Below are 72,089 nucleotides of genomic sequence, written 5' to 3'. Positions count from 1 at the left end.
CTAGGATTTTGATAACTTATTTGTTGTCAAATTTGGCTAGGTGGTTTATATCACATTATTTTGTGGTGTCACAAACTTAGAACACATTTATTATTGGACTTTACATGGAATTTAATGTTTATTCTGCAAACAGAAAGGGAAAGGATTGTCACAGGTGCCAATAACTCACCCGAAGTATAAAATTGTTTTTATAAAACGGGCAGTTCTGCTTTTTCATTCTGATTGGTTGAAAGGAGTTCAAAGCCGTGATAAAATACCCCGGTAAACCAACGGTTCAGACCGCATTACAGAAGTATCACTGCGCCACTGTTGCTGCGTACTGATTTATGAAAATAAACACCACAGTCTTTAATCATATTTTTAATTTGTCTACAATTGCACAATTATTGGCGATATCCATAAATGTCAATGAATATTGTTGAGTCATCTCGTCAATAAAGAGAAAACGCTCCCTGAGGAGTTTCTACCTTACATTCATATTTCCGCTATCCACTGGGTGGCGATCTTACCCAAACACTGACGCATTCACTCAACACTAGAAACACTGTGTACATTTTGATCGTGGTTCTGAATCTGACCTCTTACAAAAAGTATTCACAAAAATAGAATTATCTCCACTTTTAGCTGAAAATTTGAGAGGTGATAAGAGAACAAATGAAGGTAGGATGAAACTGTTTTTTTTAAGTGGAGGGTCTGTTCTTTCATTTGATATTTTATGTTTATTTAAAGAAGATAATTTTTCTGTAAGGCATTAAACTAAAACTGAGTGGCAACTGATGAATGTTGATTTATAAAATAAACACCACAGTCTTAAATCATATTTTCATTGTGTCTTTGCTGCGTCTGTGTTGGTTGGGAACTGCGCTCTGTTTCAGTCACACTTGATTCTAAAGAACTACTTTGTTCGGCGGAAGACTAATATTTGTACTAATATAATTACAACTTAATAGTGTGTTATTTCATGAAACCCTGCTATGCATATGAAGTAACCGTTTTATAAACGCAATAAGCCCCGCGAAGCAGTGATGTTACAGTGCATTTTATAACAGCTAAGGGGGTTTAGGCACTCTGCTTTGCGTCATGCCTAACAAAGCCCCTTAGCTGTTATAAAATGCACTGGTAACCCACTGCTTCTTGGGGCTTATTGCTTTATGGAACTGAGACTTTTCCTGCTTGACAAGTAGCCTACGATATTTCATTTATTTGACAGCGTGTCTACAATTGCATTTTAGATAAATTGTAATAGTTAATGGTACAAAACTAGCAATAATTTTGTGTTCAAATTATTATGTAGGCATATGCTTTTCTTCATTTGGCTATTTATTTAAATTTTGGGGAATGATATGAACATGCAAGCTACAAAGTTATTGCAGAACTATTATTATTTTTAATGGTTGGAATCAAATGTTGACAGTTCAAATGATAAATCATTATTATAAGCCTACTGAACCACTAAGAATATTGTTAAGGTCAGGAGGCTTTTTCTGTACTTGCTCAATAACAGATTTATGTTTGTTTATGTTTAACCACAAAAAGACACAAATTGAAGCTAAATAAGACTGGAAGTCCACCCAAAAATGAAAATATTCCCATAATTTACTTACCTTTGCGAATAAAGTATTGTTAAAACCTCAGAGGGTTTGGCATATGGTGGTGGTTTCCCGGACAGGGGCCTTAATTATTTTAGGACATTTAAGTAGTTTTTTTACAAACATACCTTACAAAAAACAATACTGGTAAGCATCTTAAGACAAAACAATGGTACACTCAAAAAAATATTTAGGCCTAATTCATAAGATTTATGTATTTTGATTACATGTAACATTTCCATCCATTTGGATTACATACTTTTAATCTAAAATAAACAAATAAACTTTATATGATATATACTTTTTAGATATATGTAAATGAAACCAATAAAATTTATGTAATAGTTTTACTTAATCCAATGTGTTTTAAATGCATTTAAAAAATGGATTATGTATTCTTTATTAATAAACCCAATTCACTTAAAATGCATTACATTTAGGTATCTTACTAATAAACCATTTATACATTTATATATTCCTCCCCCATTCACCCTCCTAAATCACAATATGCTATAACAAAAAAACACAAAAAATAAAAGAAGAGCCAGACCACTTGGTTTTACATTTTATCAATTTATTTAATACTTCAAGGCATTACTCATAAGGCAGCAAAAAAGAGCAGCTAACAACTAGCATGACAGCCATGGCTTATACACCTCGTATTGTGTGCAAAAATAAATAAATAAGCGTGTTTCAGACATTTCAGCCACAATCAACCTCATTCCACAAATAAGAGCAAACATTTTAACAGGCTGCAGAAATACAAAAAACCCTGTAAAACTCGAGGTAGACATAAATCAGGGACAACAACATTACTTTAACATTTTCAGAAATCTGTGACATGTAATAATAATTTAGAATGAAAAAAAAAATGGCACATGTTTTGAGTGGCTGTGTGCCATTAACAATTTTCATGCATCTTTAATTACATGTTAGATATACATCAATTACATTTTTAAAAAACTTTTCAACTTTCAAAATTGTTAAAGGAATATCCAATTTAATAAAACAAAAATCACGATAATTTTCTAACCCCATATGTTTATGTTTTACTTTGTTCAGTCAAGAAGAAATAAAGTTTGAGTCAAACATTCCAGGATTTTTCACAATTTAAGACTTTATTCGACCTCAAGTTTACAGTTTCAATGCAGATTTAAAAGGGCTCTAAATTATCCCAAATAAGGCATAAGGGTCTTATCTAGCTAAACGATTGTCATTTTCAAAAATAAAAATAAAAGAGGACTTTTAAATCACAATGTTTTGCACTAGCTGTGTGACACATAATTTAAACTACCGCTCCAGTGTTTACAAGTGAGGAGAAAGAGAAGCGTTCAGATGTTGTTGTATGTTGAATGATACTAATTAATGTCTTTGGGTACATTTATTATTTAAAATGTTCCACAAATGTGCGTTTCACATTTGTGATGTGTAACCATTCAACGTTATTACATAGTACGCAATGTCGCACTGTGTGTCACATGGATAATGCAAGACAAGAAGTTGTGTTTTTTGCCAAAAATGATAATCTTTTGGATAGATAAAACCCTTATGCCTCGATTGGGATCGTTTAGAGCCCTTCAAAGCTGCTTTGAAACTGCAATTTTAAACTGCATTGAAACTAAACTGTTGAGGTCCAATAAGGTCTATTAAATTAAGAAAAATCCTGGAATGATTTTCTCAAAAAACTTAATTTCTTCTCGACTGAACAAAAAAGACAAACATCTTGGATGACAGACAGTAAATTATCAGGATTTTTGTTTAATGAAAGTGCAATATTCCTTTAATGTTAAAAACGTCACTTATAAATGTACAAAAATGTACCCACTTTGAGGGGGATGTATCAGCGTGTCTGTCAGGTATTCACTGAAGCATCTTTCAGTGATTGCTTGGTTGTATCAAGTCCAGTTCCCTTAGGATTTTTTGAAAGGTCAAAGGTGCACTTGTGGTTCTTCAGGTAGTTCAGTTTAAGTGTTAAAGTCCAAAAAACAATTTCACACCAATGTGTGACACCAAGTAGGTTTTGCCAAACTTTCACTGTCTGTGCAATCCCCAACTCACCAATTTCACAATTCTGGAGAAGAACAACAAAAAAATCAGTCCCAATAGCAGACACACAGTGAAATTTTCAAATATGTGCAGGCAAATTGTTTTACAAACTCTGATATTTAAAATATGTAGACTGATTCAAACGTGTAAAATAATAGAACATTAGTCACAAAACCATCAAAAAAATTGAAAACAGATAATCACCTTGTTTAAACATCTAGTTATCCATAGGATATTTATATACACACACATACACATACATATAAATGGATAGATATAAAAATAGAGTAGGTTGACATACACTTACCACATATTCTTTAATGTGTCTCTCCATGCCTTCTTTGAGGTAGGTACAGATGTCTTCAACTAGAACAAGACAAAAAAAACACATTATTTAATGATTTTCTTTAACAATATTTTATGTAGATAATAGTTTTTATAGAGACAGATAAAGATTTTGTGAGACGAAGAGTATGTATTTTTCTGTTTCAGAAATATTGTGTCCCAGCATGTGTGTACACTACCGGTGAAATGTTTGGAATGAAGTCTCTTATTCTTATCATTACTGCATTTATTTGAAAAAAAAAACACCTGTTTCCAATTTTCACAATAAATCATTATATTAAAATGATTTCTAAATAATCATGTGACACTGGAATGATGAAAATCCAGCTTTGCATCACAGAAATCAATATATTTGTAGTATAACTTACCCTGTCTAGCAGGTTTTCCCACCATATAGACGATGAAATGATGCTGTATCTGTAAAAAAAGTTTTAGTTAGACACACACAATGCACTCAACAACATAGTATAATTGTAACATTCTTTTGTTAATAAAGTCACAGAGATTATATGATAATTTTATTCTGATTAGCCTACAGTAGCCTATGACTTTATTTATTTCTTAGGTTTCAAACATTAAACCACAAAAAATAACCAATAAAAGCAACAGTCACTGACATGGTAACTTAACGTACATTCCAACAGACCGTCTGTTGATGTCGGACTGTTTATTGAGGTGTATTTTACTCTGAAACATGCAACGCGTCACACATGTAATTAAACAACAGACAATTATATTTAAGATAATCACATCAAACTTGTTAACTTTACTCACCTACAATTTGGCGATCGTAGACTAGTGAGATGACGATCCAGTCCAATGCAAAATGGCGAAGTCCAATGCAAAATGGCGAAGTCCATGTGCTGTAGCGTTTGTTTTTGATTTTGGCGCCACCTCCTGACTGGAAGGCGTCATTTCCGCTTTTACTAAAGTCAGTTTCCTGACACTTGTATGTAAATCAATCTCATAGAATTTATCCGGTTTGTTTCACGTCTAGCTTTATTTAATTCATATTCATACATTTTAACTGATTAAATCTAATAGATTTTACATTGAACAGATTTATATATATTCTAATAAATCGGATTACATATATTTTAAAAAACGAGTATTTAAATAAAATCTAAATGATCCAAATACTTAAAAGTAAATATTGCCAGGAATCGTTTTTTTGAGTGTACTGCTATATGTTAAAATATGTCAGGGCAAGCTGTTTTAAAAATGAAAGCAGCTCAAACATGCATTTTCGTCTGGGACTAGGATAAGCCCTGTCCGGGAAGCCACCCCATAGTGTGCAGGGCAGTACAAGATCCTTTATAACTCATTATTTGTTTGTTTGTTTATATATTGAAGCATCACAGCCACTTGTGAAAATGGCCTGTTCTTCATTCATCAAAAGAAAATGTGATATTTTGCCCTTGCCTGAAGAGAAAAGGTGCAGAATATTTGTTTTTGGGTGAACTATCCCCTTTAAGTCACAGATAAAGCTGTTCACCTTCTGAAACCCAGCTGGGCACAGATCTGATCAGCATAACTTTTATCCAAACCCTGATAGCACACAGGGAGGAATTGTCCTTCCTCAGCAGTTTTGACCTGCAGAACTCCCCCTGCACCAAATCTTACTGAGAACACAGAATAAATTAAACAATCAAACATGGCAAACAACATTTCATTTTAACATAATAGTGTGTAAATGCCTATCACAAAGTGTTTCTGGTTAATCTTAGTTTCTCTATTAGAACATATTAAATGTACTGTTGCACTTAAAAGCAAAAGCAACCAAAATTAAATAAAATAAAAAGTCAATGATGCCTATAAATGAGTCATAATTTTCCATATAAATTTCAGCCCGTGACCTTGATATGTGAATGCTCACCACAGTCGGTCTCATCATTGGGCTGTTGGCAGTTTTGGATGCCGTCACATTTCAGACTGGAGTTAGAGCAGATTTCAGCAAAGTGACTCTTGTCGTCATGATCGTCATCATCGTTGTGACTGCTGTCTCCACCGTGATTGTCATCATCATTGTGACCGGCAATTTGATTGTTATTATTGCCATCACTTTGATGGTGGTCATCTGGGTCCTGTCTGGGTCCATATCGCACTAAGAGTGAGAGAGCATGGGGATTACAAATAGGTAATTCGTGGTTTGTACTGCCATACAGCGGTTGTGAAATCACAGAACATTTCTTTAAAGAAGTTGTCTTACCTCCAAGCCCAATGGCCAATCCAATGCCAGCAAGCAACAAAAGGGCTACTAACCATCCAACTAAACATTTGGTTTTCTGGCTGCAGCCCCCCTGACTCTTGTTCTTGCCTTCCACTGATGGAAAAATATAAATTGTCCTTCATTAAGGCAATGATGTTAAGTCTTCATTCTTCAATATATATATTGATATTTTTTTGGCACACTTTGGGCCCTCTAAGTACCAGATGAGCCTCGTTTAAACACTATGGCCTACATGAGTATTGTTGCTGACCATGTCCATTTCTTTATGATCACAGTGTACCCAATTTCTGATGTCTATTTCCAGCAGGATAATGCACCATGTTACAAAGGTCAAATCATCTCCAACTGATTTCTTGAACATAACAATGAGTTCATTGTACTCTAATGGCCTCCGCATTCACCAGATCTCAATCCAAAAGAGCATCTTTGGGATATGGTGGAACGAGAGATTGCATTGACGTGCAGCCGACCAATCTGCAGCAATGCTTGATGCTGTCAATGTGGACCAAAATCTCTGAGGGATGTTTCCAACACCTGGTTGAATCTTTGCCACAAAGAATCAAGGTAGTTCTGAAGGCAAAAGGGGTCCAACCTGGTACTAGCAAGATGTACCTAATAAAGTGGCTGTATATACCTCTTTATCACACTGAATGTCTGTGAACCATGGCTGCTTTCCCTGCTGAAAAAAACAGCATACCAGCAAGACCAGCATATGTTGTGTTTTGGTGCTGGTTTGCTAGTGAACACCAGCTAAACCAGCATCAAACCAGCATCAGCACCAGCATTAGCACCAGCTAAACCAGCACCAAACCAGCATAAACTCCAGCTAAACCAGCATTAGCACCAGCATACCATGCTAGTCATACCAGCATGTGTTGTGTTTTGGTGCTGGTATGCTGGTGACCACCAGCTAAACCAGCATAGACCAGCATAATTCCCATGCTGGTCCATGCTGGTTTGATGCTTGTTTTTTCAGCAGGGTTGAATGGCCAAGGACTGCCAAAAAGGCCATATGACTGACACGTAAAGCAACCAGTCAACTTTCGATTGGTGCTGCGTCATGTCCTGTGTCGTGAAGATCTCTCCACCATTACAAACCAGTGTGCAACCATCATTTACAAACTTCTCTAAAATTTATAACAACAATGGTTAAAATAGCGCTCTTAGATTCCACTTATTGCTTCAAACAAAACTCTTGAACATCTATTAAAGACTTTATGCCATGAACCTCAAATACCTTTAAAAGTGTAGCGTTTATTCAATATCAATGAAGCATTGCCACCGATGTTAACATGACTGCTATCTTATTTTATCAGATAGCTTTGTGTTGTTTTCAGGCGGATAGTTAAAGAATGCGACACAGGCGTCTCGATCCTTGGGTGTGACGTCTGAGGCTGAGACTATACTTTCAACCAGTGGTGAAGATACGGGTGGGCCCGGGTGGGCCAGTACCCCACCTGCCCATATACTGTAGACAGCTGATTATTAATAAGTTTTTTATTATTTTCCCTTTTGAAACATTATGCTGCATTGCATCAAGGTAACTTGGCGTACAGTGTATGTACATTCTATGCTTTTCCCACCCAGTTTTATAACGGCCCACCCACTTGAACATTTCTGGTCTCGCCACTGCTTTGTCCCCATCCCTTAGATATATATATATATATATATATATATATATATATAAACCAGATTCAAAATAACCAAAGAGATTCAATACTTACACACAGTGTGCTGTGTAACAACGATGGCTTCTAGTTTCAATGGCTCCTTTTGAACATAGTATGGCACAGTTTTATGGGTGACGTCATTGTTGATGTCATGAATCACCTGTTCATAGGTCATAAGAGGGGGCTGTGGATCCACAGAGCTGTATGGAGGAGGAGGGTCTTTCTAAAATGAAGTTAAACAACATGGGTTTTAGTGGGAGTAGGTTGTGTCACTTGATCAAAGTATTTAAAATACTCTGAAAAAAAATTACAGGCATTTAGGTTCCATTCAAATCCAGAAAACCATACAGACAACAACTATGTCAGTATACCAGTATTTCTAGTCTACATTTTTTCCAGCATGGTTAAGAATTACTTTTCATTTGTTATAGATAAGACAGTTTTTTATTAAATGTTTTTGGGGCAGTTTCCCGGACAGGGATTAGACTAGTCTTAGACTAAAATAAATGTATGAGCTGTACAAACTGAAAAGAACTAAAAACATATCTTAAAATATATCAGTGCCCTTTGTTTTGCCTCAAAATGCACACAAGAAAGGTTTTTGTAAGGCGTGTTTTTTAAAACTAGTTACATTTCTTAATTAAACTAAGGCCTAGTCCGGGTTTAAGCTAATCTCGTCCGGGAAACCACCCTTTTATGTTTAATAAGACCTGGTGTGTCCACATACGTGGACATCAAATTTTTGGCTGTTTGCACCATAATACTTAATTCTGTGTAATTGGAACCTGTTGTACACAAAAGTGACAATTACACTGCTTCATGTTCAAAGAAAAATATTTGGTTATTATATTTATTGGTTCGTCCTAAACCCAAATAGCTGGAAGAAATCTGAAAAAATTAGGAGGGTTAAAGGCAAGATAGGCAGGAATTATCTAAAAAACTTTTTTACAAATTTGTTTAAACTGTCTTTATATACCAATACATAAGTAAAATGTAAGTACTCTGAAAAAGAGAGTATAAAACTCAAGTGTCTGTAGACCTCCATTTGGGACGGAACAAATGATTGGCTTGCGCGACTATCACTCTCTTGCGCGACTATGGCACCACCCCTGTTGCTATGGGATCTGTCCACACATGCGCACACCTGATTGATTTAAATGTGCACGATGCACTCTGAAGAGCAATCTGAAGAGCAAAAGTACGGCAGAGAAAGAGCATTCAGAACTCACAGTACCTGCATATCCAGTCAGCAGGCAAACAAGGAATAAATGAAGAAATCAAACGAGAATAAATATCGCGTGGCTTTTCCTTGAGTCGACAATCCAGAGTGTAGTCCTCATCAGAGTCAACAATGCTTTCATTACGGAAACTCTACCATGCAAAACACTGGCTTAATAGTGAGTACTAAAAGCCATCCTATTTGTTTATATTCATAGTGATAAAGTTAGGTGTATTATTACATGTGATTGTGACATGATGTTACTACATGCACCGCGCTCCCAGCACAGCCGGTCAGCGTCGCGCGTTCATGTGTTTTGGGGGCGTGCCTTTAGAAGAAACCCAGAAGGGAGGGGGTGGAGTGAATGGAAAAATGAGCTGTGAGATGTCTACAGACACTCGATTTTTTATACTTTCTTTTTCAGAGTACTTACATTTTACTTATGCATTGGTTTAAACAAATTTGTAAAAAAGGTTTTTTAGATAATTCCTGCCTATCCTGCCTTTAAGCAAACTCCAGAAAAAAAAACGTTTTTTTGTTTTATATTTTAATGTGGAATAATAAATAGGCTAAAATAACATCTGTATGTCTACTTTACCTATGCTTGCTATTAAATAAAATAAATGATCAACCTCACATGAGATGCAATGAAGTAATACAATTAAAGCATGAACATTTTTGCTTTTGGGAACGTATACCAAAAGAGACGCACATTTTACCAGGAACAAAAGGTGGTACAGGTGAGACAGAATGTGTACAGATGTGAATCTAAGGTTCATCTAAACTAGTTGCTAGATTTGGCGTTATTCACTATTTTTGTGAAAACTAAATTGATGGGTCTAAAAGTCACTAAATCTATCAATGACGTTGACAACACTGCCTTTCACTTTCCATTATGTGAGCAATTATTCCCCACCCACTGATTTACATAGAATTTGCATACTAGTTGACTTTAAACATGAAAACCATGCAATAAAAGAGAACATAAAATGAAAAGTGAACTTTACATTTTAATTAGATTTTAGTCACTATTATTGCGTGAGGATTAATGAAAAACCTTAACAAATGTATTTGCAGTTTTTTATTCTTATATTTTTACACTTTTCCCTTTTAAACTAGCATCATCACCCTAAATAATTTCATTTAATTTGGGTCATATGTTGCGTACAGTTTTCTATAATGAAATGGTAAATCTGGTTTCCATTTTTATCATAAATTTAATAAAAATGTATACTTTCATAGTATAATCCATAAGCATATAATCTAGGGCAGTGATCTCTCCAAAAGGTTGCCCGTCAAAGCACACTCCACTAATTTTTTAGCCTCAATTTTAAAAATTGTTAATTACATTTTTTTTTACACTAGATTGGCTTCTTTTGTGTATGTTAACATTTTAAACAATGATAAAACATATTAACAAGTAAAAAAATAAAATCAACAAGGTTTTGAGTAAAGTAGCTCTCCAGATTGTTTTATCCATTGTGGTAGCCCCTGCTTACAAAAAATTGGAGACCCCTGATCTAGGGCCTAGGCCATATGTAACCCTTTGTTTGGAAGGCGATTTGTAGCAAACTGTGTTGCTTGGTTGTGGTCATGTGGGATGTTTAGTCCATTTCCTTGTCTAATTTTTACCATAAATTTTATTGGTCCAAACCCAATTCATTTCTTAAGGAGAATGAACCATGGGGGTTAACCATAGTGGGCACATCTGGAAATGCAAAGATGTGTCAGATGTGACATACTGATCTGTTTTGATCAGAAGGAAGCAGTCCATTCGATCCATGTCACCAAACTTTGAAGAAAAGATTACCTTTGTCAAGCTATTCAATGTCTATCCTTACAGGAACATATTTTTATTTTATTGTCTCATTGGATTGGACAGGTGCTATATTTATACTTCCTTGAGTATGACGGCAAAGACTCAAGTAAAGAGCAGTATTTATTTCTTTTCAATGTACCTTTGGAAACTATGCAGTTGAACCAGATGCTTTGTCCTCTGTCATGTATGTATTGTAGGCCACAGTTTACCTAATACATATCTAATTGAATTCCTTCTTTGTTTTATTTTTAGAAGTTGTTCTTCTTCTTCATTTCAGAGAGTATATGTAATTCTAAAACACTTGATTTTGATTGGTCAGTGTTGTGTTTAGGGTTTATATATGTAAGTAATAATGGATGATGGGCTGTTGAATCATTCGAAAATAATGCACGTCTAAGGTAATCCATTACATTTCACCATGAGCCCATTTTCAGCTTATAGGTTACCACAGACATCGCTCTGGTGGTTATTTTAAGCCATTGTACATTGTACAATAAAGCATTCAACAGCCCCATGGTATATATAAATCTATGTGTATGTGTGTTTATATTACTGTTTTCGTCCTGCTCTTGTTTCTACAAGTACTCAATTCTAGGTAATTATTACACAAATGAATAGTGGGTTTCTGTTTGACATGTTGGATAATTATAGTGTTATTCAATGAACCAGATTCTCTTTCTAAGCCTTGAGTAAGTGAGAAAGTCTCTTGTAATAAACAATGACCCTCTGAGTTCGCCAAAGCCGATAAAGGAGATGCTGTTTATATGTGTTGAGCTGTTAAAAGCTCACTTTTCATTTGGTCACAAGTGCTGAGAAAGAATGCAAACGCTTTAGTTTCATCATATGGACAAACTGGTTTGTTAAACCTATCACCCTCTTTAAAAAAATAGGTATATGAAAGTTGTCACCGGGGTGGTACCTTTTTAAAAAGTACATGTTTTGTACCTAAAAGGTACATATCCCTGCGACAAAAAAGCTACAAAATTTTTTACCTTTTTTTCTGAGAGTGTAGCTGCAAAAGTGTACAAAACTTTATCTGCACTTCATAGCTTAGTGAATATTGCTTCAATACTGATGATGCTGCAAGCCTTAAAGTTTAATACTTGGGCAATGTTGGAGGACAAAAGAGCCTTGTGTAGTTCAAATGTTTCGCAACTTGTGTTCCTCCCACTGATCTATATAAATGACTGGATTGCTCATGACGTCACAACTGTGAAGCCACCGCGCCGCCATGTTGGTATACCCAAACATTATATTAAATCAATGGACGTTATCAGATTTTAATGAAAAAACATCACTTTACAAGTCTTCGTTTTTATATGTGAAGTTACCCTGTACATTATTACAACGCAAACGTCCAAAGCATGTACATAGTTATTTACTGAAAGTTGTACGTTTTGCTTTTTAATCATTAATTAATTATACATTTATCTTTATTACAGTATCAGATCAGCAGACAGACCGCAGCATATTTAGTATTAATGACAAACGTGCTCATTCTGAAATCTAAATAAATAATCATGCTTTGTACCGTATGTGCATGCAATAATTTGCTGGTTTTGTAATTATGTTATCTTAACTTAAGTTACCTTAACTTATTTAGAGAAATAACACTGACTGTGTAGCTGAATGTCAAAAAAACTTAATTTATACCCGTGTCATTAACAGAATGCAGCAGACACACTCACCTTAATGTTTTTTTATAATTCCATTATCCTGCCCGATTAAAACATAAACATCGCAAATAACACCAGAATTAACAATTAATTTATGTACACATATCCTAAAAATGTATCTTGTGTGACTGATACGCTGTAAAGCGGATACATTTAGATCATGATTTTGAATGGAAGTCAATGACGCCTTCTGCCGGTTGGGTATACCAAGATGGCGGCTCGAACTCTGCGCTGGCTTCACCTCACGCATTTACGTCATGCGTTCTATGCGCAATCCAATCATTTATATAGATCAGTGGTTCCTCCACTTACAATATTAAGTACACTTTGGCTTTGGTATTATTTCGTAAAGTGTATTTCTGTAAAACTCTCATTGTATATCAAAATCTATGAGAGATTTTTTTTACTGTTTTTACTTTTTATCTTGTCCCTAGCTGACAAAACTAAAATCTGGTACCAAGAAGATCTGGTTGGGAACCTCTGATGTGCAGCACACCAGTCAAGCAAACCATTCCTATATAACACAATGTACCTTTAAACAAACCACCGATGTACAGAACACTGTTGTAAATTACCCTATAAAATCTTTAACATCTTTAAACATAAATAAAAGTATCATGTTCTTGACTGTAGTACAACTGATAGACTATGATGCTTGCAAAGCAAGGGCCATGCATGGCTTCCCTGCTGAAAAAAACAATAAAACCATTACAGAAAATTCTAATGGTTTCCATTAAAATACCAATAGGAACCATTAGCTTTTACCATTAAAACCAATACACTGTAGTGTGTTTTGGGCAATATTCCATAAGAACCAATACATGTTCCATTAGAACCAATACATTGAACCAATAAAAAACCATTAGAGACCAACAAAAAACAATACACTGTAATGTGTTTTGGGCTATATTCCATTAGAACCAATACAATTCCCAATAAAACCAGTAGAATTGTCTGTAATGGTTTTATTGTTTTTTTTTCAGCAGGGAATTGTTAAACGCATATACTGATACAATTTGCTTTGAATAAAAATGTCTGCCAAATGCAAAAATATAAACCAGGAGCATCGCTCAACATTCATACACAAGCACATATAGTTGCAACAACAACAAAAAAATAATAATAATAAAGCATAATTTGGAGATTCATAGATTTTGTTATTGAAGGACTTACCGTGTCATTGCCTGCCATTAGACACAAAAGTGAAGACTATGGAAAAATCCAAAGTGTGTATACAGTAAGTGGGTGGGATTCGACCAGTCTCAACTGTCCCAAAGGAAAACTGAGTCTGTTCCTTACCACAAGAGACCTTAGGACTGCCTTTCATCCTGATAGCTCTAACCATTTGTTACGTTCTTGAAGAATGCCATTGTCATACTTACCTGTCAGACCAGTTTCACATTACTAAGGGACCGCGTGTTTCACCCTCACCTTCTCTCAGGCTTACATGAAAACATGAGCTGAAAATAGATTTCCCTGAATGCTGCATAAAACAACTGAATTTTATGTATGTATGTATGTATGTATGTATATTTATGTGTGTGTGTCAAACTTATATGTACGAACAAAACCAATATTTTAGATAAAGGTATGGATCGAGAGAAGCTGCTCTAAACATAGTTTAATTTATTGAAGAAAACTTCTAGAAACTGATAATAAACTTAAATACATAGACATTTTCAAAAATAAGCTGTTTATGTCAGAACTTGAATGGCATATATTTGTGTAATTTTTTAAAAATTAAACACAGAACATCAGAAATTGTGCAATTAATGCTTAACAAACCAATTTTTTAATGGTTCCATATTTAACTCGAAGCATTACGTAACATTCTTTCTGTGAAAAAGAAACTTTTTTATTTATTGACTATCCAATATAATGACTATATATATATATATATATATATATATATATATATTTATATATATATATATATATATATATATATATATATATATATATAGGGCCCTATTTTAACGATCTGAAATGCAAGTGCGAAGCGCAAAGCGCAAGTGAGTTTGTGGGCGGATCTTGGGCGCTGCTGCTATTTTCCCGGCGGGAGAAATAACTCTTGCGCCAGGCACAAATCAATAAGGGGTTGGTCTGAAGTAGGGCTGGGCCGATCCACTTTTTTTATTACCGATACGATTTCGATACCTGTATTCTGAGTATCGACCGATCCCGATCCAATACTAGTATTTTTCTTGATCCATTTAGAATTGTGTGTGTATAAACACATAAATATATATACGCACACATATACACACAAAACATGTTGCACAAAATCAAGAGAATATCATGTCAAGTGAATTTTTTTTTAAATGAGATACAAGTTAAAAGAATTTAAGTGTTTTTAAATATTTATTAATTGTTTTTGAGTGGACATACGACTGAGCAAATAAATAGTTCAAGTACATTTTTACTTAATTGCGCAAACTGTCACAACATGAAAGACTTTTTAATCAGATGTTTAAAATACGGCTTTTGTGTGTGTTTGTGTGTGTGTGTATGACATATTTAATTCACGCTACTCCAGTGTATTAACTCGGCGAGCACCAAACCATTCAGTTTTTGTGACCTTAAATATCTTCATATTTGCATTTGTTTTTCGCATAAGGCTGTTGAATATATTAGGAAGATTTTGAATATAGTGTATAATAACATTTATGGTGCTTTTATAATAGTTTGACTTTTCTGTAGCATGACAGTACCAACCACAAGTAATGCACAGTATCGGATTTGGATCGGCCCCGTTTTTTCGATACCCGATCCAGCAAAAAAGGTCCGTATTGACCCGATATCCGATCCAAAGTATTGGATCGGCCCACCCCTAGTCTGAAGTAGGTTTATTATTCATCGGTGTGGTTTGGGCGTAACGTCAAATAAACCAATCAGAATGCTATCCAACATTCCCTTTAAACGCAAGGGCGCAAGTTCCATTGCGGGTTGCTATTATTATGACGGATTTACCAGGCGCACGCCAGGAGCGGTTCACAGCCGAGGAGACCCACGTTCTTGTAAGAGCAGTCAAAGACAGAGAAGTTGTTTTGTATGGGGATAGGAGAAACCCGCCCAAATCAGCGTCGGTTAAACAGGCGTGAGAGGAAATAGCCACAGTTGTCTCATCAGCTGGCATCTCCATCGTTGCGCCAAGCACTACAATGATGTCAGGAGACGGGGGAATCCCAAGCTTGCCAGGATAAATCGGGCATGCCATGTAACGGGAGGTGGATCTGCCTCAGGACCTGACGCCAGCAGAGGACATCGCTGCGTCCACCCTCACCGCTGAAAGGGTTTGGGGGCTTTGAATTCGGACCCAAGAAACGCAAGCAAGGTCCAACCCCAAAGTAAACTTACAAATCAAGTTCATATACATTAAGGTTAACATTTTAATAATTATTAACATAAAATAAACATAATACAGCCACACAACAAACTTATGAAAATTTTTTTTAACGCAGCCACACAATAAATAAAAACTATCACCACAATGCTCCCCACTATGATTCCCCTTATCTCATGTGTTAATATTTTTTATTGTAACAATTTATGATTTGCAAAAATAACTGTTGCATCTGTGTAGATTAGATAAGCAAAGTGTGTGCGCGTTGTGCACGCTATACATTATGGTCAAGCATGCGCCCTTAAAATAGCATAATGAACCACGCGCAACGCGCCACTGGCTTTAGACTAGTTTTTTTCGATCAGTGGCGCAATTGTTTTTTGAAACTGCAAAATAGCATCAGGGATGGTTTGCGCAGGAACATGCCTCCTTTTTTGCGCTGAACCGCCCAGGGAGCGCAAGTTCATTCCCTAGTTTGCCGACGTGTGTCTGAGGAGGGAAAAACCCGCTGTGCGCCGGTGCAAAATACGAATGATACATGCGTCACTGACAAAGTCAATTGCGCTGGGTGCAAGATAGGGCCCATAAACTTTTTATTGTTTTCATATAAATTTTACAACAATTTTGAGTGATATTTAGGGCCAGTTTCCCGGACAGGAATTAGACTAGTCCTAGACTAAAAAAAAATAAGAGCTGTCCAAACTGAAAACAACTTGCACCGAACATATCTTAACATACATCAGTGCCCTTTGTTTTGCCTCAAAATGCACACAAGGAATGTTTTTAGTAAGGCGTGTTTGTTAAAACTAGTTATATTTCCTAATTAAAATAAGGCCTAGTCATTGCTTACGCCATGGATGGGCAACTTTGATAATGACGAGGGCCAGCATTTTTCTCCTTTATACCAAGGGGGCCAGAACCACACGCACAATTTACATCATTCCTAATTTTCTTTATTAAGGAACCACAATATAAAATGAACCGGTCTTTAAAGATTTTAACTATTAAACTTGGCAATTATGCTAATTATAAGTCATAACTTTATTTTCAGTGAACAAAGCATTTTTTAAATGATTTGACATGTCTGTCTCAACGAAAATTTACCTATCGCCAGCCACACAATGTCGTAATTAGGCGCTCTTGGCAAACAGAGGAGAGGTTTGAAAAGGACATTAACACATACATTAACACACATACACTGTCAGAAATAAAGGTACAAAACTGTACCTTTTCTGTCCCTGGGGCTGTACCCTTTCAAAAAGTACAGCTTTGCACCTAAGGATTTCATTTTAGTATCTTAGAAGTACATTCTGGGACCAAAGAGAGCTTATTAGTACCTCAAAAATACATATTAGCATCTCAGAGGTACATATTGGTACTAAATGTTTATATATCTGTACCTAATGGTCCTTATGTCACGGCCGGGGGCGTACCCGAATAACTAAAGGTCACGCCCCTCTCAACTCTTTCACCTCGAGGAGTTTCCCAAGACCACCCCAATGACCAGACAGACGAGTAACTACAGTTAAAATAAACTTTATTAAATATTTAAAAGGAAAGGGGGAAGGGGAAAGGGCAATTTAAAACTAATGAGTCTTCTTCTCGCCTCCAGGGCCACTTGGGACAAAGACTGGGGACAGGGGCTCTTTTGGGGCTCTAGTCCGAGAATCTGTGGCGCGCTCCGCTTCTTCCTGGAGGCAGAATCAAATAAAAGTTATGCAGTGATACGTTGTTCTAGGTCGCTATTCTTCTCACCCTTCGTTCTCTTTCTTTCCCTCAGGTCTTAGTTGCGTGGCTCTTTGGATCAACCCCGGGGTTCTTCGTTCACAGAGGGTCTTCGTTCACACAGAGCCTTCGTTAGAACACAGGTGAGTTATTGCTATCAGCACAGGTTAACTTCACTTCACAGAGTATGTTACTCACAGTACTGAGGGTCTTCGTTCACACAGAGCCTTTCGTTAGAACACAAGCAAGTCTTTGCTATAAGCACAGGTTAATTTCGCTCCACAGGATATATTACTCACAGCACTGGGGGTCTTTGTTCACACAGAGCCTTCGTTGGAGCACAGGTCAGTCTTTGCTATAAGCACAGGTTAATTTCACTTCACAGGGTATATTACTCACAGCACTGGGGATCTTCGTTCACACAGAGCCTTCGTTAGAACACAGGTAAGTATTTGTTATAAGCACAGATTGACTTCACTTCACAGAGTATGTTACTCACAGTACTGAGGGTCTTTGTTCACACAGAGCCTTCGTTGGAGCACAGGTCAGTCTTTGCTATAAGCACAGGTTAATTTCACTTCACAGGATATATTACTCACAGCACTGGGGACCTTCGTTCACACAGAGCCTTCGTTAGAACACAGGTAAGTATTTGCTATAAGCACAGATTAACTTCCTTCCAGAGTATGTTACTCACAGTACTGAGGATCTTCGTCCGCTCGCAGACAGTGGACTTTCGCTACAGCGTCAGTGCACCGTGATCCTTCGCCCATCCACTCAAGCTGTCCGGGCGTTGTAGGGACTAATGGGCTCAGTGGCACGGAGCCGAACGCTTCCCGAACTCCCCCTCCTACTTCCACGGCCGGGGTCACGAGTTGGGGCGAACTTTCGTCGGGGCCCCGCACACCACGAACTTCTATTGGAAAGGTCAGTACACACACAGCTATGACCCTCAATCCGCACGGTACACTTCCTACGTTACTCACTGGGTTTCACCACTGTCTGCTCTTTGGAGGAGCGACGCTCTCGTTGACACGCCCGGGGCACAGGGCTTAATTTTCTCACTCTCCGTAGGACCCAGGCCACAACAGATGTCGTTGTCTCGCGACTCGTCCGAGGCTAGGCAGTTTGGGCGCTACAAGCACAGCATACACACAGCAAGTAAAACGTAAACACCATCAATCAGTGAAACTCAACCACAGCACTCTTATACAACTTCACGTGGTTTTTAGATCGCCCTCGCCACCTGGCTACGACTCCCTCGAGAGGATAGTTGGGCGATAGCTCGACCACAGATGAAAGTGAGATGTGTGTTATTCACAGGCCCGGCGTGTTGTTTATCACTCCTCTGGCTCACCTGCGCTTCCTTTTTCCACAGGGCCACTGCTCGATTGGAGAACGGTGCTTCCTACCAATTGCTTCGTCAGTGCTTCCGGTCACCCCGCGGCTCGCCCACGTTCCCCTCTCCAGTGGGGCCAGGGACCTCAAACACAAAGGCAAACACACACCCAGCAACTCCTCTTCCAAGCAATATACAGATAAGTATTACAGCTGTGACTCACTCTTCGTTGTCAATGACTTCTAATATCTGCACTGTTGAATGCTCTGTGTCCGCTCTCTCACGAATGAAGTCTCCCAGTATTCCTTCGCTAGCTGACTGTGCCTTTCTCTCTTCCCCAGGGAAACGATCAAGCCAGCATAGTCCGTCTGCAAAGCAGCAACACAGCGTATACAAAGTACACCACAAGCACACCGTTGGATGTCTTCAAAGGTCTTTATATTCTCTACCTCTTCTCCTCATCAGCCTATCAGCAACCGCTGTGTAAATTATCCCCACCTGGGCGAAATCAGGCTTGATTTCGTCTTCGGGGAAACCCCGGAATTCCGGTGTTCAGAGTAAAGCGTCCGGGCAGAACCATCGTCTTCCATGCTTTTGGTTCCGCCCTTACAAACCGTCACCTGTGACATCCTCCCCCGCCGAAATGGTTCTAGTCCCTAGAACCGCTTCCTGTGTCCCACTCTCCATACCGAATGGGCGGCCGTCCCCGATTTTCCCGCTGGGGACGCTGTGGTAGGGGCTCTGGGGCTTCTTCAGCCGGTAAGTCGTCCAGTTCTCCTGGAGTCTCTGGGGCTTCTTCAGCAGGTAAGTCGTCCGGTTCTCCTGGAGCCTCTGGGGCTACCTCGTTCGCTGGACCCTCTACAGCAGGTAAGTTCTCGGGCTCCCTTGGGGCCGCCTGGGCCGGTCCCTCTACCGGACCTCTTGGGAAAATAACCCACCCTTCATACCAGGGGGCAGCAGTCTCCGGCTCCTTAGGAGCCACCTCTGTGGCTAGCGGGGGATAGTTTGGACAGGGGCGGGTCATGTTCCGATGAACCACCCGATCCGGTCCGGGCTTCCCTTCTGGCCGGATCGTATATACCGGCTGTCCCGGTCTCTGCTGCCGCTGCACAATGTACGGCCTCGCCTCCCACCGATCACTCAACTTGCCTCCACCTAGCCGCCGATTATCCCGGACTAGTACCCTCTCTCCGGGAAGCAAGGGGGCGTCCCGTGCCGTTCTGTCATATAACCTCTTGTTCTTGTCCCCCGCCGCCTGGATCCTCTTATTGACCTGTTCGTATGCGAAGTGGAGACGATGGTGGTGTCGTCCTACCCACTCAGTCACGTTCCCTTCTGGCTCCCCTCCCGATGTTCCCAATAGGAGATCTGTGGGCAGGCGAATATGTCTACCGAACATTAAATACGTGGGGGCATACCCCGTCGTGCTGTGGATGCTGTTGTTGTATGCTTGTAATAAGTTCGGTAAGGCACTCACCCAATCGTCCTGGCGTCTCTGATCCAGCGTTCCCAACAGGTTCAACAGGGTCTGGTTAAACCGCTCACATCCCCCATTCCCTTGGGGATGGTACGAGGTCGTGTGGGTCTTCACACACCCATATAGCTGGCACAGTTCCCGAATTATACGGGACTCGAAATTTGGGCCCTGATCTGAGTGCAGGAACTCAGGGCACCCAAATGGCTGGAAAACCGCCCTCCACAGTGCTGTGGCCGTAGTGCTTGCGGTCTGGTCGAGGGTGGGGATGGCCCAGGCGTACTTGGTGAACAAATCTGTCACGACTAAGATGTTCTGGTATCGGTCCTTCGGACGACTCAGGGTCAGATAGTCCATTGCTACGATATGGAGGGGGGCCTTTGCGTGGATGGGTACCATCGGTGCTCGTGGTTCCTGTCGAGATTTAAACAGAGTACATCGGGGACATGCTTTAATGAACGTACTCACCGAATCCTCCATCCCTGGCCAATAAAAGTGTCGGCGTAGTAATGACGTGGTACGCTCCTGCCCTTGATGCCCCATCTGGTCGTGGTAGGCCTCCAGGAGTGTCCGGACTAGACTGGTCGGTACCACGATCTGACTGACCTCTTCATCAGTCCCCGGATCCCGGATAGTCCTGCACAATACACCTTCCGTTAACTTCAATTTCTCCCACTGTCCCAGTATTTTATGACCCACCTCTGTCTGAGTTTGTCTCTCGGTGGGGGTAGGTCGCCGGGCCCGCCTAAGCCACTCGCTCAACCTCCGTAGCTCTTGATCTTCTTGCTGTCTGGCCCTCCAACGCTGGGGGTCCCATCCCCAACTTACGGGCACTGCCTCCTGTTGGCTCCCAGGCGCCTCTACTATCCCGACCATCAGTCCTTCCTCTTCCTGTCCTCCTTCAGTTCGGGCCGAGCCCCTCGAGTCTTCCCTCGCTGGTAGCCGGGAGAGGGCATCTGCGTTGGTGTGCTCCCGCCCCGGACGGTACTGCAGCTGATAGTCATAGTTGGCTAGCTGGGCCACCCACCGCTGTTCCACTGCTCCCAACCGGGCCGTCTGCAAATGTACCAAAGGGTTATTGTCAGTGACCACGGTTACCTTGGCTCCCCAGAGGTAATCCTTGAACTTCTCACTCAGGGCCCATTTTAGCGCCAGCAATTCGAGCTTAAAGGAACTGTAATTGGCATCATTTCTTTCAGCGGGATGGAGGCTCCGGCTAGCATAGGCGATCACCCGTTCTACTCCATCCTGTTTCTGTGCGAGCACCGCTCCCAGGCCCAAGTTGCTGGCATCTGTATAGAGTAAGAAGGGTTGGGAGAAGTCAGCATATGCCAAAATCGGGGCTTGTAACAATTCTTGCTTCAGAACCCTAAAGGCCGTCTCACACTCCGTGGTCCACTCCACCGTGGGGGATCCCCGTCCCCGTGGTCGCCCTGTCCCGACCAACAGCTGGTTCAAGGGTCTGGCGATCTTAGAAAACCCTTTTATAAATCGCCGGTAGTATCCCACAAAGCCTAGAAATGATCTCACTTGCCTTACAGTCCTGGGAGCCTCCCAATCCCGCACTGCAGATACCTTCCCGGGGTCAACGGCCACCCCAGCCGCACTCACCACGTGTCCCAAGAACTGTACCTTACGGCGCAGCAAGTGGCACTTTTCCGGTTGCAGCTTCAACCCATACCTCTCCATCTCTCGGAACACCTTTTCCAGGTGTTGCAGGTGAGTCTCAAAGTCTGGGGAATACACGATCACATCATCAAGGTATACTAGCACAGATTCCATTAACTGACCTCCCAAGAATCGTTGCATCAATCTCTGGAAGGTGGCGGGAGCGTTGCAAAGACCGAAGGGCATCCGGTCCCACTCGAAAAGACCAAAAGGCGTGGTAAAGGCGGTCTTCTCTCGGTCCCGTTCCTCAACCGGTACCTGCCAGTACCCGCTGGCCAAATCCAAAGTGGAATACCATGCAGACTTGGTCAGACTTGTCAGCGAGTCCTCAATACGAGGCAGGGGAAACGCATCTTTCTTGGTCAGTTGGTTCAGTTTCCTATAGTCCACACAGAACCTCCATGCCCCTGTCTTCTTCTAGACCAGCACTATAGGTGCCGCCCATGGACTGCTACTCTCCCGCACAATCCCCTGCTCCAGCATACCTTGTAAGAGAGTCCTCACTTCTGTGTATAAGGTGGGGTGTATTGGCCGATACCGCTCTTGACTCGGTGCAGCTTCTCCCGTAGGGATACTGTGTCGTATTACCGTCGTACAACCATAGTCTTCATCATGGGTGGAAAACACGTGTTGCCATCTCTCCAGTAGCTTCCGCAGCTCATCTGCCTGTTCCTGCTCCAGGTCCTCTCCTCGTAAGGAGTCCCCTGTCAAATGGGCCGGTACCTTTTTCTCCCTCGTCCTAGACGCTCCTTCTGCTTGCGTTAGTGCTACCTCAACTACTGCGGGGTGCACCCGCCGGAAACTCACATCCTCCTTATCCCGCACCTGATGGCCCTCGACCGACGTCACCGTCACCAGCCGCTGGTGCTTGTGTAAGTGTACTGGGTAGGGGTTTTCATTACAGACCCTTACCGGCACTCGGCCCCGTCGCACCACCGTCAGTCCTCGGGCCACTCTCACCTGCGTGCAGTCTTTGTGAGGTTCGACCAACACCCAGCTCTCGGGGCCTTGACGCTGTTGTGGCACCCTGGCCCACACTATGGCTTCGCTTTCTGCTGGCACTGACAATGCAAATCGACATGCTACTCGTCCAACTTCTTCTCGGCCATCTCGGCTCTTAGCCAGCTGCACTCGCCTGCAGTCGGCCACTACTCGTTCCCAGCCTGGCCGTTCGGCCCTCGGTATTGTCTGAACGGGCCTAGCCCGAAATAGCTCCTCCCAGCACTCCGAGAGAACATTCATACCTAGGAGGGCTCGATGACGGCCGAGGCAGTGGTCCTGTACGATGATGACCCCCTTCTGCGGGACTCGTACTCCATACAATTCGAAGTCTGTAAGTCGATAGCCGATGTAGGGGATCTCTAAACCGTTCGCCCCCTTCAGGGTAAGCCAGGGCGCTTCAGCCTTGTGTGCGGGGTAGGTTCCAAATAATTCGTGGGACAGACTCTCTGAGAATAAGGTGACCTGGGAACCAGTGTCGACGAGACATCGCACCGTGGTGCCACATACCTGGGCCTCCACTGTTGGGCTAAGCCCGATCATCCCGTCCCTGGGTTCCATTCTTCTATGGGGGTCACTTTGGGGGGCGCCGACCACATGACCCACTGTGGCCGGTCGTCTTAAAAACCCCCCTCGGAGGCTCTTCGTGGTCCGCACTGCCTATTCACATGCCCTGCGGTCCCACACCGATTGCAAATGGGCCTCCCTTGTTCGTCCCAGTCGAACCTGGGCCGACTAGCCTGCCAGGGTCGCCTCATCCCATCACGGCCTCGGTCAGTGTACGTCCGTTCTCGGGGGGCGGCCCCTCTTCCCTCCTTCCTGGCCCCAGGCGCAGCTTTCCTACTAGGGCCTTAGTTAATTCGGCCATCTGGTCTCGCACATCCTTCAGGAGTTCCGTTTTCAATGTTTGTTTCCAGTCTGCTACCTCCGAGGACGCCACCGGGCCACTCACTGCTGCACATACGGGGGCCTCCTTTACTTCTACTTGGTCACCTTCCAAGGCCATGGCCTCCTTTTTTAGGTCATCGAACGTAAGTTCAGGGTCTCTTCTAAACTGTACTCGGAGGTTCTGACGGAGGGGGCCCTCTCGGAGCCCTAGCGGAAACTGGTCCCTTAACAGGGTCTCCTCGTCTCCCAACCCATGATCTTGACGTCGCTGCAGGCGTGCATACTGCTCACGCAGCCTCAGGGCGAAGGCTCAAATGGACTGGTGGGGGCCCTGCTTGCAGTTAAAGAACTGCGCCCTCAGGACGGCCACAGGGGTAGTATCACCATACTGTTCGGTAAGGAAGTGGAATATGGTCTGGGCGGTCGTTCGAACGGCCTCGGGGGCGGCTTGTACTTCTCGCCGGGCTTCTCCTCCTAGTGAGTTTAACACAAATTGCTGCTGTTGACTAGCACTCAGCCCCTGAAGGCCGGCCAAATACTCGATCTGGGCCCTCCACTCAGTTAAACGGATCTCGGACTCGACCCCACTGTACTTCTGCACCCAGGGGTTTCCCAGGAACACGGGCATAGCACGGGGTGGCGCTTCTGGCCTTTCAGGCACAACACGGGGTGGGGCTTCGGGCAACTCGTCGTCGGCCATTGGAGAGCCTTGGTCGCTCAACTCGAGGTGGAGCCCGGCCGACTACGCCAAATCTGTCACGGCCGGGGGCGTACCCGAATAACTAAAGGTCACGCCCCTCTCAACTCTTCCACCTCGAGGAGTTTCCCAAGACCACCCCAATGACCAGACAGACGAGTAACTACAGTTAAAATAAACTTTATTAAATATTTAAAAGGAAAGGGGGAAGGGGCAATTTAAAACTAATGAGTCTTCTTCTCGCCTCCAGGGCCACTTGGGACAAAGACTGGGGACAGGGGCTCTTTTGGGGCTCTAGTCCGAGAATCCGTGGCGCGCTCCGCTTCTTCCTGGAGGCAGAATCAAATAAAAGTTATGCAGTGATACGTTGTTCTAGGTCGCTATTCTTCTCACCCTTCGTTCTTTTTCTTTCCCTCAGGTCTTAGTTGCGTGGCTCTTTGGATCAACCCCCGGGGTTCTTCGTTCACAGAGGGTCTTCGTTCACACAGAGCCTTCGTTAGAACACAGGTGAGTTATTGCTATCAGCACAGGTTAACTTCACTTCACAGAGTATGTTACTCACAGTACTGAGGGTCTTCGTTCACACAGAGCCTTTCGTTAGAACACAAGCAAGTCTTTGCTATAAGCACAGGTTAATTTCGCTCCACAGGATATATTACTCACAGCACTGGGGGTCTTTGTTCACACAGAGCCTTCGTTGGAGCACAGGTCAGTCTTTGCTATAAGCACAGGTTAATTTCACTTCACAGGGTATATTACTCACAGCACTGGGGATCTTCGTTCACACAGAGCCTTCGTTAGAACACAGGTAAGTATTTGTTATAAGCACAGATTGACTTCACTTCACAGAGTATGTTACTCACAGTACTGAGGGTCTTCGTTCACACAGAGCCTTCGTTAGAACACAGGTGAGTGTTTGCTGTAAGCACAGGTTAATTTCACTTCACAGGATATATTACTCACAGCACTGGGGATCTTCGTTCACACAGAGCCTTCGTTAGAGCACAGGTAAGCGTTTGCTATAAGCACAGGTTAATTTCACTTCACAGGATATATTACTCACAGCACTGAGGATCTTCGTTCACACAGAGCCTTCGTTAGAACACAGGTAAGCGTTTACTATAAGCACAAGTTAATTTCACCTCACAGGATATATCACTCACAGCACTGGGGACCTTCGTTCACACAGAGCCTTCGTTAGAACACAGGTAAGCGTTTGCTATAAGCACAGGTTAATTTCACTTCACAGGATATATTACTCACAGCACTGGGGACCGTCGTTCACACAGAGCCTTCGTTAGAACACAGGTAAGCGTTTGCTATAAGCACAGGTTAATTTCACTTCACAGGATATATTACTCACAGCACTGGGGACCTTCGTTCACACAGAGCCTTCGTTAGAACACAGGTAAGTATTTGCTATAAGCACAGATTAACTTCCTTCCAGAGTATGTTACTCACAGTAGTGAGGATCTTCGTCCGCTCGCAGACAGTGGACTTTCGCTACAGCGTCAGTGCACCGTGATCCTTCGCCCATCCACTCAAGCTGTCCGGGCGTTGTAGGGACTAATGGGCTCAGTGGCACGGAGCCGAACGCTTCCCGAACTCCCCCTCCTACTTCCACGGCCGGAGTCACGAGTTGGGGCGAACTTTCGTCGGGGCCCCGCACACCACGAGCTTCTGTTGGAAAGGTCAGTACACACACAGCTATGACCCTCAATCCGCACGGTACACTTCCTACGTTACTCACTGGGTTTCACCACTGTCTGCTCTTTGGAGGAGCGACGCTCTCGTTGACACGCCCGGGGCACAGGGCTTAATTTTCTCACTCTCCGTAGGACCCAGGCCAAAACAGATGTCGTTGTCTCGCGACTCGTCCGAGGCTAGGCAGTTTGGGCGCTACAAGCACAGCATACACACAGCAAGTAAAACGTAAACACCATCAATCAGTGAAACTCACCCACAGCACTCTTATACAACTTCACATGGTTTTTAGATCGCCCTCGCCACCTGGCTACGACTCCCTCGAGAGGATAGTTGGGCGATAGCTCGACCACCGATGAAAGTGAGATGTGTGTTATTCACAGGCCCGGCGTGTTGTTTATCACTCCTCTGGCTCACCTGCGCTTCCTTTTTCCACAGGGCCACTGCTCGATTGGAGAACGGTGCTTCCTACCAATTGCTTCGTCCGTGCTTCCGGTCACCCCGCGGCTCGCCCACGTTCCCCTCTCCAGTGGGGCCAGGGACCTCAAACACAAAGGCAAACACACACCCAGCAACTCCTCTTCCAAGCAATATACAGATAAGTATTACAGCTGTGACTCACTCTTTGTTGTCAATGACTTCTAATATCTGCACTGTTGAATGCTCTGTGTCCGCTCTCTCACGAATGAAGTCTCCCAGTATTCCTTCGCTAGCTGACTGTGCCTTTCTCTCTTCCCCAGGGAAACGATCAAGCCAGCATAGTCCGTCTGCAAAGCAGCAACACAGCGTATACAAAGTACACCACAAGCACACCGTTGGATGTCTTCAAAGGTCTTTATATTCTCTACCTCTTCTCCTCATCAGCCTATCAGCAACCGCTGTGTAAATTATCCCCACCTGGGCGAAATCAGGCTTGATTTCGTCTTCGGGGAAACCCCGGAATTCCGGTGTTCAGAGTAAAGCGTCCGGGCGGAACCATCGTCTTCCATGCTTTTGGTTCCGCCCTTACAAACCGTCACCTGTGACACTTACAATTACCTTTTTAAAGGGTACAGCCCCACTGACAGCTAGGGTACATATTTTGACGTTTTTCTAACAATGTAGGTCCTTAAGGTATGGTAATCTACAAAAAATTTCATTCTGTTTTGTATTCCTGTAAAGGTATCAAACGGATACTTAGGGTACAGCCCCAGTGACAGAAAAGGTACAGTTTTGTACCTTTATTTCTGACAGTGTAGTTCAGGGCTTTTTGGGTCAGTTCGGAAAAAACACATTCATTTTAAATAACCCGAGACCCGATTATTGTACCCGACCTGTGTCCGAGGCACGCGTGAAACATTTAGATCCGAACTTGATCGGGTCTCGGGACGGACCTTGGGTTTTCGGACCCCGTGAACTTGAAGACATCTTCTTCACATAAGCCCAAACACGGGACTATGCTTACTGTGACAATCCGCGGGACCTAGCGCCCCCTCCTGGTTGGGAGGTTTTACGTCTGAATACAAAAATCATCATTTTAAAAGTATTTGATTAATTATAATATGGTCCAGCGGGCCGTATTAAAATTTACCCCGGGCCGTGTGCGGCCCACGGGCCGCCAGTTGCCCATCCCTGGCTTAAGCTATAATCCCTGTCCGGAAAACCACCCCTTAATGTCTAGTTTGGACTACACAATGTAATGTGAGTAGTATTTAAAACTTCAGTACCCAAGTACACATATTGCCCATTTTTGCAGCCAAGACTTTAAGGTAAGTACATTAAAGTTGAATTAAAAACACCCAAATGATTTAGTAAAGTTAAAACTGTGACGTCTAGCCCCTCTGTGCAAAATGCTCCGAACAGGAGAACAGGTTTTCTTAAAGTCACATCATTGATCGTTACGCAACACAGCCATCAAGGAAGTGATAGCAGTACAGTATGACGCAAATGCAGCTGATTATGATGCTTGCTGACCGTTTACAAAGAGAAGATGACAAGGCAAACAAAGTAGTACTAACCTGACAAAAGCTAGCACTATTAAACTATTGAATGTCACAGAGCTCCTGGACAAAGAAAGCAAATCTCAGGTCAAAGAAAGTACATGGGAACTTGTTTTTTTTTTCATAAAAAATCATCCTTCTGTCATCTACAGGCTTAAAAAGAAATCGTTTCTAGTACACTCTCAGAAATAAAGGTGAGCTGTCACTGGTACAGTACGGTACCCTTAAGGTCCTAAAAAGTACCATTAAGGTACAGATAAGTATACATTTGGTACCAATAAGTACACTTGGGAAAGGTTTGCCGGACAGGGATTAGACTAGTCCTAGACTAAAATAAATGTAAGAGCTGTCTAAACTAAAAAAAACAACTTGCACTGACATATCTGAAAATACGTCAGTGCCCTTTGTTTAGCCTCAAAATGCACACAAGTAATTTTTTTAATAAGGCATGTTTGTTAAAACTATTTATATTTCATAATTAAACTACATGTAAAGTCATAGTGCTGGCTTAAGATAATCCATGTCCAGGAAACCACCCCTTGAAGTACTAATATGTTCTTTTTTAGGTACAAATGTGTGTACTTTTTGAAAGGGTACTACAACTAGTGACAGCTATTGTACCTTTATTTCTGAGAGTAGAAAAGATACCGATCACATTTCTTGAAAGTCCACTTATTTTGTGTTACATGAAGAAATACAGATTTAATAATGTATGCATAATGTACTGGAAAATAAGATTCTAGTAAGATAAGTTACCACTTTTTTACACATTAATGAGGTTACTGGGACCCTAAAATAAATGACAGTAAAGTTGAAACAGTAAAGGGTTTGCATTTACAATGTGTGTAATTTGGGTTTGGGATTTTATAGTCTTGATTTAATGCACTAGACTAGAGCAGTATTTTAATTAAACAGCAAAAGTAACAAAAAAACAACCCTAAAAATAGATCCACATGACTTCAATGGAAAATTTTACTCTGCCACACCAAACTGTATATAGATGCAACACTAGTTGATACTAGAGCTACACATAGATGACACAGTGTGTTGTCATAAAGGCATGTGACCAGCAACTAAAACGAAACAATATTACTCAGTGGTTGCTATTAACTTGCTATTTTTTGTCAGTCAGGACATTAGTCAAGTATACATTTATCTAACAAACATTGCAGAATGAAGATTTTACTTTAAATAGCACCCTCACCTCCAGTCAATGTGTATCTTATCATTCACCTTCAAGTGTTAAAGAATCACATAGTGTACATAGAAACTCACACGGTTCTCAGAAACATTTATGCCCATTATTTACAGTTACGGTACTTACCATTTACAGTTTGTTGCTGTAATCAATATATTTACTGTTATTAATGAGAGACATCACATGTTGAATGTCCCAATATGCATGTTACAGTTATTTCTGTTATTTTTTTAAATTGCATACTACTTTTTTTACAGTGTATTCCTTTAAGTGTTTGATCCTTTATTGTATTTTATTTTACATTTTATTATTTTGTATTTTTTTGTTTGTTTGTTTCTTTGCCCTTCTACCCCTTTTTGTGAAGAATTAACAAATTAAAAATGTCATTGTACTAAGTACACATTAATCATTAATGTGCATACTGTATAGCTATTTGTCATATGAAACAATGCCTTACAGTGAAGACACTATTTCAAACCCTTTAATGAATGAGATACTCCCACTTTTGTAGAGGTATTTGTATTTTAACCCTCTGGGGTCCAAAAACGCAGCACTGCATTTGGATGTGTTTTCTCCTTATCATAGCAGAATCAACTTAAAATACTCCATCAATAATAATCATACACTTACGTGTTTGACATCATTTGAAACTGTGAAGGGTCTTCTTTAATATGTGTACATTCACAATAACAACAGATCTTTGTGTTTTTGTCAAATAAAGAAAATAAACAGGGTGAGCATTCAGACATTTCATCACGTTACAAAAATCAGTTGAAACTCCGCGAATACTCGTCACACAAACATGATACACATATCCAAAGAAAGCCTGAAATGTCTACTTTTAAACAAGCTAATTATAATTGAAAACAAATATTGCCTGTTTATATAAACTGCATTGAAGTAAAAAAAGTACTGATTTTCCTGGCTGAGCTCATTATCTCTAATGCGGTCATGCCCAGAGGCGGTACCCGCTGTTCACATGGTAATGAACAGAAGAACAGTTCAAACAATGACAAACAAAGCGTAAAGTTTGATCAGATTTAAAGACTTTACTGCATGTTTGGATGATAAACTTTATACACACACGTGAGGAATATCTTCATTTATGTCAGGACATTGAGGAAGAGAAGCGTTTATCTTTAACTTTACCTAAGAAGAAGAACAATGGAAGATGCACTGGAGGAGGATATATTTCTTAAGTAAGTTACAGTTAATTTATCCTCATTTATATTTGCTATCATGTAATATGCTTATGGCTTGTGCAGTTCAGCCTACATAAGTGACCTAAGCAACCTCATAAGCGACATGGACGCCATGTGCGATGTGTTTTTAAAGTTCATACGCGCAGGGCCGCATTAACACTGTAAGGGGCCCCTGGGCTTTACCCTTTTGTGGGGCCCTTCATCCACCAGAATTACAGCCTACATTCACACAATCTTTATAATAACCCTGCTGAAAAAAACAGCATCAAACCAGCATGGACCGGCATGGGAATTATGCTGGTCTATGCTGGTTTAGCTGGTGGTCACCAGCATACCAGCACCAAAACACAACATATGCAGGTCTTGCTGGTATGACCAGCATGGGATGCTGGTGCTAATGCTGGTTTGGTCCTTGTTTAGCTGGTGCTAATGCTGGTTTAGCTGGTGTTCACTAGCAAACCAGCACTAAAACACAACATATGCTGGTCTTGCTGGTACGCTGTTTTTTTTAGCAGGGCACTAAGTGCAAGTTGTCAGGCTTTTATTTTGCTGGAATAAATGCAATAACAAAATATTAAAACCATATCAGAATACCCACAATATACACAAATATCACTGCATAACATATGCACATAGTCCTAGCTAGAGGTGACCCGAATAGTCTAAGATTCGATGCTTTGACTGGAGAAGCCTGATTCGACTACTGCACAGTCGAATCGTCGCAGATGTGTTATAAAATGAGGATCATTTAATTTTGGCTGTATAAGAGTGCACATTATCTGATTTCACATATAACAGCTTTCTCCCAATATAAAAAATATACAGCCTATTATGTTAATACGAAGTAAATAATATGTGAAAAAGTAGCTTTTAATAAATATTTTTAAAGTCTTTTAATAGCCTAAATCCCGTGACAGGGCTACACGTCCATATCCAGAAACCATTGCAAAGTCTCTTTGTTTCTGCAATTTAAAAGACAAAACAGGCAATTCTATACTTTCGTTATTTTAAAATTTATTTTAATATTTCTTTGTTTTTATTTAATTTATAGATTATTTAGTGTTATCTGATTAAACTATTTGTGGCTTGTGTTTTATTCCCCTGCGCATTTAGGCATTTTGCACCCATGTTCTGCACCTTATTGATTCTGACTTCATTTTGTTTTTATTTTTTATTAATTATAAAGGTAAATTCTGATCTAATTTAAGTTCTGTAAGTTTTGAAATGCTTTCCGTTGTGTTACGCTGTGGCATGCTGTCACATTCAATTTAGCCGAACGCGCTAGGTGTTCTGCGTGATCATATTTAGGCGTTCATCAAACTAAACATCAAAAAACAGATTTTTTCGACAAGAATAAGTTTTAAAATGTATTTAAAAAGGTTACTTAACTTGTCAGAAGTTGAGCCACAAAACAGGTAAGCCGTTTTTTTTTTTTTCGGTGATGACACCGAATATAAATATCTCTACCGAATCTGACACACTCTCTTGTGATTTAATAATATGGTCGGTGTTAACTTTCAAATGATAGAAAAGAGATTCCTGAAACAAATGTTATAAGAAACATCAGATGTTTCAAGTGAATACAGAGATGATCAAAGTGAAAGTAAGCAATCAGATATTTCTGTGCAAAATAATAAAGCATATATAGTGTCTATGAAATTATTATTTTAAGTGTTTTCTTGTTATAAATGAACCGTTTAAGGAATTGTATATAAAGCTTGTTTTTTATAATTTACAGTAACAAGTTATATGTAATTTCTCGTCTTTTATTTGCACGCTAAATCTCAAAATGAAATAAGATCGCTGAACTTAGCCGTGGCTTCCGAGGAAGAATGTAATTTGTTATTTATTAGATTTAGTTATCAAAAATGTTTTGTGTAATATCTTTGTGTGCTGTTCTGTACATCTTGGCTTTAAAATGTTACGAGGAATCAGTTAATGAATGTTTACACGTTGTCTTTCATATTAAGATAAAAACACGTCCTCAGTTTCGTCTTTGTTCATCAGAAATGCAATAATGGATATTTCAGACAGAAATTTTAAAAAGCTCACTAATGATTGCAGGGTAGCCTACAGTAAGTGAGAGATTTTCTTGCGCAGGAACTGCATTCACGCACGGACATTCAAAGCAAAGCGATTAAGCATCATTTTAAAGGGAGTATCAACTTTTTATAAAATGCGGTTGTTATTTTTTTCCGGCATCTCGGGGCCCTTTCCAGCCCGAGGCCCTGGGCTTAAGCCCAGGTAAGCCCATGCATTAATGCGGCCCTGCATACGCGCTTACAGAAACGCATTAAAACATTGTCAAAGGTGCTCTAAGCGAATTGACGCGTTTTAGACCATAAAACATTTTTTGTTACATACAGCAAACATCTCCTCACTATCTGCTTGCTGCCTGTCCACTGATCAAACTGTAAAAAAACACGATCTCTGTAGACAGCCCAGGCTTCACAAACGGCAATAACAACACAGTGGCCAAACCTACAAACAGAAACCGTAACAAAGTGTTCCAGTCAATAAACGACAAGAAGGATTTGGGGGTGGGGGTTGGGCGCGTTCATGAAAGCACGGAAGGGAGGGGGAGGAGTTAGCTACGCTCCGTCTGTTTGAAAACAATTCAAATGTCAACAAAAACTAATGTCTCGCAGATTCGCTTAGAACGCCTTTAAAAACAGAAGCTAGACGATCAGTCAATGGTCACCTGAAAACAGTCATCTGAAACAGCTTTTTATAAAACTAATCACTGCAGATGTTTATCTGAGACGTTCTGAATTTAGTTTATGTACATGATAGTTTACCCGTCAGTTAAGCTTACGTGGTATTTCTGTGGACAGTTTATGCTAACAGCTGTTTAAAACTCTCTTACAGGTCTGCATCCCTCTCATCAGTAAAAAACTGTGAAGTGGAAAAAACATATTCACATTTTTTGGACATAAAGTTATATGGTAACATGAGCCACATGAGCAGCTCTGCTGTGTACCAGTTTCTTAGTTTATACAAGTTAAGTTTTTGAATAGAGTTTGTTTCCAAATAAACTAAAAAAGTCCCACTGACCTTCATTTCTATTTTGATTATATTGTTAACTTCTTAATAAACCACAAACAAACATCAAGGTTTCCCGCAGCAGATTTCAGTTAAGGCGGGCCGCCTAAGCTTGGAAACCCTATCGCCTTAACTAACTTGTCCAAAAAAAAAACATTCGCTGCCCAAAAGGCCGTCAAGTTCATCTCGCAGAATAGCGCGTACGCGCGCCACACGGTCGAAATGAGAAAGACGTAGTCCGGAGACCGTCACTGTCTGGAGGATAACTAGCCAGTTGATAAAACATCTCGGAGAATAGATCGGACGTGCTTCACACCGCGAGCGTGCATGCGCACCACACGGCCGAAATGAGAAAGACATAGTCCGGAGACCGTCACTGTCTGGAGGATACCTAGCCAGTTGATAAAACATCTCGGAGAATAGATCGGACGTGCTTCACACCGCGAGCATGCATGCGCACCACACGACCGAAATGAGATAAGACTTGCTCCGTCATGTCTGGAGGATAACCAGTTGATGAAACACGTATCTGTGAGAACTGTAAGTGGACTTATGTTTTGGGGTTATTCAAGGCTTTTATTGTATTAGTCTAAAGTTCTTCTAATTTTAAAGTAAGTTAGCTGGTGATTTGTTATTTGAGCAACCTGCTAGCTAGGTTTCATGTGCCTGTTTATTAGATATAATTGTTGAGCGCTCTTGCTCACTTTATTCATGTGCATTATTTACATGCTACAGTTACACTCCTTTAAGATCATGTAATTAATAGTGGGAAATAATCAGTTTTTACCATTTTTTCGCTATCTATCATCGTTTGCCAGACGATCTACAACATCTGCTTTAGTTTGTGTTTAGTAACCCTTTAGTTTCCTTTCATAACGCAGCTATTCCCATTAGAGGTATTTGTTAAAAACATTAAAATTCATTAATAATCTAGTATGTTTTCATTTTTTGTCATAGTTTCTTCAACATTAAGTTTTATTTTAGTGTTTTAAAAATAAATATTTTATTTATTTATTTTATTAAAATATTTTAATTTCATCATGACGCATACGCCCCTTTGACTACCACCTTGACTAACAAATTTTCTGCGGGAAACCCTGAACATGTATACATTTCTTTTGTCCTCTACATTCTTTACTGTAGTTCCCTCTCACATTCCTGCCTAAAGGCTCATTATGCAGCTCATTATGCAAGTTTTTTGTTTGCTCAGCTGTCAATCAATCCTTTTTGCATACGACCCCTCTAAACAAAAAGTGTCTTACAATTTCTAAATCAATATATTGTTTTATGTGAATGAGTAGGCAGGATGATTTTCACATCATTTTAAAGAAAAAACTCTAGACTACTAGATTCTGTTTAGAAAAGTCTTGTGAAAACATGTTTAGTATGGTTTTTGTGGACTTATATCAGTAACTTAAAATGTTTGCTTTTTTTTAAAAAAACCATGCATAAAAATTTTTCTCTCAAAAATACAAACATGTACATACATGTAGCTCATATAATATCGTAGCCCAGTTTGTGCTGAATGCAGTGTTATGAGAAACTTGCCATTAATATGTTTAAAAGCAACTGAAAAAAGACCAAATGTAAGAGCATGTCAGAACCTCTGCCAGTGTCCCAATATGGTCGGACCCCAGAAATTCAGCCACCTCATACAAAATATGAGTCACTGAGACATCACCTTTTTATCATCCACATCCCTGCTGTCACTGCCATTTATAAATCCAGCCAATCCAGACTTGTGCTATACACGTGACTAGCTGTCATTCTGTCCTTGTGTTCTCAAGACACAGGACGACCCACAGGCAGCATCATTGTGACTCTCTTTCATTGCGGACTTCTCTGTCAACATGTTCACCAGCAAATTTATCCTCCACACTTTTATGGCCTCGTTATCTGTGTTTTATCATGGTTGATACAACCATTACTTTGAAATACAACATCACCATACCATGGCACAATTTACAGAGACATTCACAGAGAAGACAAGAGGAAAGTGTTTTGAGGATAAAAGCGCTTACTTTGGAAAATCTCATTATTATGTGACGCTATGTGCTTAAAAGCTAATATTGGCAAAAACACAGTGTAACAAATGTCATCATAAAGGTGCAGTGAGTAATTTGATGTTGTGCTGACTGATATATAGTGGTATTGTACTGACACCTACAGTGTGGATGCAGCATCACATCAAATAACTTATCTGCCTTAACAAACATATAGGAGAGAGAGAGAGAGAGAGAGAGAGAGAGAGAGAGAGAGTTGGCTATTGGTACAAAATTTGTGCTATTGTGCTCCAGGGTCATCTATATGTTTTATTAAGACAATTATTAGATAATATACAGTAATCTAATAAATGAGCACGATTTCACAGAACAATTGTTTTTAAAATTAACATTTCTATACCAGTTTTGACCAGTAGGTGTCACAGTCTAATAACATCCAGGGGCGGTTTCCCAGACGGGGATTAGACTAGTCATAGACTAAAATAAATGTAAGAGCTGTCCAAACTGAAAACAGCTTGCACTGACATATCTTAAAATTCATCAGTTCCCTTTGTTTTGCCTCAGAATGCACACCAGTAATGTTTTTAGTGAGGCATGTTTGTTAAAATTAGTTATATTTCATAATTAAACTAAGGCCTAGTCCTGGTTTAAGCTAATACCTGTCCGGGAAACCACCCCATAGTTTACAACCACAGTAGTAGTTCTGTGGACCCAAACCATTTCAGATGAGAAAGTCTCCAAAAAAATTACATTTTTTTATACCAATATCAGTTATTCTTTAAAAAATCTCCCCTTCCCTGGATATGTTTTTTTTTTATTTCTTTAGAAATTTCATGAGTGCTGAAATCTCATGGCCTCAAGAAAAAAGTAAAAAAGTATATTAAAATGTTCAGTTTTATTAAAATCTAAAACTGAGATGTCTAGTATAGTAAAAGTTGAGAGAACAGTGCAATAATTGGTTTAAAATGTTTTCTGTCGTTGAAAGACAATGACAATTCGTACTTATTTTATGAGGTGGAAAATTGGGGTATGGGGCTGGGGTATCGTTATTGGTTTTTTTTCCATAATCGTATGTTTTTACGATTCACTTCATGCATCCGCATAAAGTTGGCTTTATACTTCTGTGTTGATTGTATGGCATAGCCTTTTGTCGCATTTCCTCAAAAACAATCCTTTAAAAACAACGATGTTGCAAGTTGAGGAGCGTTCTCACTGATGATGCTTCTGCAAAAAAACGTGCACAATGCACTTCTTCTTCAGCTTTTTGCCTCGGTACTGTGACATGTCCAAGGACACAACCTAGTAATCTAATGCACGTTGAGGCAAACAATGATGCAAAAGTATAAAATAATATTGTATAAACTACGGCGTATAGGCTATGGCGTAGGTCCCGCGCAAAAGTATAAATCGCACTTTAGCCAACTGGGAAAGAGAAAGCCTCTTCTGTATATTGTGGCCTCATTAAACTGCATTGAGCTGGCAGATCAAATATGGTAAGACAAACTGTTACATATTATCAGTGAAACAAAAAGCCCCTGAAACTACAGAAAACAATCAAAACGATACCATGAAAAGCCCCAGATTTGCTTGTACAGCACAATATTGGGAAATTGAAAATTATTTTGACATAATGACATATAAATCCCAATAAGTACAGACCTGGTTATACTATTTTAACATTTACGCTGTAATTTCGATTTTTAAAAGAAAACTTTAGTTAACTTTTGTAACTTTAAAAAACGAATAAAGGCTTTGCACTTTCATACACATTTGCACTTCTTAAATCACTTATTAGGTAGGTAGTGTTTAAATACAGCTGACATGTACAAATACACCACTTAAAGTGTTGCTCCACGTCTCTCAACCATTGGTCAAATAAACACTTCCTTTGTCTGAAAATTAAGTCAAAGTCCAGCAGTAATGCTGCCTAAGCAAACAGATGAAATATTTTTTTGGTGCTGCTTATACCTTGGTTATCGCAGGGACAAGCAAGGCAATGATCTCTCGGTTTTAGCTGTACTGTACTATATTGTGCATATGCATTTGATAGTCTAAAAATACCCATGCCCCACATATTTACTTTGATGTTTATCCGTAGTTTACTGTATGATTCATCTTAAGATGTTTGCCCTATTTACATTCTCAGGTCACATTAAAGCAGTCTAACTTTTAGGCTCGTTGTGTTTTGTTTAGTTTTCCAATGCTGAAGTTACTGTCAATATTAAACTCACTCACAAGTGTTAGCGATTTGCATATCCTTGCACAGAAACATAGCTGCAAAAACAGTTGAAAGCACGCATGAATGTGGTTTGATAGAGGAGGCTGAGCATGCAAGAGTTATTGCAGCTACTCCCCCTCTGTCGTCATAGTCGCCTCTTTGTCGAGAAAAAAAAAACATAACTTTCACATACAAACACATGCATTCATACACACCTGGATTTGCTCAAGGGCAAGTTAATGAAGAAAGCATATTGATGTTGGTACAGATATGTTCCTTTGAGGTAGCAATATGCACATTTTAGGTCATATTAACATATGGCAGACACTTTAATTTTAAGCACATTACATTAAATTTAAATGATTGACTTGTCTTCAATGAGAATGAAACCAGTTCTCTATAAATGCTATGGGAAAGCTTCAGGAAACTACAGAAAGTGTCATCTAACTTTCCCACGCAGTACGAAAGGCAGAAGCATTGAGAGTTTCATGAGTCAAACGTTTGTGTGACATAAGCTCAGGTGTTTGACATTTTTGTAAGGCTGCGAATCTAGGACAAACATTTGCTATTTGATAAAGTAAAAAACAACTCGGGGAACTGATCCTGGCATACGTTTTACTACAACTGGGTTTCTAGGTCTGCTTATGCTTGCCATTATGAGTTGAAAAAAAAACAACAACTTTCGGTTCTTCAGCAAATGGGAAAGTGAGAAATGCAGACATAAACAGTCACATGCACAAAGAGTGCATTAAATGTCAACCACTTTTCGGTTTTCTTTTACAATCACATCCTCTTTACCGAAAAACGTACGTCTTTGAAACACATGCAATGCTATTTCATGCATTCTGACTTATTACTTATTAACACAGTTTAAGAGTTGTAACCCTCATGCTAAACATAAGCAAAGTGTCAAAAAAGCAGTTGAGCTTGTGACAGAGTATATCTGGGCCAAACTCACGCCTTCTTTTTCCTACAAGTTTCGGAAAGTTTTTTTCGAATGGGGGTATCCGTTATGACTGATTGACCCCATATTCCTTTTATGGGCTTTTACCCCCAGAAAATCCCACCTGCCATGCACGTCAAGTGAGAGCGAGAATATGCATTAGCATTGCTCCGTCGAGTACAAGTCAATGGTGGGCATTTTTTTTTATTAAAATAAAGGATAAACAAAAAATGATCAATTACTACATGGAGACGTTCTGCTGTAAACATTGCTGCTGTTGTTCCTGTTGACCAATGACTGACTCAGTATCCAATTCTGGATCATATATGTAAGGCTGTTATCTGACTGTAAGCCATAGTTATATAAGAAAGTTTTTATTTAAGTTTCATTTCCATCGATGTCACAGCTGTTAGTATCCAAAGTCGCGTTGCATGTACTCTTAACTCTTTAGCTCCACCCACCGTATGCCTTCAAGTCTTCTTATTTCTCCGGCAAAAACAGAAAGGCCGTCCTGTCTTTTAATAATCTGATAACACAAAAGGCTCTTTGGACATATGAAGGATATTTATTCACAACAACGTTTCGGCAGTGGCGGTTCTAGACAAATTTCCCTTGGGGGGCCAAGGAGGGGCCAGTGTTTTACCAGAGGGGCACATAAAAAAATGGCAAGAGATTATATTTAAAGATTATAGGGTTGGTTACAGGAATTAGTTTAATACAGGACTAGGACTTAGTTTAATTAGGAAATATAACTCGTTTTAACAAACATGCCTTACTAAATACATTACTTGTGTGCATTTTGAAGCAAAACAAAGGGCACTGATGTATTTTAAGATATGGCATATTGGCATTGCAAGTTGTTTTCAGTTTGGACAGCTCTTACATTTATTTTAGTCTAGGACTAGTCTAATCCCTTTCCTGGAAACTGCCCCGTAAACTTTATTTTACTTTACAATCATATAAATATTTATTTAATACAAGAGTGAGTGCAGGTGCAAAAGGGGAGCTTGGCTCTTTTCTAAAGACCCCCACTGAAAATCATGCGAGCCTACTCAATAAACTGTATGAAATGTACACTTTTATAAAGACAATCATTTGTTTTAGTTTACATTTAAACACACATTGCTAGACAGTTAGAGACCACAATCTAATCAGTATTTAAAATAATATTTATTTTAAAATATAAACATTTGATTTGTATATGTAACATTTAATTATATTCCTCCAATTTATGCACGTATATGTAAGAGCATAATTACAGCGCTTTTTACAATGTGTAAACTTTAAAAAGTTAGCGAGATGTTGGTTTTGCCGGTTGGTGATGAGTAACAGCTGTGAATGATCACCGCGCTTAAGCAGCCACGTCACAGGAGAACAAGTGAACAGTGTCCCAATGTCAAGTCAGCTAGAGTCCTTACCAGTGCCCAACCCTGCATACACATTCTCAACATCGGGAGATTGGTAACGAATTTAGACACTGGTCGAGCAGCACCTGCAGGTGTCATGAGCAATTCGGGTTGGGTGCGCCGCTCTAATTTGCTCGTGTAAAACGTTGCGTCGCATTAGTTCCGCTTTTGGCGCTCGCGTGTAAACTCAAAATGAATTTATAATTTTTTTTTGGTCAGCACGGGGTGGCCACAGGGGTGGCCAGGGACATGTCTACAGAGGCACGGGCCACCCTTGGCCTCCGTGTAGAACCGCCACTGCGTTTCGGTCTCATGACCTTCATCAGGTACCTGATGAAGGTCGTAAGACCGTAACGTTGTTGTGAATAAATATTTTTTTAAATTGCAAGTATATGATAGTGTGCAGGAGTTTTTTTCCTTTCTGATACGACCTAATTGTTGGTCTTTTTTTCCTACGCGCCTATTCACTACAGGTGTGCGATGGAGTTTGTTCATTAATTGACATATGAAGGATGAAATACTACTGTATACGTAACCAAGCTTATAGAAGCGGTGAATCAAACAATCAATTTTAACTTGATAATTTGTTATATAAGAGGTCATCATACTTAAATAAACATCCTGCAAGTTTCAAAACTGAAAATCTTTATGCTACTGAAATATAACAGTTTTTGGCACCAAGCCAGGAAAATGGTCTATTCAGGAATGTGCCGAAATATGACGTCAGAGTAACATTGAAACACCTCCCCAAACCCAAATACAACAACCTTTTGTTGCCCCACCCACAGCTTTGCATGACACACGTGTGTATCAACAATCAATAAACATGTCTTTAAAGATTGCCAAATGTAACCAAACTGACTTTTAAATAAATTTATCCTGAGAGACTTTTATTTTGAGGCAGTGATCTGTTATGAGTAACCATGAAAACGGAGTGTTCGGTTGTGGAAGAACCATCTGGGAAGAACACAGACGCTGGAAAACCTTAACTCTGAGGCTCGGAACATTACATTAGGAATGCGTGGTTAAAGTTTGTTTTTGAAGAAGTTCCAGCTCATGTGGGGAGTGTTTGTTTACTTTTTGTACCACAGAATCATTTGTAAAGAAGTCGATGCTGGATTTGCAGAGAGACTGTGATTAAAAGCACCACTAATATTGGATCTGACAAAAATGACACAGCAGTATACACAGTAAGTAAAACATTTTACTTTATTTAAGATAACGTTACTGCGTTCACCATTGCTTTGAACAAGATATGTCCTGTTTTAACATTCATGTCTAAACACGTATGTTTGACTGTTTTAATTTACTAAAAACATTAAATGATAAATATGGGTGCCACACTTAACAATAAGACTGTAATATAATGGTAGAAATAGACAAAGTTAGTGATAAGGAAGCCTCAATTTAGATTCTGATGCCTGTTTACTGTGTTGTATACGGCAATTTAGGCAAGTTGTGTTTAAAAGGTCCAACACTCAACAAAGCTTTTTTATCATATAACTGTGGTATGTAACGTTACGTGTATGTAAAAGCAACCTCACAAGCACAAAAGAAATATACAAAGTTTTTGATAACGACTTACCAGCCGCAGTTTAGACTCCGATGCACACTTACTGTGTGGTATACAGCACGTCGAGTTTAAAGTTTTATTTATACTTTTCTATATGTATTGTCATTTATATGTATCATCTTTTGCACCCAGAATCTTTTGTGGCTCAAACATATTTGTGTTCGGCCGCTATTTTTACACATTAATGTTTTTAAACCATTTCCCCACATGTAATGACGGGGAATGAAGCTATCCAATCATAGTAGTGGGCATTTACATCTTCAATGCGGCCCGCCCCTTCAAACGAACCATTTCTCCAGAGAGCCACTAATCCATGTTACAAAATAGCCTATTACTTATTGCTTTTGATGTTTTAGAATGTATAAACCACGCGAACATCATAAGTAGACATCAGACAACAGTAAAAAAATTAAATCGACAGATTCACTGCCCCTTTAACATTAGTTTGGCAAAAATTAGTTTTGTGAGCTTTAAAAATGACCCCATGCTGGGTTAAAAATAATCCCATGCTGAGTTAAAATAACCCAATGTTGGGTTGTTGTTATGCAACCATGGGTTAACCCAGCAGTTGTGTTAAAACAACCCAGCATTACTGTAGGTCACTTTTACCCCAGCTGTGTGTTCTGTCCAATATTTACCCAATATGGCTTAAAATGTGCGCTCATTTGCAGCAGAAAGAAGAAGAAATAAAGATTATGAAGGAGGAAATGGTTGGACAGACTCCTCCCCGAACTTCCAGCTGTCCTGTATGTTGCTCTCTCATTGGCTGTAGGTCATTGCAGATGTAATTTTCACACTGTAAAAAATACTTTGCTGCCTTAAAATTTTTTGTTAAATCAACTCAGATTTGTCAACAGGGACGAGTTGTCACAACTTATAAATTATAAAATATATAAGTTGAGAAAACTTAATTTTATAAGTTATAACAACTCACCTAGTTATAAAAACTCATCTCTAGTCAAGATAAATAATAGTAAGTTGAAATGACTTGTAAATCTGAGTTGATTCAACAAAAAATTTTAAGGCAGCAAAGTATTTTTTACAGTGCAGTCAAAACACATTTCACACGGCATAATTTTGATTCACCAACAGGTCCAGATATTTACCATGCAAGTCGACTTGTCTGCGATTCCCTCAGATCACGTCTTTGATAATTCACACTGTGTGATTGTCATTCGATAGCGTGCACAAGCTTAGATTTTCCTGTGAATTTGGGCATTTGTCTGCGAATTTCTCAAAACCTGCCAGCGAGTCAAAATCAGGGCTAAAATCGTGCAGTCTGAACTTGGCATATGGGTTTTGTCATGTATTTGTCTTGTGATTTGTTTTTTTGTAGATCAAATGCTGCGTTCCAGGCAACCTGTAACCCGTAACTCACGACTTCAAAACCACGACTCACGACTCTGAACTGGGAGTACATCGATCTAGTACGAGTTCACGGGTGGGAAGTCACGGGTTTGACTGCCGTTCCAGTGCACTTTCACTGGTAGAAGGTTGGAAAAACACGAGTTACAGGCTGCCTGGAACGCATAGGGTCGTGAGTAGTGGTTTTGAAGTCGTAACTCACGGGTTTAAAAACCTGCCTGGAACGCAGCATTAGTCATGATCATTGTAGTCTCTGCCCTTATTGTCTACAGGTGTTTCTTGTTACCTTTGATTGGAGTGTGTATAAATACCCTTGTTTGCCATATTGTCCTTTTTTGGTTATTGCCACATTTCGTGCCGTGCATTCATGTTTCAATTTTTGTTTCTATTAAAGTTAGCTACTTTCAGATCCCTCTCCTCGGCTCTTCTATTGGACTGCACTTTACAAAATGATGACAGATTTTTCATTAGTGGGTGAACTGCCTGTGTTTGATCAATTGGTTCATAGGTTTTTATATTTTTGGAAAGCAGTGCCTTGAAATGGCAAAACAGTGGCATCATGTTAGATTTGTGTTCAAAGTAGGTAAGTGTATTGGTGTTTTGCAAAACACTGTGTGCGAGGTTAAGAATGCACTCATTAATGTGCAGATCTGGGCTGAGGTTTTGCTATCAAAAAAAAAAAACCCTGTAATGTATTTTAGTATTGTGTTTGACATCTCAGTTCTTCTAAGAATTGCATATTTACACTGCTGGTTTTTCTGTATGGGGAAATCAGACAACTATATATACGTTGAAGATAAACCTTTCAAAGTCAAGTGTGAAGTTTATCAGATCAAAATGTTAAAAAAATGACGTGTTGAATAAATTAGCACAGTCAATTCTTAGTTAACACTGAGAAGTCATACTGGACATATGCACAAAGATATGCAAACATGCCACCTGCAGCAAAGCATTGAGTAGTTATTAATCATATACAGTATTTGTGAGCTCTTTTATCATATGAACTATTTTATTGTGCTTATGTTAAAGCAATACTATATGTTTAACGTGGTACTCTCTCTTATTAATATGTGCATTTGATAATTTCCACCTATACTAAAAATAAATACAACATGATGATGGATTTATGCTTTACGTGGCAGATTTTTCTACTGTGATCTATGTTTACACTCTCTCGAGCACACAGCTACGGTCTGCATGCTTTGATGGTACGTATATAACCGCAAAAGAAAAAAACAACATCGCTATCTGTGAGTGGGGGAGATATCTGCCATGACGAGGACATGAAGAATTAAAGGGGAAGTTACCGTGCAAATACATAGAGTGAGTCAAACACTTAACCACACATTCACACAAGAGACCGAGAGAGAAAGAGCGAGCGAGAGAGAGCGAGCGAGAGAGAGAGAGAGAGAGAGAGAGAGAGAGAGAGAGAGAGAGAGAGGCAGACTGACATATTAACAGAGTAACAGTCACAAGTTCAGTTGTGATCATTTATGTGTGTTAAAGAGGACTTTGGATGTGTTGAGGGATATGCTGTTCATACATTGATATAAAAATGGATTGGACCTCATGGATGTCTGTGCTGGTCGTGTTGATACACTCTCCGCTTTATGTAGCAGGTAAGAAATGAATGTTGTTGTAAAGTTGTATGTGATTTTAAATAGTCTATTTGTGACCCTGGAACACAAAATCAGTCTCATGGGTATATCTGTAGCAATAGCCAACAATACATTATATTATATATATTAAGTAAAGATCATGTAATTAATAAGTAATATGTGTTGCTTAGGACTTCATTTGGACAACTTTAAAGGCGATTTTTCAATATTTTACATTTTTGGCAGATTCCAGATTTTTAAATACTGTAGTTGTATCTCGGCCAAATATTGTCCCATTGTCAAATATTTAAAAAAAACCCTAATAACTAATTTATTTGTTAGTTTTCACTAAATAGTATTGAAATGGATCTCACTTGAAAATAGGTTGCTTGACTACTTGTTGTTGTTTGGGTTGTTTGTTATTTACATGATTGGAAATGTTAAAATAAAAATATCCCTTTAATGGCTCATTTGGATGTATTGTAAAGGCCAACAAGTATTACGCTATAATTACGCATATACGCTCAGAGCCTTTTTAAAGAGCCCAAATTAATTTCAGTCTGTACATGATTTACTTTTAACGATTTTAGTATTCTTATAATTTATTATGTAGGTGTGTAATTCATTGAAGTAAGTAAATGAGAGTTTCTTTGTAATCACAGCCCACAGTTTCTGTTAAAAGCTGTACGTGACTGATGTAAATTCCAAGTTTCATATCGGAGGTCCCCTATGTCATCATACACCCTCAAATCTGACTTAACATTAAAGACAGTCCGTATATACATATATAAAAACACATAAGGTTGTTTATCTTGCCCTGGCTAATGTTATTTTTGCTTGAATTTAACCCTTTAATGTTAGCTTTAATAGAGTAATCTGATAAAGTCATACTTAATATGTGACCCAGTCCGTGAAAACCCCGCTAAGGTCTTTTTTGTGACTTAAAATGATCTTACATAATGTGAAGAACATTCTGTGAAATATAATATTGATCATGTCAAAGACTGAAATCTATGTAAAATCATTGATTGATCTTTTTATTTGTAGGATTTCACAGACAGGTTCACGTATTGTACTGTAAATACAGAAGTAACAACCGATTTCTCTATTGAAATAACAGCTGCGCTGATATATAGTCTGGGAAAGTTTGAAAATAATTCTTGTCACTACTGTCTTCCTAACAGATAACGGAAAAAAAATAAACGTGACGTTTGACATATGGGAGGGAAATGTAACTGTGCTCTGGAGTCCCCCTGATGGAGCCCCTCTGAATGCCCTTTATCAAGTCAGCAAGGCTATGTAGGCAGAAAACTTTTATATCCCCCAATATAATACATTCATATTTTGATTATATTAATTTATTTGTTGTCTGAATACTAAAGCTCATATATTTGTCTTCTCATTTTTTTGTTAGATATGGACAACATGATTGGCATGTTGTGCCAGAGTGTAACATGATTAAAGAATCAACATGTAATATTGGAAGCCTTCTAGACCAAGATCCAATTGTAGTTAAGGTTGGACTGTTTCAAGGAAATGTCAGCTTAGCCTGGTCATTCGCAAGAAGAGTTAGTTTATTAAAAAGTAAGTAATAAAGGTTCATCATTTTACAGTTGTTATGAACCTTACATGTGGCTCTAATGGGACTTCTCATGTTTTAGGCAAATTGTTAGCTCCAGATTTCCTCCTGTCCTCCACCACGAAAACAGTGAAGGTGAAGATCTTCAGGAAGCAGTTTCTGGAAAAGCTTTTTGCCTCGGGCCCCCTTTACACCGTCACCCTGCGACTGAAAGGAGATGATCGGGTAGGTTTTTGTAGTCACAATTTACAGGAAACTTGGTCACTTCATCTTCGTAGTTAATCAGTTTGCAACATTATTGGATTGGGAATGGATTTGACTTTTACACTTGACCAACAACAAAAAATTTGTTTCTGAAATATTGCTATTAAAAAAATGTAAGAGGGTTTCTGCTAAACTTTCTGGTTCCTGTTAAGTGATTAGATGTCTCAAATGCATTTAAGTTTCATGATCTGACAGCTGCTCGGTAACACCTTGTGAATGAGGAGTATGTTATTATATTATAAATAATTGCTGTTTTTCCTTGATTTAGATTTTAAGACAGATTGAAGACGATGATGAAGACGGTGAGGTGGAGTTCAGTTCATTACAGTTATTTCAGGAGTATTGTGTTAGTGTGACAGTGGAGATGATATCTGCCGATATGAAAAACACCTCATTACAGTGCTGCATATATCCATCAGAAGGTAGACTACTTATCTTTTTCCATGTAAGCTTTTTGTGTATATATATATATATACACACATATATATATATATATATATATATATATATATATATATATATATATATATATATATATATATATATATATATATATATATATATATATATATATATATATATATATATACACACACACATATATATATATATATATATATATATATATATATATATATATATATATATATATATATATATATATATATATATATATAGTTTAAATGTACAATTATTCTTATCTCTCTGATTTGATATAATTTTACAGTGTTGTTTTAATGGTGTGGTTTATGTTAGAAATAATGGACGACGGGCCATTGAATTACAGTATTTGAAAATAATGCGGCAGTACGAGAAGAGGATTTCTGTTACATCGCGTGTGTGCATTATTTTCAAATCATTTAAAGGAGCCATACCACTTATACCACGATTACCACAGACATTGCTTTGGTGGTTATTTTAAGACATCTGATAGGACATAAATATTTTTATACCATGGGGCTGTTGAATGCTTGCTGAATGCTCCACAGGTATACATTATTTTTTGATAAATGCACACATAACCTGTCAAATGTCTTACCTACCAGAGCAATGTCTTAGCAATGTGTGTGGTATAAGTGTAATAACTGACTTCGGTCCTTTAAGTTATTAAAAAAAATAATGCACACACGCATTAACAGAAATCCACACGGTGTAACAGAAATCTGCTTCACGTCGTGCACCACCTTGCGTGGACATTATTTCCAAATAATTAAACGGCTCGTCGTCACTTATTCCTTACATATAGTATTTTCTTAGGACTGCTATATTTTATCCATGTTATAGCCTTTAATTTGTAATACATAAAAATACAAATTTACAAAGTCCCCAAAAACACCAAAAGTCCCTAATCTTAAAAAAATTTCACCACTGTGTAGAACCTGTTAAAAATAGGAATGTTTCTGTTACTAAAATAATCTCTTGGTGAACAAAATCTAAACCACTGCATCCTCTTGTTTAATAGATCTTTCACTGGTGATCTCTATGGTAACTCTCGGTGCAGTTGGAACCATCTCAGTCTTCATGTTGGCAGTCTGTTTCTTCCTGAAGCGTCCTGGTAAAATGCCTGCTGTTCTGGTGAGTCACATAAAAGTAGTTTCATCAAAACTAAAAGTATAAAATGCAAGTCTCAGTATTGAAAAAAAGGGAATAAAGTCAAAGGCTTTGGATTCTGATGCTTCAGTAACAGTAAAGGCTGAGATATCAGTTCTCCTTTCAAGGAACAAAGGCAGAAGAGGAAACGCTGGGGATTTTTTTGTTGTCTCACGTATGCATACGCTCACCCACGTTTCAAAGAATGCTATATTGGCTTAAAGCTTTTGTAGTATATACTATATATTTTAGTGACATAGTGTCAAAAAAAAGAAAGATTGTTAGTAAAACTATAGATGAAGTCTAATAGGCCAGCGTAATGTTTAGAATTAAAGCTGAAATCCATACGTTTTCCCACTATAACTGTGAACTGAGATAAAACCGTTTAGCCTATACGGAGGATCTATAGTTGCGTCATGTGCTGTTCCCACCCATAAATGTGACAATAAGTGGGATTTATCCTAGCTAGTGATGAAATTGTATTTTGCATTCAAACGAATAGTGCTCTCTAGCGCCTCGCTTTTCCAAATGCGTGTTGCAACTACGGTAGCCGTTATTTACTCACGGATCTCCTTGTCCGTTTCAGCTGGTTCACGCGTTCTATCCATAGTAGCCTGAAGAAGCTGCATTTTGTGAAACTTTTCTGAAAATCACAAAAAATTATGGCAGGCAACTTAAAAAAAAATTCTGGCAGGGAATAAGCTAATAAAGGTCCTTTGCAGGTAATCGATGTGATTATGTAAGAAAAAATATCCATATATTTAACTTTATAAACTATAATAACTAGCTTCTGGTAATGACACCATCTTGGACTTGATTCACTGCGCAACGTACCCATGGCAACGAACACTCACTACACTAAAACTCATGCTTCATCCGAAACCGCCTACTTCCATACTATATAGTAGGCGAAAAGCAGTAGGCGAGACGAGTAGTATGTCCAAATACGTAGTATTCCAAAAACAGTATGCGAAAAGTACCCGGATGACCTACTTCTTCCAGTTAGATATCGAAGCGTGCATACCATAGACACTTCACTATGCCATAATGCCCCAGGAGCAGAGTTATACAACGAAGAAGAAAGGCAAAAGCAACGATGCTGCCTTTTTCGCGCTGGTATGACATGAAGTGATGACAACGTATGTCACGTGATGTATCAACATGGCGGATGTAGTATGTTCGAATCGCATTCATACTACTAGGATTCATACTATAAAGTACCTACTGTTTTGATAGTCAGTCAGTAAGTAAGTACTTCATCTCACTCAGTACCTACTGAACAGTATGCGGTTTCGGATGCAACCACTCTCGTTAATAGCGTGAGTCCAAGATGGTGTCGTTACCGGAAGCTAGTAATTACAGTTTATAAAGTTTGGAATAGTTGTAAAAGTCGTTTTTTTTATTACAAATTTGCATCAATTATTCGCAAAGGACTTTTATAAACCACTTGGAGCCGAGTGGATTACTTCCATGAAGGATGGATGCAGTTTTTTGATTGCTTTAATGAAAAAGTATTTTACATTTTATATGAAGAACTGCACATATGGTTACATATAATTAACACAAATACAGTCATTTATTAATATGAATTATTATATAACTCTTGGTACCTAAAAATTGCTAAGAAAATTAATTGTCAGATTCCATAGTACTCAAAATGTTGTCATCAAACTCCATGATGTTTATAGATTTTAATTGTAGTTTAATGGTAAAGTGATATTTTTTGTTTCTCCTTTTTAAAATGTCAAATTATTTGGAGAGCGTTTGGATGTTAGTTTTAACCACATTTCTTTATTTTGTGTCCATTAGAAATCCGCTGTGAATGAATGGCGTCCCATGAATGTAGGATCTGTCCAAGTGGAAAACGTCACTGACAAGGGTTGGCTCATGACCGGCAGCAAAATGTCAGGAAAGAGTAAAACACCTGAATACACTGAAGAAGATAAAGATAGGAGAGATAGTACAGACAGTGGCGTAAGCGTCAGCGAACAGCACTCGGATAAGGTCGAAAGAACGGATGCGCCTGGGGGAAATGACGACAGCGGCTGTGGAAGCCTAACTGGATCTGAAGATGGTGGAAGAAGCTTGGAAGAACTCCCTTGTCTGGACGGAAGAGTTACCAGTAGCAGTTGCCAAAGCAGAGAGGACAGCGGTTTGGGATTGGTGAACCGGGATGTTTCCGACAACCTTAAGGGGGAGGACAGTGGACTCCTTTCCGAGATAGTGATTGCTGGGGATGGATATCGGAGTCAGAGCCCCTCTAGTGATGAACACTGTGAGATAACCGTACCCTGTGATATAGACAGTAACACAGATGGCCCTAGCGGTGGCTATCGGTCTGGTCAGGTGACATGTTTGTGTTCAGACTTCGAAACTTGCATGTGGTGCAGAACTGGGAAGCTGCTAATGACTGTCTGTGATTCAACGTCTCATGAGCAAACCACGGCAGATGAACATGACAGACCAAGCTATCTGCAAAAATCTCATGCACAGGATGCAAATGTGTTAGGATTGGGGGATTTGACTCTTCAGTCGGATGAAGACTGCTGCGAATCGTCCACTCTTTTAATTTCCTGTCCCTTATTCCTTCAAGAAGGACACAATCTGCAGTGCCGGTTGGAAACTTTACCTCTTACATTAGGAGATGTGGAACTGACGTTCACGTGAGCTGTGAAGAAATGTTTTATGGACATGTAAGCTTATAAGGAAGCGGTATGTACACTGTACATATTTGCTATTTCCTTTTAACTGACATTTATGGAACATAAGCAGTGTTTAGAGAGACAGCCGAGATGCTAAATCCATCTGGGTTGCTCAAAAGCGAGACCATGTACGCTTGGTTGCAGAGGGGAGAACTCCAGCACAAAATCACACCAATGTTTTTATTTGGAGTGATTCAGTGTGAGATACAGACTGAATTTTGGTTGCTGCTTGACAATGAGTAAACCAAAAACTGTTGGTGGTTAACTAAAATGTCATTGCTAGCTTTCAACTTCAGATCAAATGCTTATCTTACGTATCTTACCCACCACTAATCTGGTTACTCGATTATGCTATGTATGCGTTGAATTGATGCAGATTTGCACACACACATATATTTGTTTACTGGCGTCTTTACTATGTTGAATTGTGTTAACAGCAATGAAAAGTGATTATTGTAATAAAAAGTGACTAGATTTGTACATTTTCCGTGTGGTACTTGCCCGTGTAAAACAACCACCATGGTTCTAGCACATTTGAGCATGTTGTTAAAAGGTAAAAAAAAACAGGTATTTCAGAAAAAAGATACAAGAAGGTACAAATGTTTTCACTGGGTCAGTACCTTTGCAAAAAAAAAAATTGTACCTAAAAAGTGCATTGGTATATCCAAAATACTTAAGAATTTACATGAGATCAGGTTGAAATTCCTTAGCGAGTGTCCACACCAAAGCGTTACCGGCGGCGGCTGGCGTATGTTTTCAATTGTTTCCAACAGAAGTGCTGCGCTTTTCAAAAAAGCCAGCAGCTGGCATTTTTTTTCGCAGTCAGCACTGAGTGCAGAGAATTTAAAAATATTCAACGTTCAACGACTGATAAACAAAGCAGAAGTATCACAGCAACTAAAGCGCTCAGCTGAAAAAAGCTGGCAGTCATCGTCTGCCTTGCATTTTTAAACGTGTTTAAAAGCTTTGGTGTGCACCTGTTAGCATCCCAGTCTAAATGAGTTATATTTGAATTAATTTAAATTGTTTAAATTTCCTATCTGTATATATTTAGTTTGATGTTGTTCCCTTTAATGTAGTTTTAGTCGGTCATGGCAATAAAATATTTAAATGATTTTAACGATACTGTTCATCCAAAATAACCCATGAAACCTCTGACATGCAAACAAAGAAGTACTATATTTAACTCCTAATTTGTGAAAATATGCAAACGTTGATGAGAAAGGAAAGCCCAGCATTTCCTCTTTTGGAACGTCATGAGACCTCGTGACATTACGTGGGTTTAAATGATATGATACTTCCTCTGACGGCACATTAGACGCAGGACATGATGTAATCCCATCACAAACTTTATCTTATTATGAATAAAGATGAGCAATTGATACGTCCTAGATGTAAGTCAAGCATTTTCAATCTAGATTTTGTAGGTCTTGCACAACATAATTGCGCAGTACTTCCATAGACTCGGAAAATTGAGACATTCGGCAAGAATGAGAGAGTGAAACTCCGCTACATCATTGACCTTCATCTTCAGATAGGGAAGGAAAAACACAGTACTTTACCCAAACGATTATCACATGAGGAATATCCAATACATTCTTTGATTAGCTTCCACTTGTTAGAGGAAAATTAGTCCTCAGTCTGACAATTAATCAGTTTAATGTGATTAAAAAGAAAAGGTCTTAAATTTGCAGTCACATAAAGAATAACAGGTTTGTTGTAAATCAGATAAAGAAATCACATATGCAGATGTAGACCATATTAAAACTTCACAAATCTCAAGTCATAGACTGATAAATAATGACAATTGAGTGGGGCAAACCCGTTACTGGCAATTCTTACTTTGGCAATTCTGTTTGAGCACAGAAATTGTTCATTTTTGTTTAACGTTTCTATTTGAAACTTTTTTGTTGTTTTAAAGCATAAATGTTCTCAAAATATTTTGATTCAAATTTAACTTTTGTCCAAAAAAGCATACTGTGCCTTAAAATCCAATTTTTTTGGATTAAATGTATCTTTTATGGGAATCCAACACGTGACCATAGTGTCGCGAGCACGATGCATGTACGACGATTATACACTGTAAAAATACTGCGTTGCATGTAAACTATTAAGTTTAATCAACATTAGGGTTGTAACAGTATACCAGTATGGGGGTATAACATGATATTTACTTTAACGATTATCATACCATGAACATTTGCTTATCCATGGTTTTGGGAAAAAATAATAAAGTGCCTTTTTTTAAAAATAAGTTTGATATAATAAACCATATGTTCAACCCAAACCCCCTATCTGTTTTTTTTTTATTAATTTAAGGGTCACTGTAGCTAATGATTATAATTATAATGAATGTTTAATACTGGCAAACCGTTTGTGAGACGATTATCTTACCGTGGAAATCTCATACCGTTACAAGCCTGATCAACATGAATTTTTTATGAATTTTTTACTTTCTTGAATAAAGTGAGGATATGCTTTGACTTATAAAAATAGTTGAATTAACTTAAGCCAATAGTAACTCCTCACTAGTCAAGAAAGTTGAAATGAATTTGTAAATTCAAGTTGATTAAAGGAATTTTTGTATAGTGTACAAAATAAGGGAAAGTTTTGTTTAAAGCAGTTTTAGATGACATATGGCAAAACACAATGCATCGATAGAAAATAAAAGAAGATAAAGGCAATGATCTAAGATTTGTTTTATTATTAACAATATAAAAACCACAAGGAAGGGAAATATTTAAGTTTGGACCTCAAAACCTAAACCTCATTCACACAGCACTTTAGTCCCAGAAAATTTCCGTAAAAGTGGCAGAGAGGTTTCTGTGTGAATACAAACGCGTCCCATAAAAAATAACTTTATAAGATCTTTATTTTCTTAAAAAAGGTACAAGAAGATACTAAAGTTCTCACTGGGGTGGAACTTTTTCAAAAAGTACACTTTTGTACCTGAAATGTACCTTAAAGCTACTATGTACCTAAGGTAGTACCAATTTAATCCTTTTAAAAAGATACCATCCCAGTGACAACTTTTGTGCAACTATCTCCACACAATCTACAAAATGATGTTTTTTTCAAACCAGCGTTGGGTCAAAAAGAGACGAACCCAACCCATTAAGTTGTAATTTAACCTAAAGGGTTGTTTTATCCACAAATGCTGGGTTAATTAAACCCATTGTTGGGTCAAATATGAACATTTTCTGGCTTTATTTAATCCGACAGCTAGGTCGAAAATTACCCAGCGTTTTTTTTTTTAAGTGCAGGCATTGTCACTGTTTAAAAAGAAAATACCTACAGTTTCAAAGAAAACTGAATGAATGTGGAGTTTCTGCGGCCTGACTTGACATCTCACTCCCACGGCCTATGCAAATAAACACTATCACCATAGTCATCGCTCACAGTGGTTTTCCAGCATCCACGCTTTCCCACAGATAGTGGCTGTTGCACAGATGTTGAATGAAGAGATCATCAGTGATAATTTTAGGGTTTGTCCAAACCTAACACATGCTCTTATCAACTTTTAGATTTAAAGCCGTCATCAGACCAGGTAGATTTGAAATAGCAACACAGACGCATTGCCAAAGACTTAAATAGATGCATCAGTTTGAGGTCACATCTGAAGTGAGAATATTTTAACAATAAATGGTCTGGTGCTCATCTCACGGCAAGTAACTAAATGCGGATGTGGTTTAGTAAGGCTGATGATTGTGGGTTTTGTGTAGCTCTAAGTAGGTCTGAACATTTCTTGGCTAAAACGGGTTATATGGACACAAAAAATATAAAAATAATGATTTGGCAGGATAAAAACTGTTAAGAGGTTAAATAAAAACATAAAAATGCATCAATAGCATCAATGCAATTCACAGTTAAATCTTCTGATGTTATTGTAAATGTTTAATAGGCCAGTAGCTCTCTAAATTCATAATTTACACGATTTATATATATTTATCGGGATGCCGTTATCATTATTTTTTTCTATAAAAAAATTATGCATTGCATATGACATTAGCATAGCACCATTGCAAACAAAATGGCATTGAACACGATATGATTTTACTATGACGGATGTCTTTTTTGTCATTCCCAGCACGAATTTCTATCAATGGCTGTTCGTGTCTGTGGCACGACTCTCATATCGTGTCATTTTATATTTTGTTTTCTTATCGTTGTTTTCTATTTTTTGGCCATTGTCACTTGGGGTTTGGATTGGAATCACTTTCTGCGACTTCCTTACCCAAACCCCAACTCTAACCCCAACTCCAGGCGAGAATAGTTTTAAAAGCGAACAAAAAACATGTAGAAACCAATACATAAAATCACATCCTAACGCAAACCCTGAATCTAACCCTAACCCCAAGCAACAATGATTTAAATATAGGAAAGAAAGATGAGAAAACAAAATATAAAATGACACGATAAAGAAATTCGTACCACAGACACGAACAGCCATTGATAGAAATTCATGCTGGGAAGGACTCAAGAGACAAGAAAAACAGCGGAAATTCGTGTCATCAAACACGAATAAATTAATCTAAATCTTGTTACTATAACACGACTTTCCTTGAGACTGTGTTGAGAAAACATATTCATTTTTTTATTTGATTTTTATTACTTGTGCATCCCTTTGTTGCCCCCCAAAGACAATTCATGACATAAAATAATCACAAACGTTGAAACATATTAAATGATACAATGTAGTGCAAAATTGACTAAAATGTCATAAAACTGGGGCATCCCCTGGCACCATCGCACGCCCCCCAGTTTAAGGAACCAAAACTGCCTTCTTTCACTTCTTTGCAAATGTAAAAGCTTGCCTACCAGAAACCGAAATTAATGTAAAACCAATTTTTGGAGTAACTCCAGGTCATCCAGCTGAAGGTAGGTCAGAAATTCAGAAAGCAAACACTCTAAAAAAACAAACGGTGCTATATAGCACCAAAACAATTGCTTTGGATCGTAACGATAGAAGAACCATTTTAGTGCCATATAGCACCGGTGAAGAACCAGTGAAGCACCAGTGAAGCACCAGTGAAGCACCAGTGTAGAACCATATAGGGGCCATATAGCACCACATATGGTTCTACATAGCACTATATGGTTCTACACAGGTGCTTCACTGGTGCTTCACTGGTTCTTCACCGGTGCTATATGGCACTAAAAATGGTTCTTCTATCGTTACGATCCAAAGCAACTGTTTTGGTGCTATATAGCACCGTTTGTTTTTTAGAGTGAAGGCCGATTTTAAGAGACACAATGTTGCTGACTTTTATTGTGATCACGTTGGAATAAACAGCATAGTAGTTTGACATTAGGGTGATGACAGATTTATCACAGAACTGTATATTAAAGTAATCATGCAAGTCATGGTGACATCCCAGTGCCTTCAACCCTGGCACACATGTGTGGTTAGAAAGAGACTGTTAAGAAAAAAAAAAAAAAACTTTTCCTGCTCACAGTGCAAAGGAAACAGTCTGGTAATTCTGTTAGCTGTTGTCTGCATGATTTTTACAGACCACCTCCACATGCTTTGCATGTCGTGCGTCAGCACAGGAAATAACCAACCAGGCCCTATCCATAGATGGTTTAACAGATAATAAAGTTCATGTTGAGGTTTAGTGCATGAGCCCTCTGCATCGATTCTAATGAATAAAAAAGTTTGAAAATCAAATTCCAAAGAAGACAGATGTGACCCATGAATCATATTATTAGAAAGAAAACAAGAGCCGCAAGAGCCCAAATTCATGTTTACATACATACATTGCTACAGTAGTTACTTTAATCTATAGGAAGACACAATAATTTAATGTAAAATACATTTCTTTCAACACTTAAACTTTACAATGCATGACCAACTTTATGTTAATTTGCTTGTACATACGAGTTTTACCAGTTTTAAAACTAAATAAACTGCAATATTTACTACACACTCCAAAAAGTGCTGGGTTATTTTTAACGTTGGGTCAAAAATGGATGAACCCAACATGTTGGTTTGTAATTTAACCTACAGTATGCTGGGTTGTTTTATTCCATTGTTGGATCAAATAACAATTTTCTGGATTAATATCGCCATACGGTTGGGCTTGACCATTTTTGACCCAACACTGGGTTGAAAATAATTGTAAGATATTACTATAGGTAATAATACAAAATAATATAGTAACAAAAAGTAATCTCCTACATGTAGGAATGTACTATACTGTAAAAAATATACATTTTAACAGAGCATACTATGACATTTAATAGTGTACCTAGAATAATACTCATTTGAATTAAATAAAATAATAATTTAAACCTCTTCCCGAAGGAACACATGAGTTTACTTCAATATTTTGGATGCAAAGTTTATCGAATCATGACAAACTATATATCGTTGGAAAGGTCTAAGCCTTTGTAATACAGATATGTTTAGTGTTTTATAAAATATATTATGTAGGGAGAGTCATTGATTCATTTTTGATAAGAGTGCGCCTAAAACATTGATAATAATCCTGCTAAATGTCACTGTTCCGGCAGCGGGACGCCTACTATTGCTTCAGTGTTTTGCATATGAATTTGTATCTAATCATGACAAACTATACATCATTCGAAAGCTCTCAGAGTGTAGTTATCATTTATCATTATCATTTTGGGAAAAGCCTGACATAGTGCGAGTCATTTTTTAAAAGGTCATGGGCCCATAGGTGGGACCACAGTGTTTTTATATATTTGTAACACTAATTCCCTAGTCTAAGCATAAAAATCTTGACAAACTATATATCTTTGCAAAGCTCTAAGAGTGTAGTTTTCATATTTTATCACAGTTTTTGGAAAATTATAACGTAGTGGGAGTCTGTTTCTAAAAAATCGTGAGACACATGCGGCCCAATTTGTTATTGGGCATTTGGAACAATAATAGTAAACCTAAAAAACATTGACAAACATCACTGGAAAGCTCTAACCCCTCGTTCAGACAGCCAGCGACGTTATCGCTGTGTGTCGCCCGTCTTTTTCAATGAGGCATGTTTAAATCTGGTTGTCATAAACAAATGAGTACCATCCACGCCAGTAACTGATGAGAGAAGGATGACGTGAACTCCACTGCTTTGTTCTCATTGGTAGTCGCTCCCGATATTTGCTCAACATTTGCATTAAGTTAAACTTTTCTTAACTTTCTCATGTCGCTGGACACACCCATACGGTTGCCAACGGTCACTTTCGCTCGTGTCGCCGGAAGTCGGCAGGTTTTCATTGAAATGAATGAGATCGCATCGCTCTGCTACTGCTGGTTGCTGTCTGAATGGGCTGTAAGAGTGTAGTTTTTATATATCATCACCATTTTGGGGAAAAAATTATGTTGTGAGAGTCCGTTTGTAAAAGGTCATGGGCCCACACGTGGGGCCAATTTGTTTATACATATTTATTACACTGAAACCCTACTCTTAATCTAAAAAATCACGACAAACTATATATCATTGGAAAGCTCTCAGAATGTAGTTTTCATATTTTAAGGTCATCTGATGATAGAAATAATGTAGTGACAGTTTTTTGTTACCTGACCCCCTCCCTCAAAGGAATGAATATTAATTGTATATTGTCATAACTCTATAGTATACATTTTTAAAAAATGTTGACAAACTATATATTGTTGGAAAGCTCTAAGAATATTGTTTTCATTTTAAAACATTTTAGCAGTAATAATAATGCAGCGAGAGTAATTTCATAATTTGTGACAGGAGTATGCAGCAAATCGTTGACACCTAGTGGCCTTTGTTGGTAAAAATCACTAAAAGAGTGACACCAACCACATTTTTTTGTGATTTTACTTAAAATTTTGATCAAAACTACTTGAGAATTATGGCTTCATGTTTACATTATTCATTTTGTGAAACATTTACATTTTTATTATTGTATTTATAAAATAATTATATATTGCATTATTTTTTTAATTATTAAAATAAATTTAAACTGCTATAAAAAATTATATCTATATTTTCACCTCCAGACAAAAGTATATTCTTAAAAACAAGACCAAGATTAGGCTTCTAGCCCAAAAAATGCAAGAGTTATATTCATTTGAAGGTGCAAATGAACTTTTCACCCCCCCCCCCCCCCCCTCAAAAGGGTGATGTGACAGTAAAGATGTTAAAGCAAGATGACACGTTTGTTGCTTCATGGAGAGACACCAGTGGGTTAAAAAAAATTACTAGAAGCAATAAAAAAATCTAAATGGCAAACTTGATTATTAATAAAGAAATTAAACTTTGAGGGTACTTTCACATCTGTAGTTCGGTTCATTTGATCCAGACAAAAAAAATATACATTGTAGGTTTTTATCAGTTTGAGTTCCTTTTCACACCACACTGATTGTTTTTGTCTGAACCAGTTGAAACTAAAATGCAGTTATGTGATAACATCCACATAACTTGTTGGCCACATGTCTTTGTATTGAACGTATTTCCTAAACTGCTTTTTGATTAGTCGAAACCCTGGAGAATTCAGCAGATACCACGCCACTACTTATATAGTATGGAGAGATGACTGCACATTCTGATTGTATTTGTGGTCATTATATACTACATAGTTTGTACACAACTATAGCAAACTATTCATTTTGAGAATGAAGCGCGGATGTGGCTTAAAATAATTTTTAATGCACTGCAAATGGCGAAGTTTGCTGGCAAGCCATCAGGCTTTTGTTGCTCATGCTAACCATATACAAACACTTCCTCATTCCACAGCGCAGCTGACTACGGCAGCTGGATTAGTAAAGTGCGCAGCACTTTTTGCAGTTTGGTTTGTTCGAGGTTGGACCGCGAACGAACCGCTACAGAGTTCATTTGAAAGTGCGAGACCACCTTTTCAAGGAGGTCTTGGCCCGCTTGTTTGGTCCGCTTATGGTGTGCACCAGAGTTTGATTGCTGCATCCTCACCTGCCGAAATGAACCACATTTTCTGTAAGGGAACTTGAGATCTGGACTCCCAAGTAATGAGAACCATTTAAAGACACATGGAAAGGACGGGTACCTGGGGAAATTTGTTTCGCTAGCTCATTTATAGGAAAGCACTCACTTTTAGTTAAGTTCAATCTATATCCTGAATTAAACCCAAATTTGTTTAGCAGATGCCTTATACCATTTATTCAATTAAGAGGCTCCAAACCATAGAGCTATGAAGTTGGTGTGGAACCGAGTATGGTGACCTTTGAAGTTCTTTTAAGAGAAATGGTTAAGTCTGAGAAAAAGCTTTTCTTTGTGTCTGCGGTGAGTTTGGAAACAGTAAAAAACAGGAAAAAAGTACCATTTACCGAACAGCCGCACTCTTGTTGTGCTGCTTTTCCCAGACAATGAGAATGTGATGTCAACTTTAGCAGAGTTATGAATCATATCACATCTCCACTTTTCTCACTTTTACCTTTCAGTGTGATTCACATGTTTCACAGAAGTTAAATCAAAAAAATAAATAAACGTATCCTTCACGAAATACAATTAAAAGTGTTGCAAAGAAATATAACTCTTTTACAGTAAGAGATAAATAAATGATGAATCACTGTCAACAGTGACTGGACGTTATTTCTTGTCAATGATGCTGCTTATTGAAAACGGAGATTTCGTCATAACCACTTTCCTGTATGGATACAGACAAAAGCAAAAATACAAATAAAATATGGTATGCAATATCACTACGACACACACTACAACATATCAACAAAAATAAATGAACAAAATAGGTCCAAGCTTTTCATTTTAAATTTTCATATGCACAGTTTGCTGTGTGAATCATGCCAATCATGCTTACTTGACTCATGACTGTGATGTAACTGCATTATGAATTATTGACATCATAATGTACTACTCCCATTCATATACAACATTCATGACAAACATTTTGATGTGGTCTAATAAATAATATATTTTATATACGGTACACAAAGTGTAATGCAGCCAGACCAACTATTGCTTTAAATTCACTTACTTCATAATTTTATCTTTCAAAGATGTCTCTGTCAAAGAAGAGATGGATGCAAAAATATAATCACTTTTCATGTATTATTTATTAATTAAACACTTTGTTGGGTCATAGGATTAATGCTATTATGTTATTTTTTTTAAGTTACTCACTTTTACAGCAGCGGATTTTCTTGCAACACCTCTGCAACAAACAGATCAGCAGGAGCAGCCCTAAGATGGCAAATGCTACGCCTATCCCGATCGAGACAGACATAGATCTGTAATCTAAAAAAAAGTGGTATATATTCAGACACGCTTACTTAGTTGCACAATGATGTAAACCGGATTATGTCATTATTTAAAGCTGTTAGGGCCCTTAGGACACTAAGTAGTATGCATTTATGCCCTGTCAAAATTATTGTAACCACAAAATGGCAATGGCATTAAGGTTTGTTTCATATTCAGATATCATTTGTTTAAAGATAAATAATAGATGGATCTATATGTGTCTTTACACAGCCTGGTTAAAGGGGTCATAGCGTAAAAAATCTGACTTTTTCCACGTTTAAGTGCTTGGGTCCCCAGTTCTTCTATCAACCTAGAAAATGTTAAAAAGATCAACACAGTAACTTAGTTTTGGTAAACCATTATCTGCAAACGTGAAAAATAGCTCATTCAGATTTTGTCTGTTTTGATGTATGTAGCAAGTCTAATTACCCCTTAATCTGCACTACCCATCCACAGAACTGCCATTTAGTGCAGAGAGAGAGAGAGAGAAAAATAAAGAGCTACAAAAAGCCACAAAAATAATGTCGGCTCTGACTAAGCTCAGCCTTTATGAAAGGAAACTCTGATGCTGCCTTGGTTCTGTTTTAATTAAACTTTGTTGTTGTCATCATGGTAGAGCTTATATTTCGTAATTCTGTTTCGTATTTCAGTATAATTTTATGTGTCTATCCGACTCATATTTCTATATTCATATTGGTAAAACATTCATTTCATAACATTGTTTATGCACTTGCTGTTTAAAGGATTTATGTCACTTCAAGCTGCATTAGTTTGTGCAAATACACCTACATGCCACATCAGATGCAGCGTTTGTAACATGTGTGAAATCAAACCATATATGTCCATAAATTAAGTTATGTGTAATTATGTAAAATGACACAGGCACAAGTTTTGTACCCCTGAAGAAAAGGAGGTGCAAAAAGGCATGGAAAGCCGCGTTATTCAGTAAGCAATCCTTCACCTTGTCAGTTCAAATAATAACAGCTGGTTCAGTCCCAGCCTATAAAATAGTGTCTCATTATCAAGAAACATCTCATGATGGGTAAACCCTAAGCCAAACACAGAGCAAAGGTAACTTAATTGGTTTCAGAGAAAGAAAATAAAGCTGCCACGATGGCCCAGCCAATGACCTGTCTTGAATCCAATTGAAAATCTATGGAAAGAATTAAAGATCAAAGTTCATAGAAGAGGCCCACAGAACGTTTCAAGACTGCTTGTGTGGAAGAATGAACGGGTCAAAATCACACATGAGCAATGCATACAACTAGTTCTCATTCGAGGGAACTTCAACGTTGCGTCATGAAATGACACTTTGAGACACAGCATCTTCTCTATCTCAGGGAACAGAGGTTACAGTCGTAAATGAGACGTTCCCTTTTGAGGGAACTTCAACGCTGCATCATGAAATGACACTTTGGTAACGGCACCAGCGTGATTCACCCCGTATATGTTTATGAGGTACTACAGTTTGGAGCTCTCATCCATCCTTACCTGGAAACCAGATTCTTATGTCCTGAAATGTGCATAACACTTTCACACAGGACAGACACAATGGGCATTTCTTTCCTCGAAAGGGAACGTCTCGGTTACGACTGTAACTTTGTTCCCCGAGATAGGGCAGGAGACTCTGTGTCTCATTGCCGTAAATTTTTGTGCCTGTAGCACTTGCTTTATTTTTTGAGAAGTTATAATGTATTGTTTGCGCTTCCGTTTCATGCCTTTCGGTATCTGTTGGACTTGTGACATCATCGCCTAAAAGACGGACTCGAACATAAATTATTCATATGGATGAGCACTGGTGGCATTCCCAAAGAGTAATTTTATAATGCAGCGTCTCATTCCCTATCACAGGGAACAGAGGTTACAGTCGTAACTGAGACGTTCCCTTTCGAGGGAACTTCAATGCTGCATCATGAAATTACACTTTGGTAACGGCACCATCTGGAAATCTGATTCTTATGTCCTGATCTGTGCTTAACACTTTCACACTGTCATGATTCTGCCCTCTTGTCCTTGTTTTATCATTAGTCTTGAAACAGGATCATGACAGACCCATGTTTTGTGTGAAAGCACTGGCTTTGTGTATCCAAGCCATGTGCTTTCTGTCACGTCTCCTGACCCCACCCCCTCATTTCCTCATTAATCATCCCATTATTGTTTTATTCATGTCACTTGTTCCCCACTTGATTTTCTCCCTTATTTAATGTTCTTGTGTTTGCTGTCCTGCGCTCGATCGTCTGTTTATATAGAGTAGTTTCAAGTGTTTGTTTATCCGTAGTCAAAGCCAAGTCTGTATTGGATCTAGTTTATTATTAGTCAAGTCTTCTCAGTTTATTGTCAAGTTTTTATTAGTCTAGTCTTGTCAGTTTGTGTTTGTTTGCAAGTGTTATATTATTTGCCCCCTTGTGGGTTTTGTTTTCCAGTTTTATGCATCAGCTGTCTGCATTTGGGTTCTGTCCACCATTCCTGACACACACTGGACATACATAATGGCCATATCTTTCCTCGAATGGGGACCGTTTGGGTTATGACTGTAACTTTGTTCCCTGAGATAGGGGAGGAGACGCTGTGTCTCAATGTCGTAAATCCTTGTGCCTGTAGGGCTTGCTTTATTTTCGAGAAGTTATAATGTGTTGTTTGCACTTCCCTTTTATGCCTTTTGGTATCTGTTGGACTTGTGACATCATCGTCACCTATAAGAGAGACTAGAACATGCATAACCACTGGTGGCATTCCCAAAGTGTAATTTCATAATGCAGCGTCTCATTCCCTATCAAAGGGAACAGAGGTTACAGTCGTAACCAAGACATTTATCCATACAGGAGGCATCTTGAAATTTTCATTACCAACAAAGGCTTTTGTACAAAGTATTAAATATATTTCATTACATGTGTTCAATACATTTTCCAAGTGTCATTTAACAGTACACATAACTGAACTTATGGACATGTATGGTTTGATATATATGAGAATCACTTGCCTTTAATGTTTGTTTCTACACAACAGGACATAACATCTGATATTCATACAGTACATGTGTATAACTACTGTTGTAGATACAATGTCAACTTCCCCATGAGTGTTCACAGACCGACATTGACCTTTGTAATATGGCAAATGGCTTACAAATAGCCTATTAATACACAGCCATTAATGAAGCATCTATGTATTTTAATCTATGTTTCTACCAACTGCAGTTTTGGTAAGCTTTTCAGCTGACATTTATTTTGGGTTAGAGATTTCCAATAAAGACTTCAACTTAAAGGATAATTCCAGTATTTAACACTTTGAGTCTCATTTCTGGTTTGTTTTGGATGAACTACAGTGATGGACACAGAAATTTTGACAATGGGTCGTGTCTTGACTTTTTGACTCGTTTAGAAGCGTCTCTTGACTGCGAATGGAAGTCAATGGCCATGTACAAACATGTCATTAAAACAACAATTAACATTCATTTTCAAAATTGTACTACTCACCGAGTGGTTCGTGGTGTTCGTTGATGATTAAAAACAAGTTGTGTAGTGAAATACAGTTTCTGTCGTGTTTTATTTGGCATTTTGTAAAATTCTATTGACTTCTCTTGGAAGACTCATTGCTCGCTGATATATCACTCCGCCGCCGGGAAACAGAAAAGGGTCTGTTCGGTTTCTCTCAGAAGTTCGGTTTCTCTCAGAATAATTTTTTCCCATATTTGATGGCTCAGTGACCAGCTTTAGGTTTGAAGTTGAGCTCGATTGTAACTGTCTATACGCTAGACACCGAGCGTACTTGTATGGCAAAGTGGTTGTCGCCATCAAGTGGTCGGAAGTGTGCTAACGCTTCAGACTCAAATATAGAGTGGAAGTATATACGCGGTTGTGAGGTATCTGAAAAAATAGTTCCACTATAGCAAATAACACGGATTGAAATCATACATCTCGCCAATATATTTGTTTTTAATCATCAACGAACACCACGAACCACTCGGTGAGTACTACAGTTTTGAAAATGAACGTTAAGTGTTGTTTTATTGACATGTTTGTGCATGGTCATTGACTTCCATTCTGAAGCAGTCAAGAGACGCTTCTAAACGAGTCAAAAAGTCAAGACACGACCCATTGTCAAAATTTCTGTGTCCATCACTGTAGTTCATCCAAAACAAACCAGAAATGAGACTCAAAGTGTTAAATACCGGAATTATCCTTTAAGTTTAACAAAGACATAAATGTTTTACTACTGTAGTTTGAAACTAACCACTAATTCTGTGACTTAACCTCATCATTAGGCAGCTATTGATAGTATGTGCTCAATGCTACATGCTAGCATCTTAGCTTTACATCAGGGTCAATTGAATACAAAATATGTGTTGACATAAAGGACATAAGTGTCGAACACTCTTGTAAAATGACTTTCTTACCCATGTTGTCCTCTTGATCTTGCTGTGCTTAGATGAAGAGTGGGCTACTTCGTAGCAAATAGTAATAAAAGACTTTTGACTCGATATGGTACTGTTTCTATATCAGTAGACGGCATCTGTGGCTTTTAGAAAATCAGTCGACTGGGAATAGCTGACGTATTTTAAACTGGTCTATCTTCATTCTCTTGACTTTTTTTAAACATGGTCTGGCCAACCCCTTTTTTTGGACTCTTTATTTCAATAATTACAACTTTTCTCTACATTGTACATGATTGGTTATTTAAATAAAATCTACAGATTTTGGCTACAGTATATATTTTGAGAAAATCAGGTGTTATGGCGTAATAGAGAGCACAAATAGGTTATGTGGTAGTTTTTTTAACTGAAATAAACATTCAGTTCTTGTAAAAGTGGATTATTCCCAAACCATTGAACTTGTTTACACTGTCTTCTTATATACACCCACATTTGCAAGTGTTATGTCACCTGTTCAGTTATGAATCATATGTCTCATTTTTATTCAGTGCAAAGTAGGAAGATATGAAAGTTTGACACCGTACCTTCTGGTGGTCATCAAGTGAATTACAGCAATGTTTTCTCTTCAACTTTGGCCAGTAATGTAATGTTGACCTCCACATCCTTCCTCTTTTGCAATGCAATAAAATCCCAAACTCAAAAGGGGTATAAAACACAACAGAAACGAAAATCAAAACCACATCGAAAAAATACAGTTAATCGCAATCGCGCCATCAGTTTTTTTCTACAAGGCTTAATGTTTCTTTATAGCATTTACCTTTTCTATATTCCCCACCTTCAAAAAGCTATGAATCATTTGGAAAGTGAAACATAACATAATGAACCCATACAGTTCATAACATGCATTGACCTTTTATGACAGCGTCCAAAAAGCAAGACATCTGGTAAATGTGTGTATTTTGTGTGCTTTTTCAAAGCTTTTTCGTATGTGGTTTAAGGAGGAAAATCAACAAAGTACAAGGTGTCTGTTTATAAGGAAGCATGTTCCCATTCAGGGGCTTTCCCTGTGCACTCGTCTCTGTTTATTTATGTACTTTAAAGATTGCATGAAAAACAAAGGCGTTGCCCCAGCACACACAAACTTGGTGCAGAAGTCTGAGAATGTTCGAAACACACAAAACCACAACCTGTCACGTGAAGCTACAAACCCAAAAGGAGCGAGGACGCACCTTTGTGAGAATTGAGATGTGCTGTGATCTTCCTGTGGGTTACCTAAATTGAACATCGCAGCACTCATAAAAATGTAAGTTATGAACTACAACCTCAGCTAAAACGATAATAACAGACTTGATATGAATAATTGACACAAATAATACTTTTGTGAGACTAAAGATTGTCCGTTAGATATAATACATCTGATTAGGGTAGTACATAGAATTTTATAAACACCATCCCTGCAAAAAACCCTGATTTTCTTGCTCTATACATTGATTCATTAAATTAAGCCAAAGAACAAATATATATATACAGTGCCCTCCATTGAAACAATTTATTTACCATACGTACAGAATGTCACTTTTTTACTTTTTAAAATACACCAAATTTGCCAACTTAATGAGACAACACATTTGGATTCTAATTCTTTACATAATGTGATCATACAACCCCAAATCAGAAAAAGTTGGGACACTGTAGAGATTGTGAGTAAAAAAGGATTTAAATAATTTACAAATCTCATAAACTTTAATTTTATTCAAAATAGAATATAGATAACATGTCAAATGTTGAAAGTGAGACATTTAAAATGTCATGCCAAATATTGGCTCATTTTGGATTTCATGAGAGCTACACATTCCAAAAATGTTGGGACAGATAGCAATAAGAGGCAGGAAAAGTTAAATGTACATATAAGGAACAGCTTAAGGACAAATTTGCAACTTATTAGGTCAATTGGCAACATGATTGGGTATAAAAAAGCCTCTCAGAGTGGCAGTGTCTGTCAGAAGTCAAGATGGGCAGATAATCACCAATTCCCCCAATGCTGCGGCGAAAAATACTTTTCTGAGTTTCTCAGAGAAAAATTGCAAAGAGTTTGAAGTTATCATCATCTACAGTGCATAATATCATCCAAAGATTCAGAGAATCTGGAACAATCTCTGTGCGTAAGGGTCAAGGCTGGAAAACCATACTTGATGCCTGTGATCTTCAGGCTCTTTGACGGCACTGCATCACATACAGGAATGCTACTGTAATGGAAATCATAACATGGGCTCTGGAATACTTAATTCTCGGTAAACACAATCCACCGTTCCATTTGCCGTTGCCGGCTAACTCTATAGGTCAAACAAGAAGCCATATCTAAACATGACCCAGAAGCACAGCCGTTTTCCCTGGGCCAAGGCTCATTTAAAATGGACCGTGGCAAAGTGGAAAACTGTTCTGTGGTCAGACAAATCAAAATGTGAAGGACTAAAGAGGACAAGGTCATCCCAAGTTGTTATTAACGCTCATTTCAGAAACCTGCATCTCTGATGGTTTGGGGTTGCATGAGTGCGTGTGGCATGGGCAGCTTACACATCTGGAAAGGTGCCATCAATGCTGAAAGGTTTATCCAAGTTTTAGAGCAACATATGCGCCCATTCAGACATCGTCTCTTTCAGGGAAGACCTTGCATTTTTCAACATGACCATGCCAGACCACATACTGCATCACTTACAACGTCAAGACTGTGTAGAAGAAGGATCTGAGTACTGAAATGGCCAGCCTGCAGTCCAGATCTTTCACCCACAGAAAATATTTGGTGCATCATAAAGAGGAAGATGCGACAAAGAAGACCTAAGACAGTTGAGCAACTAGAAGCCTGTTTCAGACAAGAATGGGACAACATTTCTATTCCTAAACATTGGTCCTCCTCCAACTGTTCCTGATATGTACATTTAACTTTTCTGGCCTCTTATTGCTACCTGTCCCAACTTTTTTTGGAATGTGTAGCTCTCATGAAATCCAAAATGAGCCAATATTTGGCATGACATTTCAAAATGTCCCACTTTCAACATTTGATATATTATCTATATTCTATTGCGAATAAAATATAAGTTTATGAGATTTGTAAATGATTCCATTCCTTTTTAACTCACAATTTCTACAGTGTCCCAATTTTTACTGATCTGGGGTTGTATTTAGACCATTAAATAATAGGTGTTAAGTGATGAGGTGATGTATTATTTGTTTACACATGAAAAGCAGAGAATGTGTAGTATCGGTCTGATCCATTCTTCTTTAGTCTGAGTCTAACACACATGCGTCTGGATGAAAGGTTGCTGTTCTTTGTTGGAAAAACATGTATGTGTTGAAACATAAATGTTATTAAAATGTAACTGTCTGTACTTTTAAATGACTTTAAATTTCGTTACTCCACAGCAAGCAGAGAAGTTTTGTCTTTACTGTCTCAATACTTATGGGTACACTATATGTGTTTTGGTATAGGAACAGTACATTCACATGGGGCGAAAGGGTTAACGTTTGATGGAAGGCTTGTCTGAAGCGTGGCCAACAGCCAATCACAGTGGCTGCAACCTATACTCCGGTCTTCCATAAACGTAATTGGCTGGCTCTTCTGCCGGGAGCAACGGCACAGACGCGGCACCGACGGATCCACAATTCAGTTTTCGGCAACGCAACGTCATCCATTAACAGTGAATGGGAAGCATCTACGCTTACGCCCCATGTGAATGCACCGTAAAGGAAACATAATGTTACTGATATTATTACATATAGTTTATGTTTCATTAATAATTTTCTTAGACAGGTAAATCTATTAAAGGCAATCAACAAAGCTAGGTATAGAAGTTTTTTTAATTCATTCACAATATGCACACACTCGTTATTCTCACACGATATGCTAAAAATGACACGCCATTAATGTGTATGTGTGTTTTAAGTTATATAATTAAAGATCACATAACCAGTGTTGGGAACGTTACTTTAAAAAAGTAATTAGTTATAGTTACTAATTACTTCTCACAAATAGTAACTGAGTTAGTAACTCCGTTACATTATTATAAAAGTAATTAATTACCAGCAAAAGTAATTACTGCGTTACTTAAAAAAAATTAATATTTCAAATAACTTGAATGCCCCTTACAAAATTAAATATGTTAAATTAATAAAATGGATACTAAAGAGAAATCACTAATTTTGTGGCAGCATGTGACGATGTGAGGTGCTTTATTAGATCAGAATTACTTGCCACAGACGTGGAGAGACTTTTTCTTCATGGGCATAAGTTGCACATTACACAAACATTCTTGCCTTTCACCTCAACAATGGAAAAGTAGTGCTTTATACTTCGTGTTTGCGACCGCTACCTTTAAGCTTGTTGCATGTACTTGCAATCGCCCTGTCGCCGGTGTTTTCGGGGTGATTGATGCGCGATGACCGGGCTGCATGTCAGTGCTTTGAGATGGGGCACAGCAGCAGAGCATCACCCGCTGCTCGTTGAGAAGAGAAAACGACGCGTATTTTCATGACAGTCTACAAAAGTCTCCAACCACGCCATAAAAGATAGCTAGATTTGTCCTATAAAGTCGCTAAAGTGATAGAAAGTTGCTAAATCCAGCGACAAAATGACAAAGTTGCTCAGACTTTTTTACACTGCTCGCTCGCTCAGACTCGGACAGTGCGAGTGGGCGTGCCTGTTTGTGAACTCTGCCTCTGGTTGGCTAACGATGGAAACTAAGCCAATCACCATCTGCTATGTGGTTCTGCCACCCCCTCTAACACACAGACACACCAATCACCATCCGTTATGTTTCTCCCAACACACACACAAGAGAAAAACAGTGTTTGGCTGAGAGAGTGGGCATACGCGGGTGAAAATCACTTCAGTGAGATCAATTTTAGTAACGCGCAGCATTTTAATGTCAGTAACGATAACGGCGTTATAACGGGGGAAACAGTAATTTATTTGATTACTCGTTACTGAAAAATATAACGCAGTTACTAACGCCAATTACTTATAACGCCGTTATTCCCATCACTGCACATAACACACACTGTTTCTGCCAATCTCATGTTAATCTTGGTTACCCATAGAGTAGTATTTTATCCTTCATATGTCCAAAGAGTCTTTCATGTTGACTTTAAAAGGTGTAAATGCCGTAAGTGCACTACAATGCCAACTGAGGTGGAAAATGTTTGCTGTTGTTCATGTTCTTTACATTACATTACGGTGCATATGCCCCGATTGCACTTTGATTGACGTGCGGGCGTGCTTTTCCGGGGGAAGTGCCCATCAAAGGAATACTCTGCCCAGTTTTTAACACTCCATTTATTTAGCATGAGGATTTCAACTCTTAAACTATGTTAATAGTAAGAATGCATGAAATACTGTTAAACCCCCCTTTATCTCTTTCCCCGCCAGCGTTTTTTTTTTTTTTTTTTTTTTTAATTGCCAGCCAGCGCCAGCATTTTTCATGATTTTCACAAAAGTTTACTGCCTTCCAGAAAATTTTCTTTTAAAAAGTATAAATACACAATATATCAAATGAAAGAACAGACCCTCTGCTTAAAAAAAAACATTCATCCTACTTTCATTTGCCCCTCTCAAATATTGGTAGGTTTCTTCAAAAACACCAAATTTTAAGAGATAATTCCATTGTTGTTAAGGACTTTTGATAGAGTTCAGACTCTATCAAAACAGCGATCCTCAAAACATACACGGACATACAGCTGATACTTGGGGGTTTTCAAGATGGCGGAGTGAGTGGTAGCATTTCTGCAGGCTCCGATAAAAAGTTTATTTTTAAGTCCTGGAGATAAGTTAAACTCGTGTAATACCCCTCTACTAAACAGCTATTCAATTTATGATTAAAATTAAGTGACAAAAGCAGCTGTTGCATCATTTTGGAGGTTTTATTTTCCTTCTTCTTGTGTGAAATTATGTCCGACCACAACTACGATATGGCTGCTCTTCACGAGGCATGTGATGGTTCCGACATTGAAGAAGGAGTGGAAGCGGGGCTGCACTCATCCAAGGAAGGTAAAATCAACAAAGAACATACGCCAATTAAACAGCCGAATTCAAAGAAAATTAGACACCGAAGGGAAAGTGAGGACGTGAATTCTGGCGCTGCAATTCTACAAGCTGTACAAGTTCTGACAAAAAAAATGGATGAGCAGACGGAACTTTTAAAAAGTTTCGACAGACGTATTGAAGCTAACGCAACCGCAGCAAAAGAAAACCGTGAAGAAATCTGCGTACTTCAGAAAAAAATTGAGGGTCTCCAGAAAGAAAACAGTTTGCTGAAAGAAGCATGTGCTGAGCAAACCCGCTATAAAAGGAGGTGGAATTTGAGGATAATTGGGCTCACTGAAAAGGATGGCGAAGACACGAGAGAAGTTGTAATAGG

General features: G+C 38.7%; 2 protein-coding genes and 2 long non-coding RNA genes across 4 annotated transcripts in view; 1 reads left to right on the top strand and 3 right to left on the bottom strand.

Moving 5' to 3' along the window:
- The window catches only part of tmprss13a (transmembrane serine protease 13a), an 18,796-nt gene extending 4,854 nt beyond the window's left edge, over positions 1-13,942 (bottom strand). The window contains exons 1-5 of the mRNA XM_065281561.1: positions 13,768-13,942; positions 7,935-8,103; positions 6,190-6,303; positions 5,857-6,084; positions 5,476-5,602 (exon numbers count right to left, since the gene is read on the bottom strand). Of these exons, the coding sequence (XP_065137633.1) occupies positions 5,476-5,602; positions 5,857-6,084; positions 6,190-6,303; positions 7,935-8,103; positions 13,768-13,785 (656 nt within the window). The 5' untranslated portion in view covers positions 13,786-13,942. The remainder of the gene's footprint in view (positions 1-5,475; positions 5,603-5,856; positions 6,085-6,189; positions 6,304-7,934; positions 8,104-13,767) is intronic.
- A 3,588-nt stretch (positions 13,943-17,530) lies between these two features.
- On the bottom strand, positions 17,531-18,573 carry LOC141282483 (uncharacterized). Its single transcript, XR_012337171.1, has 3 exons — positions 18,360-18,573; positions 17,693-17,789; positions 17,531-17,628 (listed from the first exon to the last, which is right to left on the bottom strand). It is a non-coding gene; the product is annotated as an uncharacterized lncRNA (long non-coding RNA).
- A 26,155-nt stretch (positions 18,574-44,728) lies between these two features.
- il10ra (interleukin 10 receptor, alpha) lies at positions 44,729-51,573 on the top strand. The gene is made up of 7 exons (XM_065281560.2): positions 44,729-44,979; positions 46,143-46,257; positions 46,373-46,542; positions 46,620-46,762; positions 47,070-47,223; positions 48,264-48,376; positions 50,201-51,573. Exons 1-7 carry the CDS (start codon positions 44,916-44,918, stop codon positions 51,056-51,058), a joined length of 1,617 nt encoding a protein of 538 aa, XP_065137632.1. The 5' UTR covers positions 44,729-44,915; the 3' UTR covers positions 51,059-51,573.
- A 7,608-nt stretch (positions 51,574-59,181) lies between these two features.
- On the bottom strand, positions 59,182-65,837 carry LOC135771356 (uncharacterized). Its single transcript, XR_010542894.1, has 4 exons — positions 65,704-65,837; positions 61,191-61,304; positions 61,045-61,072; positions 59,182-60,696 (listed from the first exon to the last, which is right to left on the bottom strand). It is a non-coding gene; the product is annotated as an uncharacterized lncRNA (long non-coding RNA).
- Between the last annotated feature and the right edge of the window lie 6,252 nt (positions 65,838-72,089).

This window comes from Paramisgurnus dabryanus, chromosome 8, assembly GCF_030506205.2.
Source record: "Paramisgurnus dabryanus chromosome 8, PD_genome_1.1, whole genome shotgun sequence".
NCBI classification, from domain to species: Eukaryota; Metazoa; Chordata; class Actinopteri; order Cypriniformes; family Cobitidae; genus Paramisgurnus; species Paramisgurnus dabryanus.
Note: the sequence above shows the minus strand (reverse complement) of the source record. Positions and strands in the feature narration are given on the sequence as shown.

Coding starts and splice junctions, on each gene's coding strand:
- il10ra (XM_065281560.2), top strand. CDS start 44,916: ATGGATTGGACCTCATGGATGTCTGTGCTGGTCGTGTTGATACACTCT. Junction 46,258..46,372: donor TATCAAGTCAGCAAGGCTAT/GTAGGCAGAAAA, acceptor TTTTTTTGTTAG/ATATGGACAACATGATTGGC. Junction 46,543..46,619: donor AAGAGTTAGTTTATTAAAAA/GTAAGTAATAAA, acceptor CTCATGTTTTAG/GCAAATTGTTAGCTCCAGAT.